The sequence below is a fragment of the Cantharellus anzutake genome (genome assembly GCF_015039405.1).
Source record: "Cantharellus anzutake strain C23 chromosome Unknown EI90scaffold_20, whole genome shotgun sequence".
NCBI classification, from domain to species: Eukaryota; Fungi; Basidiomycota; class Agaricomycetes; order Cantharellales; family Hydnaceae; genus Cantharellus; species Cantharellus anzutake.
This window is the reverse complement of record NW_024066970.1, coordinates 245,773-308,317: the sequence shown is the minus strand read 5'-3', so window position 1 is coordinate 308,317 and position 62,545 is coordinate 245,773. Positions and strand designations below refer to the sequence as shown.

The following is a 62,545-nucleotide window of genomic DNA, read 5'->3' as shown; positions in this document are numbered from 1 at the left end:
GCCCCAACACACAATTCGGTCATCTCTCCGGCCGCTGCAACTACTGCAGCTAAGGTGAGAAATACTGTTGAAATCTTGGTTTTCTTGTGCACTGTGGCCAACTCACAATGTGATGTTGAGCTAGCAGCGCTATATTTCCTTTCTTGGTATTCCTGCTACCAAAGTCAGTGTGCCATTGAGGTGACTGGTTATAAAAGCAGTGGACAATTTTTCACTTTTGTCTCCCTCAGTTCAACAACGATTGACTGAGGTGAGACTGCGCTTTTACCACATGTTTGTCTTGTCACTCATGTATCCTCATGTGCCCTAGCATAAAATGCTAGGTAATTAGTTCAATCTATTAGTTCAACAACAATTGACTGAGCATAAAATGCTAACATCCTAATAAATACAAGCCGACCTTGTTGGTCCATAAAAAGAAATCAGGGAAGCAAAAACCAAATCCCCTGAAAAAATAAATCACTGCAGCCTCTATGACTTCATAACATTAGCTTGAGTCATCCTTGTGAGGCTTACAATTACCTTGCTTGTGGCCTAGCAGTGTTCATATAATCTGCAAGCAAGGTCACGGTTGTGCACAGTGGGAAGTAACCCCAGCAGATGGTGTAGGATTGCCCCGGTACCAGCCCTGCTAGGTAGCCCCATTACCATTTGACAGGGCCAACCATCAGATTTCAAGTGCCAGGACCTCCTATCAGATATGCACAGTCTGACAGGGCCATCCTGATGGGGTACCCCAGAAATACTGACAGGGTGCCCTGGAAGTTATTGATAGGTAACCCTGCCTGTTTTAATAGTAAATCATAATATATTCATTTGGTATATAGTAATACACACATACACTGGCACTTGTCATTGCAAGTGTTGGAGAAAATAATGCCCCAAGGCTATACTGAGGGTGCAGGGAAAACCTCATGCTAAACCTCATGCTTGAACACACCTTTGCAGGGATAACCCCTTGGGGTCTGTGGGGCTGGCGTAGGTCCCAAGAGCAAGTCAGTTTCAAAGATAGGATGACAATAATCAGTGGGGCAAATATGGCAGGTAGATTGCAAAGCAAATGATGAGGTGAATGGTGGGGTGAACGGTGGGGAACACATAGTTTGCTCATCCATGAAACCTGACCCGTGGGGTTCCAGCATTCTTTGTACCTCACCAATGGGAGTTTGCCTTTTAGCTGTGGAGGAAGCTATTGTCTTCCAATTCCAGTCACTGTTGGGAAGTTTGATTGTTTCCTGGAGTAGAAAGTTAGCAAGGAAATGGGAAGGGGAGGAAAGTTAAGAGTGTAGTAGTAGGCACACTTTGTGGTTAGGCACCAGTGCAGGCTCTGCAACAGCGCATTGGGCAATGCCATGATAACACATCTTGTCAGAGACCAGATTGAGACGAAGGAATGTCTCCATGGTGGAGGGCTTCAGCCTCAGCGACTTATGCCAGGAGCGCTGTGCCAAGTAACACATCCATGCCCTAACTTACTAACTGGCAACCAGAACTAAAAGGGGGTAAACTCTAGTCGATTTTATTACTGAGGTGTAACCTATGTACAAGTTGAGTATATATAGTTACAACGAGGGCTGGCCTGTAAATGGTGGGGCTGAGCAGAGTGGAGCTAACGGAGTTACACATTAGCCGATTGAATATTACCGACCAGTTGGGTTGAGGGGTTAGCGGAATGGCAGGCGATAACCCAGAAACAGAAAGGAGGGATAGGCCCGAAGGAGGGCTTGCAGGGCAAGCAAGTGAATTGCCCAGCAGAGGCGGGAGTGCACTAGCGGACATTGGAGCTGTCTGGAAACCTTTGGGGCTCCGTACTTGGGGAGGTGTAGGTAATATATTGAAAAGAGGGGGTGGTGACCATCAAAGAGAAGCAGAGGTGGTTGCGGAATACGGGAGCTCTGAGGTTAGTGTGGAAGGAGCGGAGGTAGTCCAGGGAGTTCGGAGGTAGTGGAAGTCGATGGCTGAGTATGGATATGACACATCTGGTCTGCATCCTTCCATGTCAGTTGGCCCAAAATCTTGGCATCAATGAGTGAAGAACACATCAAAACGCGTGGGAATGCATCCAATTGTACAAGCCTGACTATTGGAATGGAAGCGTGCACAGTGCAACAGAGCATGGGCCCACAGTGTCAGACTCAAGAATTGAAGAGACAAAATAGCAGACACAGATATGGCTCCCACCAAAGGGTGCAATGCAGGCTTGATCGCCAAGATCAGATGAGCTGATTGCACAAGATTGCTCAACCTGGATTGGCAATAGTTGTTGATGAGCGACACTTGACCTTGGAGCTGGACTATAAGCGGGAAGCGCAGTCTCAGCTAATATGCATGAAGAACTAATATATTACCTATAAGCGGGAAGCTAAAGGTAATGTACATATTGTAAGTTACAATAGTAAAGGAAATAGTAATAAAGGAATGTAACTAACCTCAGTCTCAGCTAATATGCGTGAAGAACTGAGGGAAAAGGAAATGAATTCAAATGAATGAATATATCCGTGGCCTGGCACGGGTTAGTCCGAAATAATATAAAAGAGGTGTTGTGACTAAGTAGTCACGCTACCGCAGGAATGTGGTTGTACGAAAACCCATCCGGCCTCCCATAGCACACGGTTCCTCCAACAATAGTAAGCATTGAAGCACATATTAGGATGCAGAAAACAGAGGGCCAGCCAAGAAAAACATGGCTGCGCATATTACGGATATCCAGCATTGATTGGATGAGTGTGGGGGGAACACAGAGATAAGAGAGATGACAGGTGAGACGAAGTTCCAAAAGTAAATGGCAACTCCCGAACCGATAAGGATGAGGAAAGGAACCCAAAACCGACATTAGCACCCCGCGCTTCCACTCTTCTCAATGGTCTCCTTGCTCCCAACAATCACATGCATATGGTAGCCCTGGTACTCCACTTGACTGAGCAGCATTTCGAAGGTATTTTAATGTGATGGTAAAACCCAGTACAATCTGATGGGGAACTTCCCACACCTGGATGGACTTGAAAAGGGAGGACATGGAACTCAGTGATGATGAGAATAGGGAGTTTCACAGTTGGCTAAACTGAGTCTAAACTGGATTCTAAATTGCATCTAAACTGGCCCAAATTTTGGCTCATGTGAGACCTCAGTTTAGAGCAACTTTAGCTCCAGTTCAGAACTTTGCAACAGGGCGTTCACGGTGCTCTGGTCTGAAGTGCATCAAAAGTGCCTTGGTCCCAGCTCCCCTAAGTCCATTACCACACTGTATTATGTAACACTCTAAGTCACACAAGTGCTGTGTCCTTTGCATGTGTGTTACCGCAATTTGATCCAATTGTCCATAGCCCTCTTCCTCCACCTTTGTTTCCATCCATGTCTCACCTTGTACATATGTCACGATGCCTGTCTCCCTGCTTGCAGCAACTCTCAAAATGAATAATGAGTGACATTACAACCTATGATTATGTAGCTACAATACATGAACATAACACAGGCTGGTTGGGATTATGGAGAACTGAGGGAGAGGCATGGATGTGGTATGAACGTGTCTGTGCTCTGTCATGAGGCCAAAGTGTCAGTGACATGGTAATTGCGTGAAAGAGAATAAGGAGAAAGAGACAAGCCACATACTCCATGTCCCTAGCAGCCTATGCTATGATGGTTCCCATTGAAGTCCAAGACCATGTTGGAGTCAGTGACAGTGGAGACAGTGGAGATGAGATGATGGTGATGGTTGATGAAAGTGGACAGGTGATCTGGGATGAAGAACTGTATAGTAGACACACTCTCAGGGTCCGCAGATTTATCAGCAGTAAGCCCGAGTTTAGATGCAGTTTAGAAAGTTGACTTTAGGCCAATTGGGGCTCTTGAGCCCCAAGTCAAAGTGGCCGGTTTAGATGCAGTTTAGGTCCAGTTTTGTCACTCACGTGCCACTTTAGAAATTTCACTTCGGATCTAGTTTAGCCCACTTTAGTCAACCATGAAACTCCCTAATGAGGGACTAGAGTGCTTGTGCTTCGCGCTTCGCTTGACTCTGCACAGCCCTTGTTTCCTTTCGCCCGTCCCAGCATGAATCTACTTCTATTTTTTTTCGGTTTGTTTCGCAAATATACTTAGGCTATAAAAATATGTGTTTAATTGGAATGCAGACATCCGACAAACACAATCCAATTTTTCCAGTCATTTGGAGTCTGGAATTATCTAAAGGCAAAGCAAAAAAGAAGGTGGTATGGCGACAAATCACAGTGGAACCAGCATACACCTTCACGGACCACCGTGCACAAGGACAGACAATGGAATAGTCAGACATGGGAACATCACCAAGCATGTTGACACCTTTTTGCGTGCAAGAGGAAGAAAAGGCATATGATTAAACCGAGACTTTAAGCTAGTGGGAGCGGAAATGGTGGAAGGAAAGTAAAGGGACAGAAGGGACAGGCAAGATGACGTAAAAGAAAGCATGTAAAGAAAAGGAAACAACCCAAAAGGGAAGATAATGACAAATTTTCAGTGTCACCAATTGCGTAATATCGGGAGTGGTTAGTGACTCTGTGTGCAGAGTAATTGGAATCCTCTATGTTACAAAAATGGGGCCGGAAGCACCCATTTTCGTCCGTTCTGGCGCAGGAATAGGGAAGGGGGTTGGACATAATGGTTTACAGGTGGTTTCACAGATGGTTTGACATGTGGTGTAACAGAAGTTAGCACAGCGGGTTTTTGGTTAATTGTTGATTGGTTAAACTTAATTAATGGCACGTGCCATACAAATCACCTGACAGTGGCTGTGTGCAAGGCCCAGAAGAGGCTAGAATGGGAAATTCCCATTTCTATAACACTCTAAGTACGCACATCTGGCGCAATTGAACCCGTTGAATGCTAAATCGCTTTCCATCCGTGGCTGTCCAGCTGGAACTCAAATGGTCATGGGCCACTGGACTTGAGCGCGAAAAAAAAAAGAAAGAAAGGAAAACACAAAAACGAAAACAAACCAACGGCACGTGCGATTCCCATGCTGGGCTTTGACAGCCGACAGCAAGTGGACGCCCCGTTCGTGCCTCGGTCGGATGTCGTGCTCGACGGTGCTGGTGCATCGACTTCAGGCATGGCTCGTCGGTTCGGGCCTCAACATCGATGGAGGCGGTTGCAGTTTGGCGGTTTTTGCGAGTGGTCCAACGCACCATGCTCGACGCCCACAGGCCAGCGTCACACGTCTCAGCGAGCTGCCTTGTGTCCTGCCAGCGTAGACATGGATTTCGACCATACTTCAGGCCAAGACAAAAGCCGTCCCCATTGCGGGCAAGTGCTTCGCCCCCCCCCCCTCTCCCCATACACGGATCCCGAACTGGTGCATTTGACCCTCTTCTTACCTTATCGCCTCTGCCGACGTTCTGATGTTCTGATGTCTACTCATTCAGACTTGACTCATGTGCGGTGAAATTTCTCGATATCGGCAGCGTTCATCGCTCGCCTCTCTGCTCGCTTCGACACAGCCTGCCCAATTCCCCCTTCATTGTCGCTTCCACCGGCCAATATCGTTGTGATGAAATCGCCACATGTCAGCAGTGTTCATCTCGCCTCTTTTCTTGCTCCACACACCAGCCTCCATCCCATCATTTTGGCTCCATGCACCTTCGGTGGCTCTCACCACCTGCCCATCCTGGCACACCTCGCTTCCAACACCCTCATTTTTGCGAGCTCCTCCCAACATCGTCATTTCTGCCAGCGGTCCCAGTCTTTTTTTTCTCATGTACAATATTAATATTCAACACTCCCTAAATACAATCGAAACAAAAGTCAACGTGAGTTTGAGAAGAAAAAGAAATGGAATGAAAAATTTTTTCAGTGAACCTCGTTGTGTATGTGTAAGAGCGATCACGAGGACTGGGTGCGTAAATTCGAGGGAAATATTGTATGAATGGTATTCAATGATCCCAATTCCGTGAGCCTGTTATTTGTAAAAGAAATAATTAATATGTGCGTTGTACATTACGGTGCGAATATTCAATAATATCAATTCAGTGAACCCTAGTTGTCTCAATTGTGGGACGTTGATGGCAGAAAACTTTGGCTTGCTTACCTGGCGAGAGAGAGTGGTTGATTTTTGGCTGGAAGACAGCGGCCTAGGTGGTGTGATCCTATCTCTGTCGAAGTCAGCCCCAAATATGCCACATTCAAGCCTATGGACAGTGTGCAAGAATAAACTCAATACAATAGCTGGACGGGGGCACGACTATTTGAGTGTAAGAAATTCATGTCAATTTTTGGCTGCCTGATAATTTACAGGAGGATGCAAGGTAGGAATATCTATCCTACATAATCAGTCCGCAAGGAATTGCATGGCCCCATTGTCCTCAATAGAAGTGATAAGTACATATAAGTATTGTATAAGTGGATTATAAGCATCAATAGAAGGCCGATAGAAGGAGGATTTAATAATACATTCAAACGAATCAATGGTGGATTATTTGGGGGGAAAAAGAAAAGGTGGAAAGAACTATCGGACATTGCCGGGTTTGTCGCTCAACAACTCTCTGCCATGTGGCTGTCGTGCTATGGTCTCATCGTCTTGCATGCCCCAGCAACCATGCAGCTCTGGGCTTGAGGAATCAGTCGTATCACCCTGAACCATTTTCTCTCCACTTCACGATGTCCGTCACACCTTCCTTGCTTCCCTAGTCTCGTGAGCGAATTTCAGTCAGATCGAGCATCTCCAAACAAAGCCTGGGCCAAGCTTTCTGGGTTGCCAGCACAAGAACTCACGCGCTGTGAAATGTCTTCGGCTATGCACTCCAATGGAGACTGTGGGTTGGCCACGATATTTGGGTCGCCATGACCAACCTCCATCCAATTCCCACTGTCCTGTTATGGGAGTGTCTGGCATTGTATCGAGCGGGCGCTGTCTTAGCCCTCCAACATGAAACATATTTGCAGATATGCTCAAAATGGAAGGGACTTCTCGCGCAGGGCATCCACAGTGCACACGGTCCTAACGGGATACCCGGAGAGGCCGACATGATTGCCGCTTGTTTTGTCGCTGTTGTCCAAGCAGAGGGGGCATCACTCCGTCCCAACCTTATCGACTTCTCCACACATGTAGCTGGCCCTTACCCTGTGAGTCACTGATGAATGTTTTGGGGATATTGATGTTATAGCCAAGTCTGTGCTAACCCCTATCCCCAACTCTTTTCACCTCGTTCATAGTTCATCCCCATGTCTGAGACCCCTCTCATCTTATTCGGCCCGCTTGAACAATATACCCCCACTGCAAGGAGCAGAAAATCGCTCGCCAAGGCCACAAAATAATACCCTCATTAAATGTAAGTGTTTGTGTGTTAAGTTACATTTGACACCCATTGAGAAAGCCCACCAGTTCAACGAATCCAATTCTGAAGATGCTTACGTGTGTTTTCATCGACGAGATGTCAAGTCAGTCCGTAAGACCCATCGGATGGATACAACACCTGCCGAAAAGGTCTCATGGCTACGGCAGGAGCTTATCAAGGCAAAAGATCTCGCTAACTTAACCGTTTTGCGTGAGGTCAAGAAGTTGGAGCTCAATAAGGATGCGCATAGCGTTCTCGAAGCGAGGATCAGGTTTATCGAATTGAAGAGGAAGCATCCACAGTTCTCATTGAGGACAGATGACCAACTACTCATGGACCCTGAACGCGTGTTGGCCAAGCGGCTGAAGATGATGTTGGAGCAGAAGTAAGTCAACAAGGATGGAACTGAGGGTATTTAATTTGCTAACATGAAAAAGTGCCATGTCGCTGAAAATACCGTGACAAAGTAAGGATCCTACAGACTTAAATTCGCCCTATCTGGCCCTTGAAGAGCAAGTGCATCCACATGAGTGGTGCATCTACATGAGTATGCCGAGTCATTCGCTAAGGAGATCGAGCGCCAATGTGAAGAACTCAGGCTGGGAGGATTATTTAGATGTCAGAGTCAAGATTCACATATTAATTGTCTTCTTTCTGATTGTCTGCCTATTTTAGCTCCTGATGAGTTTACCCATCTCAGCTCACTTTTTTCACGCTCTTTCCTTCGCTGTATCACCATCAAAGCCCTCGGTAGAGCACACAGGACGTTCACCATTCTCGATCCGAATACGTACAGGGCGAGGCAGGCCATCATTCATCGATCGTTGCCCGTTCCACGGAAGAAGAAGAGGAGATCCTCAGAATACCCCACCCCAGTTCCGCAATTATTTTCATCAACTCTCTCATCTGAGGGTGGACTTTGGTCCCACTCACCGAAAGAGTTGACCGTTCATATCAAGTCAGATGAGGGCGATGAAGGATGAGTATGTGCGGAAGATCAATGAGCAGTGGAGGTTCGACGATGATGTGGTAGTGATGGAAGAGGAGCAATGGGTATTGATTGATGACTTTGACGCTCAGTACGGTGTTTATTTGCATGCATAGGTCTTCGGGACTCATCTGCCATGATAGGTATATTCCCTTGCGTCTTTCTCTATTTGGGGAATCGGAACTCATTGGGTTATCGGTGAACAAAGGCCACATCCGCAACGCTGAACTGTATGCCAACGCTAAACAGGAGTCTGGTCAACGGGCACTTATGGCAGCGTGGCACCAGACAACATCAGCTTCATCGCAACCCCAAACCTCTGCAGGCCCAGCGCCTCCACAACCTACTCCGTCATACAATCCCTCCCCTCATTTATCCCCAACTTCCATGCGTCCACCCACTCCCTCCGTTTCACCCATAGATCTTAACTCGGGTCTTACGCAAACTCTCCTACATGTCCGCCTTCTCAGATCATGCAGTAGTCCCCCGTGGTCGTGCCTCAAATCACTGGCATGCCATTCCACAGCACATTACCGTTGTAGGAGAAATAACGGCCACACTATGGAAACCCATTATGGAAATATGCCAGATAAATCACAAAAACCTCATACGACAAGTAGATATGAGAACATAGAAGGACCTGAATTTTAACGAATTTTACGAATTTTTACGAATTATTATGACTATACACGATAAATCGAAAGAAAGAAAAATAACAAAAATACTTCAAGCTTACCATCAACGAGACGGAATTCTCGGGGGAATTTATAGCAAATATTAAACCAAGAATTAGGACAATCGACCAAGATTTGACTATAAAAATAATCAGAGAACCTCCACGGAAACTACTTTCCCACGTCCGCACACGTAGCAAGGATGGAAGTACCACGGAACAAAGATTCCTCAGGAACTAATGCAAAAGTCAAAGTCGTGTTTATAATAGGAAATGTAGATGTCACCCAAACGGAACCAATGAGAGTAATTACAGGGGAAACTACCCATAAACGACGGAGATATGACTAAAACTCCTGCAAAACGAGGACAATGTCTAAAAAGCAAGCGCGAAGATTAACTAGTAACGACCGAGACAAGCTTGATAGCCCATTAGAAAGGAAAGGATCTACTCTTGATCCTCCCAAATTTCCATAATAAAAGGATCATGCGTTAATGAGAAATCCAATAACGGGAATAGCGACATCAAAAGTCCGAGCTCAGGGACAAGACGATGATTGCGTAGGATCCATAATTAAAACATACAACGAAATTTACACGGAAATTATGAGAAATAGGAAACTACAGTTATGCAAATTCTCAGCCCAAACGGTCCAGCCGTTGTGAAGTTATACCCATGACGGGAATATAGGAATCCGCATCATGTGTAATGACACGTGAGGGTGGCGATGCGCAGGGAACCGGCCGTCGGAACCGAGATCCGCACTTCGGCAGATCGCGAAGACCAATTTCCGTCCAAATAAGGAAGAGCCCGGTCAAAACAAAGCACGAAAAGTGCAAAACAACCTTAGATCATGAGGGAAAAATCTGAAATAAATCACAGAAGCCCATATGAAAGAAATAAACACCCGCGCATATCATAAATCCCGAACAACTAAACGAAAACGGCTCCCGCATACGAACAACTATGGGAACGACGCACGTGATTACCGAATGTGTGTGCGAAACTTTGCTAACTCAACAAATACAGGGAAATAGGACACAACCTTAGTACCATTGGAAAGGTGGGAATAAATGAAAATTTATGATACCAAGAACGTGAGAAAACATCCAGAAATGAATGAGATACAAGGACATGAAGTTAGAAACCTGAAAACACGTGGGAAGACAGCTTCAAGAGGTCTAGAGCCCTAAATAAAATACATAAAAATATGATATCTTCGAGGACGACCTACTATAACAACGAACAATACATATGGAGGATTAGGATGTGATAATACAAAGGGGAATCAGGGAATATGAACGAAATTCACGAAAACTACTAAACTACGACGGACCATGGTGGGAATTTTAGGGAACGATGTTCTAATGAAGTAGAGAGCTATAACACATTCGTTTGAGTAATTCTTGATTACTAGCAACTTTTTCTTTTAGTTTTAAACCTGAATAATTCACTCATTTATCATTTCAGTCTCATTTTAACTAAATGTCACTAAATAAAATTGGAATAAATCAGCTGAAGGTCTCAGCACAGTCGCACGCATAGTAATGCGAGGTTTGAATTCAGTATGACCGAGTCATAGCGAACTTAATGGGAAATATGGGGAATTTGAAATAGGGAACTGCGGCAAATGCGGCGCAGACAAATTCTAATTAACCATTAAAATAGCTTAGGCGAGGAAGGACAATAAGGATTCCAGGCGCAGTCTGACCGCAGTAGAGCCGCAGTTCAGCGCAGCAAAGCGCAGTGGAACTATAGCGTGAAAATTTCACTTTTTATTCAGTTTGAGAAAAATACACTGTAAATAAATCCTGTAAATAGAAGGTAGAGTGTGAAAAAGGAAGGCGACCCAAGGAGTATAAAAGGGAGACCCTTTCTGCGACTTTTCGCCCCCCTTAGAGAAGTAAGAAAATAGAGTATTATTTTTCTCAAGCATTTCTGGTTGTCACTCCAGTGCGAAAAAGTGATATACAGTTAAGATTGCCACTGTAGTAAAAGGCAGCAAATAAGGAGAGAAATATTAAGTAGATATTTCAACAGGAGAGCTGGTTAACACTCCAGATTTCAAAGTGTATACACAAAACAGTTATTTTGCTACTGTTAAAACAAGCGATAAAATAAAGACAAAAAATAAAACGAACTCAAGGGACACTCCAGACACCATCCAAATTCATTAACTGAATAGAATCTTTGAAACTTCACCAAGTAGAAGATTAAATTCAAGTTTAAATCCAAATTAAACAACGCTACACAGAATTACACCTAGACAAATTAATAAATTTCAATAAAGAAACAGCTCCGCAGGGCTCGGTTTATCTGTAAGTCAATTCCCAGGAACTTTAAAACTAACCCATAAAAATAGAATTAGCCAAAACACTCGGATTGGTACTATATTTACAATAAACAACACTAGTACACTTCCCCATCCTAACTAAAGAACCAGGGAACAGCTTGGTGGTGGTCTCGTTTGAACCTCCCAACTGACCTTCCTTCGTTCTCTCCTTCACCGTTCAACTATACGCCGGGCCCCCAAGGTGTGCCGCAATATCCCATCCCAAATGGAACATCCCAACCATCTCAGCCATCTCAGATATCCGTGGTGCAACAGTATTACCGCAGCACCAAGTATTACGGTGTACCTCGCAACAGCATGATGATGATGCCACCACCTCAAGCTTATCATGGCCTCCATATGGCGAACAATGCTGCGAATGGGGCGCCACCAGTGATGAACATGTCCACCATGGGCATGCTGTTGGAGTTGCCTCCTGCGAGACAATAGCCACGTCATAGCAGTGGTCAGGCAGATATAAATGGCAACACTCCAAACGGTAATCCAGTAGGTTCTCCTGTCATGCAGCATCACGTCAACTTGCCAAATCTTGGCTCACCCATACATATGAACGGGGAGTATGAACCCTCATCCATCCCTGCAACAGTTGCCATAACATCAACCCTCGCTGCTGATGGACGTACACCATGGGACGCCTCAAATTCTTTATCGCGCCACCGCTCCTCCTCGTTCTGCCCTGTCAGTATCTGACATCGCGATGTTTCAATAACATCGCCAGCCACAATCACCTCACTTCGCAATGCCGAGCCCTGCCCACCAGCATCAGTGTTTCATTCTCATCAGCATCTAACCCTGGGGTAGCAGCGACGGCGACATCACACAGACGTCTCTCATCCATCACCTGCTCATTCGAGACAGCATGGCCCTCATCCCGACTTTCGTCATCATGCTGAAAATGCATTCACAAACAACTTTACGTCTTTCTCTCAATTCTCCACACACGTCCCCGAGCTGGATCAACAGGTTCGTTATCGAAGCCTTCCAGGAAACTCAACACCTCTGCTTCAGCACTCTCCCATTCTAACTCACTCACACCACCATCAACTCCTTCAACACCCACTTGTTCATCACCTCAATCTCCCTCATCTCAACAAGCTGCTTCGAAGCCGTTCAAATCGGTGATGGGTATGAGCCCAGGGATGCCTTCGAATACCGTTTCGAGTGCGATGATGACGACGACGTTAGCGAATACATTGAAGAATACCCATATCAAGAGTGGGAATACAATGCCTGTCACTTCAAGGGCCGCCACACCGTTGGGGTCGGCCACTTCATCGCCTCGTTCACACTCTCATCATGGACACCCATTACCTTCCACATCAATTTCTTCTTCTTCCCATTCACCTGTTAGCCCTCAGCTCGCCATGAATACATCTTTCTCTTCACCCACATCCTCCACCTCATCAACTCCCAATTCCACACTACTCTCAAAGTCACCCACTCCTATCTCCACCCACACCCACCCTACAACTAACTCAACTTCGATGACAGCGTCATCACCATCATCATTAACAATGATGTCGCCGTGTCCAGCACCCGTAATGGGTTCCGTACCACCAGCAAAGATGGGACAGTCACCGCAAACAAAACATTACTTGCCGAAGCAGCAGACGCCTCCACAACTGTATGTTCAGGCTCAACCTCAGTATGTTACTAATGTGTACCACCAGGGTGGAGTGCAAGTTGCGTGTCAATGTATGGACAGAGGATCGGTGGACTCGCGATGACGACGACATCAAATTGAGCTCAAGTTGAGTGGATGCAAACGAACCATTAATGAAGCCGAAAAAAGTACCATACTTCCGAAAAAAAATTTGGTGTTGCACATCATACATCTGTGCATCTGTTCCGGGGGCGCGGGGGAGCACCCTGTGCTGGTATGGCATATCATAAAAAACACAAAGGTGCTTGCAATCACTGTCCGTTTGCCCCATTATCTTATCAATGGGGATGAGGGCAATCGAGATTACTCTCCAACTTGCCATCCGCTATTGATTGACCTGCAGCGGTGGGCAGTATCCAAAATTGTATGAGTATTGTATCTGATGTCCTTGCCGACTTTGTAAATATAGTTAGATAATTCAATCTGCAGTGGAAGACTCGGAATGGGGGGAGAGCCATAGGGTGTTGAGGAAGACCGCGCATCCTACTTTCTGCGCACAGACGCTTGATGCTTGTGACCCGGTACCGAGAACAGTTGGGCATTCAGTTTGTTTCTTGCTGCCTTCTCCCCTCGCTATGCCGAAAGCTAAATCTGCATGCCCAGCTACAGCAAAGGCAACAAAACTTCGGAAGAAGCTGATTCCTTATGCTCAGCCGGAGTCAGGCCCAAGTACAGCTAGCGCATACATCCAGGCTCACCTTCGGTCGGCCTCTACCATTCGTAATTACAACTCCGCAATTAATGGAGCTCGAACCTGGCTCAAACTTAAGTGCATTAAGTACACAAGCCTGACTGAGGACCGAGTTGATGAGTCGGAGCTGGGTCTGTTCCGACACAAGGATGCGTGCATAGCCTTTGAGAAACCTGTTGAGGTCACAGCACATCTGCTAGCAAAATATATTATGTTCCGGGTTGCAGAAGAAGACAGGTCGGTCTCCGTTGTGGACACCTTGCGCTCTGCCTTCAAGTGGCACTTCCGTAACCTGTCAGTGTTCGCTTCCGTGAGCAGTTTTTCTGGAATCCCACATCTGTCGCTTGTTATAGAGGATTTGAAGGCCCTTGGTATCCATGACCCGACCCTCAGGAGTGCAGGGGCAACCCATGCGACTCCCAGCTGATTATTGACCTTGTTAAGTCAGTGAAGAACCACCGCGCATCTGAGGGCACAGTCCGGAATCATGCAAGGGCCATATGGATCAACGACATAAAGGCAATGCAGAGCATCACAGCTGCTTACTGCTCTCCGAGCCTTATCGTGGATGCGCTGAATCCAGAAATCCCCGATGATTTCTTTACTCTCAAACAGCGTGATGACATCCGTTCACACCTCATGCTTTGTGCCCTAACCTCATTGGGCTGGACGCTGTGGACAAGGCATCTTCACCCTGTGCTTATGGCTCGCTAGTCGGCACTGACTACTACTTGTATTTCTAAATCTAGAAATGAAGAACTCACGTCCATCCTCATCCGGCACCTTGACTGGGACATGAGGAGACTGCTCACAATCTTCGACACCTCCACGTCACTTTGGTCAACCGAAAGGGTTGGCAGAAACGGAATCAGGATGGCGAGCAAGGTAGCCAAGGTAATCCATCCCAAGTATCGGGTCGCTGCATTGCCGTACTAAGATCAGGTTTCAGGGAGCCAGTACAACATCTATCCACTCTATGGCCATGATACGTTTTCCCATCACCATGATCCTCACACGATCCCGCAGCTGGACACGTACGTTCATGTGATGCACTGGATTCAATTCCTCTCCACTCGGTATTGCGGCCAAACACCTTTAAAGGCTCACTATCCCCTCTTCCCCTCATGCTCGCCCCGTTCTCACGATATCCGCTGGGATACCACTCTTTCCACCACTGCCGTCAACGATCTCTTGGCGTCCTATGGAAAGCAAGCGCATCTGGAGACTGACCGGCTCACATCCCACTGCTTCAGACATGGTGGACTCCAATACTGGTTCATTCTCGCACCAGTCTTCAGACAGTGGCCGCTTAATCACTGCCAGTGGTGGGGGGGTTGGGCTCCAGGAGAAAGTGTAGGCCGCTGTCCCTGGTTTTGGTTTTATGCACTCACATCTCCATTTTTAGGCGTCAACCCTCCTCAAGTACGCTACTGACATGCTGGCAGATGTTGAGCATAACTACAGTGATGCCCTTGCACCAGTCCACATTGACTACTCCGAATCTCAGAACGGGCGGGTCGCGCCTCAATCCCATGACCGCGGAGGAGACCCGTTCTCAATTCAGTCACCTTGGCACGCGCATAGGCTATGTCGAGTCTCAGCTCCGAAGGCTTGATCAGATCGAAGCTGGATTCAATACCATTCAAGCATCTCTAGATGAACTCAAGTACTATGCAATAGGGATGCTCGTCCCTCACTATCACCCACTCACCACCCGGCACCGCTCTCCAGGTGAGCCCATTCCATATGGAATTGGTAGGCGGTTTGGTTTGGTACGCTTACAACTTTGATTCAAACAGTAACAGTAACGCCAGTGCCCCGAACGTTCCCATTCCCACCTCCTCACATCATACCTCCTCATCCAGCCCCGCGTCCACTTAACCCACACCCTCCCAGTCTCAGGCAACCTCAGGAACGTCGTGACGACAGTCGGCCAGCTCCAGGGGCTGGCCACATCACCATCCCACACGTCTCCACACTCGAAGATGCGATAAAGCAGTGGCTATGTGGGGATGGAAATGAGCTTAAAGTCCCTCTGAAGAAGTGGGAGAAGGGATGGTATACTGGCCGATACTCGGGCGTGCACGGGACGAAATACAACAACCGCCGACAGGTTGGCCAGAAATACGACGAGTTTGTGTAGGCTATTCTGGTCACTGGGCACTTGCTGATGTCGCTTTCCTGACCGTGTAGGATGGGCGAAGCGAAGTTCCTCAGGCACTACGGACTCAAGATGACCGACAATTTCGGTATGGCCCTCAAGGCGATCACGGAGGAAGGGAAGAGGGACGGGTTCATTCAGAGTCGTAACGGCAAAAAATCACACCGAGCATGAACTCTTTCTTTCTTTTTTCTCATTTTCATGTGGACTTACAATTACAATACAACTGCTTGTTTGTCGATCATCGGCATTCAGAGTCGTAAGTCGTAACGGCAAAAAATCACGCCAACAAGCGTGAACTCTAGATCGGACATGTGTATAGGGGGGGGGGGATGATTACAATGAATTTATTCATGTGGACTTACAACCGCTTGTCGATTATCAACATGCAGAACGACTTGGTTTGGAAAACCCCATCACCCATCTCCATCTCCTCTCTCTCTCTCCCTCAAATCTTCACGGTTCCGGGTGAGATCAACGGTGTTCGAATGTGCTTGAGGGGAAGGATCCAACGGACATTTTTCCGATTTTCTTAAGCCGTTTCTTGCAGCTGGGACAAAGAAGATCGCGAAAAAATCAAGGGAATAAGGCGAGCAAGTCCAGAAAATCTCACGGCCCATATCTCCGTCGCATCCCAACCATTCGACACGAGACCGACAGCGTTCGAAAGCTCCCGGGTGGGCGAATCCAACGCCACCTGTGTCGTTCCAAATGGTGGAGATCCGGTGGAGACACGATGGGAGTGCATCAGGCTGTTCCAGAACGAAACGCTGATGGCAGCGGCGGTACTGTATACTGCAAGCAATCCAGATGGATGCTGGGGGCCCATGGGGTGGGGTGGGATGGACAGACGAGGACCACAACGTGATGACTGGGTGATGTGAACGAATGAATGAAATGATCAAATATATATATATATATCCAAACCAACCAGGCTCACCAAACCAAAGCGCAAAGCGCACCGAAATCCAAGCGTAAAACCGTGACACTCCAGGCCCAACCACACACACACACACACACATTCACAAACGACGGCACCTATTACTCATCACCTGATCGCAGTAAGAAGGCCATAGAAACCCCCTGTTATATAGGCCTCTTAGATAGGCAAACCGCGTTCCAGTGCATGCACCGGTGCACCAGTGCACCAGTATTACTATATAGCACCTATATCTGGTCACGCAAAGGCCCGAAGGGCCCTGAGAAGCTCTGGGGTATCGTATCCCAAAAATGTCAAGAATGCCCCGTGATGCAAACATCGTTGCATGTGCCTTCAGCATCGCCTCCGATGTCGTCGCCGCCGTCAACGTCATCGTCAACATCTTTTCACCGATTTCCCTTGTTCCTCACTCCTTTATCCTTGTAACTCGATTTTTCTTTCTCACTATTACGATATTATCATGTATTTTCGTTGCTTATTCAGCATTGCCTCCGATGTCATTGCCGCCACCAACGTCGTCATCAACGTCTTTTCACCGATTTCCCTTGTTCCTCACTCCTTTATCTTGTATGTAACTACTATTAAAGATGTTATCATGTATTTGTTTTGCAACAAATGTAAATACGGGAATTGGTAGGACAAGGCACCTGATCAATGTGTCTGCCAGCGTCAATATTAGCGATTGATAAACGACGTCGTAGGGAGTGTTAATGGAGGTTCAAGAAACAATGAAACATGGAGCCATGTTGGTTCTGTGTTCGGTTCAGTGGGTAAGTTGCCTTATTCGGTTGAACATGATGGCGTTTGCCCCATCCGCTCCGACTCAACATCCCACCACAATGAAACCCTCTCTCATGTCCACTGTTCGAGTGCATCTGCCTTACCTCCCTCACCCTAATCTGATGTGGAGGCGGTTCGGGGCATTTTCCGTGGGTTCAGGTCCTGGGGCATCGTTCGCTTTCTTCCCATACAGCACAACCTCGTCAACCAGGCCAAACTGACAACCAGGCTATATTACTTACTGACCATTGTTACGAATCGCACCGGTTTGCGCAGTGGCTTCACCCTCTGGATTGATCGACGCTTGGGTGGCGTCGTTCGATGATGCGGTATTCCCTGTGCAAGTTGGAGCACTGCAACAAGCGTCAGGTCAGGATTAAGTACCCTCAAGCGTTCCGTGCGAGTGACAGACCTGGATGCTGGTGACAAAGCCTCTCTAACCATATCAGGTTGCAGATGGTGAGTAAAAGGTGTGCGTTGATAACAAAATAAGGGAGATGGTTGTCTGGCGGGTTGGGCAATTGCACGGTGAATGATGGACGGCTTACAAGGTGTGTGGTGTATTGCTACTACCAGTTGAAGGAGACTGATTCTTGTCTGGGGTGCTCGTTGACAGCTCAGCTAACTGCTTTCGCCGGTCCTTGTGCTCTTCTTCACCAAGTCTCACCCACTTAATTCGATTTGTTTTCCATCCCTCGACAACCTCTTGCAGGTGCTGAAGATTCGCAGTTTTTGGCTCCGCAATATCCCACCTGGATAGTGCTCCATATCGATTGCGACCCCATGACTAATCATAAGTTTCAGGTAGTTCTTTGGTACCCACTCCATTGACAGGCGGGGCTTTCCAGTAATTCCACCTGCTTTCGTCAGCCGTGATTCTGAGTTTTCATCGGGACGTTGCCACTTACGAAGCCCTGTTCTCGCATACTCTGCTACCTCACAGCGCAATGCTCCCACTCGAGCCTGATACTTTGTGACGACGCCTTCAAGACCCCCCCCATGAACAGCTGGGGTACTTTCCTCATGCGAGACTTACCCTTCAGAGTGTTGATGCAATATCCCTCCATAAGACGTATGTTCTCCATCATATCTATCTTGAGCACACCACACCAAAAGTCCATTGCTTTGGGTGTTCCCCACAAAACAGGCGCGAAAATGTCCTCATTATTTCCCTTTGTCATCATGATCAACACCTCGACACCACACGCTTCATGAATTCTCTCTGCCTACAGTTTGTCAGTTTTGATAGTAATGTTTATGCCTCTCACTTACAACTTGGATTAGCTGACTTCTAGCGTGGAATGTCATGCGGCCCATGGACAACTCAGGTGAGGGGACTTTCTGTTTCACCATTCGGTTTTCCCTTTTGACGGACACACCCTCTAGAAGGATCCTTGCATAATGTTCCTCTGTTGATGTCATTTGGCTCTCGATGTCTTCGTACGTGATTCTGTTCTCATTGATATCATCAAGGATTTCAAGGTACTCTTGTGAATATGGAATATCCGGGAGTTCTATGCTTGTGAGTGGTTCTAGTTAGTTTTTGTTTGTAATTTGTTTCGCTGACAATGCCACATACCTCTCTTATGATCTGCCTGAGCCTTGGCATGTGCCCAGGCATTAAGTAGCATGGGCTTACGTGTTTTTGTAGGTGCGGCAAGGTTATAGATGATCTGGCTGTGAATCTGACTACGTGAATAGCAAGCTCCGTTCCCAGAAAACTCCAAGGCAATATTGTCTACTTGAGCATTGAAGGTATGTTTCAGTTCGAGAACTCGTTTGTTGAACACTTCTCGAACTAGTTCCTTTTCTTTTCTCTTTAGCGGCGGTCCAGAGACCATGCTTTGTGGTTGAGACGCCATTTTCAGCGTTGAAGTTTGAGTAGGACCTGCGGAATGCTGCCCAAACAGAGGTAAATAGTTGTCTATTTTTCCATTTTCAGTGACCCATTTAGAAAATTATTTTTTGTTAAATACATATTCACGGTCTTTTGTATTTAATAGGAGTGGCGGACCTGGCATCCACCCATCCATTAGGTGTTGCGTCGCCCTGCTGCAGCTAAACCAACAAGTAGGTGGCTATCCTCTTCACTGCAGTGGAAGTGCGACTTCAACACGCTGTGAAAAAGGTCCTCATTGAAGTCGCATGCGTCTGCAAACCGAATAATATCCTGAATGTCAGTCGGTGTAAGGTATGTGGACAATCCAGCATATGATGACATTGACATTGCCGTTCCACTTGTTGTCGGTAGGCCTGAAAGCTCGTCCAGGTTTCGCTCGGAGGAGCTCAGTTCCTCCAAGAGACTCAAGTTCATTTGAGTCAGTGCGGCTTGGTGCGAAGATGTGGCTGGAACTGTGGGATCAGCATGATGGCCATTGCTGTCAGTTGGAGACGTGTTTGAACTGGGTGATAAGGCTGAGGAAGTGGTACCAGGTGAGTCGGTGGACATCGTGGTGGTGGCTTTTGCTGGGTGGAACGCACTCATTGGCATTGTGGCCCTTTTTTGCAGACCATCAAGCGCCTTGTTATCTGCCGTGTTCGTATGCACAGAAGTTTGATCCATGATGACCCTCAATGGGTCCAGCATCGTCCATTCCAAATGAGTCCCTCCAATTCCTGCCCCCAGCTGAGGCTCCTTACCACCCGCCTCTCTCATGCAGCTTTTCCCCTTGGTCATCTCGATAGCTGGGCCAGACACTGCTTCTGCAGTGGAGTCTGATCCATCCGAGCCCGCATCCATGATTTCCGTGCAACTGTTGGTGGTGGCCAGTGGGAGGCTGGCAGCCGGAATGGCACTCTCAGGGACACGTTTAGGGTGAGCTTCTCTACATTGTTCAAGTATCGCCTCGCGTAATGACTTCCAGTTCTCGTCTTGTTGAATCCCTTCTGTAGCAGTTACAAGGACGGGTGACATGTGTCCCTCATAGTCGACCATCATGACTGATGGCTGCCCAAGGCGATCCCGGATGTCCGACTGTTTCCAGAAGGTAAGCCTGTCCTGCTTGAATGCAATTCCACGAGCTTTACTCACTAATTCACTGATTTCACGAAGATTTTGCTTCATTTGCAATAGAGGAAAAACGAGGCGCATTTCTATCATCCATCCCATCTCAGTAGTAAAGGCACGCTCTGGTATGTCTCTCAATGCCGTTTCCAAGTCAAGTTGACCCTCGTTCAGCTCCCAACCTAGGTGAAACATGAAAACAATGTGCATTCGTCAGCAGGTTGCTTCACTTGCCTTGGTGGTGATAGAGGATCAGAAATGATCGTGCAAATCGTTTACTAACGTTCCATTGGAAATAGGACATGTGGTGGTTGGAAAGCCTGTATCTTTCGCGGTTAACCTGGATGTATGACTCAAACACAGTTTGAGCCAGTTCGCAAGCTGTATTCCATGACAGGTCTGAGGAAGAAAGGTGAGTGATGGGTTGGCCTGAAATTGCTCATTAACTAACTTGGGTGTTTGCCGTTAGACATGGTGTATTCAGGAGGATTGAAGGATTAGGCAGAACCAGTGAGGGAGATGGTTCGGTTCTTCGAACAAGTGAATACAGTATATACAGTTTGTTCACGCCGCATTGCCACCGCAATGCACCTGATATCAATCCTTGTCGCCAGATCCCACCAATCCCCTGAATCCCCCACCCTCCAAGCCATATTTTTTGGCACGTTGACTTCGCTTCCACCTTCAGTCCTACTCCAGGCTTCAAACCAACATTGCAGTGAGTTACTCACCTCAAATCTGCAATTTCAGTGCCAGCCTCTTTCTTGGCGCCTATTGACTTTTTCATGACACATGGTAGCCTCGGTCTTTTTAATACCTCGCTCACTACCTCTTGGACTATTACTGATCGTATTTCTAAGATGGGGAAAAAATCTAGCAGGTGGAACGTAATCTTTACTAACTTAGGGACCAACTCTTTAAAACTACAAAGGTATGGCATAGTTGCCAGAAGGAGAGTACAAATTGAAATGCAGGCAGCCCAAGAACAAATACTTGAAGGTATGTAATAAATTTGTAAACACTGAGCCGTCTCACATCAAAATTGTTTGTAGATGCTACCGAAGAACTCCGTGATGGCCTCAGGGAGATCCAAGAGAATCCCTTTGTTCCTAGCGAATCGGCTGATTGGGTTGATGACCCGCCATGGCTCAATTCCCGCTCTTTCAGGATGAAGGCCTTAGTTATGAGCAGCTAGTGAGTGTAGTCAATTTGTTGCTGCCCAGAAAGTAAGTACCACTCTCGTTCAAACTATTCTATGCATAATAATGTCCCCAGGCGCACAAAAGGCTCGACTTGGGGCGACCGGATGACAAAACTGTACACTTCATGGACAGAACAGCTCCCTGTTCTTGCGAACTTCTATCTCCATTTCAAGACAGAGAATCCACGCTCAACACCGGCTCATTATCCCGCTCCTGGAGATGACATTGGGTATATTCATATTCACTGCCTTGACATATTTGGTGAGTTGCACTAAGAACCTTCCATATACCCATGCTTGATCATCGCTTGTAGATGGGGATGCAATTGAATATATTCCTATGCGTCCAGGTGAAGTCTTTCCTGCATGCGCGCTTATACGTGCAGGATATCTTTGCCCAACACCAATGGAGCCTCAACTTGCGATATCCTTACAGTCACTTGAGCTTCTCCACTCTCTTTTCCGTGTGGCCCCAGCTTTTACTTTTCAGCACTTTTCCCGCCTTCTGGCCAACATGCACAAGGTGAGCCGTGGTCATCTGTTTCTATTTTCCAGTGACCTTTCCAAACAACACTCTACCCAGGCTGTGTATAAGCCTTATTCAAGGACCCAGGTCTCCCTCATATTTGATATCTTTTATCGCATTCTCTCTCATTTGGACAGCCTTGTAAAACAAACCGTGGGCTATGACGAAGCTGATCACCATCTGAAGACCTCTTGCCCAGCATGTCACAACCAGGGAAGTAATCTCATTCGTAAATATGGTAATTTGATGATAGATTTGTCGGTCACAGGATGGCGATGACCCAGGACGCTCAATCCAGTTTATTGTGACAGGTGATGGGAACACCTCACTCTCACGAATGCGCCACCACTTTGAGGGGGACTTGCGGCACTTCAACAGCGACTACTATCTCCCTCGGGCAGAGGTCAACCGGTTTTCCAATATCCGGAAAGAGACTCGGCGTGACAAAGAGGCAAGAACTAGCTATTTGTAAAACTATTTCCATTTACCAATTTGTGCTCATAGTCAGTGCCCTCATCCATATTTATAGCTGATGGCTGCCTGGGATGGAAGAATGCCCAGCCAATCGCATCGAAGACGAAGGCAGGGGCAATGCAAATCATGGACGAAACTGGTATATTTTCAGTTGTCTGTCGTCACGGGATTGTTCAGTTCCTTGTTGACATGATCGAAAGTGGGGAGCTGTAAGTAATTAACGCGATGTTTGACATGTCTTAATGCTCACCCCAGTGCAATGTATCCAATCGCTGCTGCGGACAAGCTGATACAAACCTTTGGCAAGAATATTTTATTTGCATATGATGTTGGCTGCTCGTTCTCTCAAACACTTTCAAAATCCCCCATCAGCAACATTGCACAAGGCAAATTTCAAATCCTGCACCGGTTCATTCCATGGTGCTGCCCACAACAGGTCTTGCCAGCTTGAGTTTCTTATCGGCTTGCAGAAAGGCGCTGGGATTGAAGATGGTGAAGGTAATGAAGTGTCTATTCGGAAAGCAATGCACTTGCCTCTGCCACCCGACACGCATCACCATACAGTCGCCACCTTCGAATTCACATACACTTTACCAAGTGGGATGAGACGAAGTATGAGCGCCTAGGTACATCCGAACATTCCAAGAGCTGACACTCACCACACTTGTGTGACAGGAGACTTCTTATTGAACAACCACACGTCGGCTTGGAGGATAATTAAGGAGAGTGCTGAAGTACTTGAGACCATGCGACGGCTGTGCCCCACCTTCGATCCTGACAGTGATTGTCCAAGGTGGCTACAGGAGGAGAGACAGTACATAGCATCCCTCCGATCGGAACCCGAAAGTGAGAGGAGAAAGATAGAGTACTTGGAGGCTATTGAATGCCTCGAGCGTGCAGAGTAAGTAGCTTCAAACTTAATAGGAAGGCTCAAAGCCCACCACTTTCCACAGAGGAACAGTTTCCCACTGGATCAGCCGGCTTGCTGCACCGACAACCTCTTCTGCACAGCATACTACCTGGCACCTCCAAGAGGCAAACAAGGCCATCGAGAATGCCCGCGCCACTGTGATGGCCTTGGAGGCAGCACTGGACACTTGGTCCCTTTCTCTTCCTTGGACGACTGACTCTCCCCAGCATCTTGAAGCAATCACCTTGCGTCAACAACGGGACTACCACCAACTACTGGATGAACTCGAACACCATGCCATCTCACGTCAATTTGAAGTTGAGAAAGTGGGGTTGCCTAGGACAGGTATTACATTCTACTCCCCTTACTGCCCTGCTCACTGTGCTGCCATTTCCACAGATTACAAGGCCCGTCAACAGATTTTGTCCTTAGTGTCGAAGCGTGGAAAAACGTTACAATCGACAATCAATAAGTACAATGCTTTGGCAGCATCTATGAGCCCACCAAGGACGAAACTCACCTGGAAGGAAGTTACGGACCTCAACTTCATATCCGATATTGTGACATTATGTGGTCGTGAGGACATACGTGAAAAGCCATGGGCAAAACCGCTATTTCGTAATGCAACACGAGCCTGGTGCAAGTTACAACGTGCCCGTGAGGAGATTGAAACCGTAGTCATTGAAGCAAATCGGTTGGGGAGTTTTGTGAGGGATGAAGAGGCGCACTTGCAGAAGATTATTGAGGACACTCGACCCACCAACCCGCATTGGCAGAATATATATCTCTCATGTTTCAATATCGCCTCAACACCAACTCCCACCTATGCGCAAAACTGCTTCAGCTTGAGGCACGCTCACATTATCACATTCATGTGGTAGGCAGTGAACCACCCTCTGGCGCTTCAGCACATACAACCAACAGTAAGTATCTATCTAGGAGCTCATAATGGTTCTAATTTTATAACTAGCATCGTCTCTCCTGTCCCCTATCACCAATCCGCCACCAACATCACCCACCAACGCCGCAAATAGAGACGGTTCAAATTATGCCAATGAGCTATTGAAGGCCATTGACAGTGAGGCAGCAGACAAGGTTTCCGAGACCGAGAATATAGATGTGGATGAGGAAACTGAAGACTATCACAATCTTATTGATCGGCTTGCAAATACGTTAAACATTTCTGACCTAGATTCGACGTAATTTTGTCTCACTTCACTGATCATTTTATATGCACCAAGACTCGGTGGCAGATACTAGTCATAAGCAACAAAAATACATGATCATAATAGTAGTTACATACAAGATAAAGGAGTGAGGAACAAGGGAAATCGGTGAAAAGACATTGATGACGACGTTGGTGGCGCGACAACATCGGAGGCGATGCTGAATAAGCAACAAAAATACATGATAATATCGTAATAGTGAGAAAGAAAAATCGAGTTACAAGGATAAAGGAGTGAGGAACAAGGGAAATTGGTGAAAAGATGTTGACGATGACGTTGACGCGGCGACGACATCAGAGGCGATGCCAAAGGCACATGCAGCGATGTTCGCATCACAGGGCATTCTTGACATTTTTGGGATATGATACCCCAGAGCTTCTCAGGGCCCTTCGGGCCTTTGCGTGACCAGATATAGGTGCTATATAGTAATACTGGTGCACTGGTGCACCGGTGCATGCACTGGAACGCGGTTTGCCTATCTAAGAGGCCTATATAACAGGGGGGTTTCTATGGCCTTCTTACTGCGATCACGTGATGAGTAATAGGTAAACGACGGAAGGACACGGACGGATGCAAAAAGCGACACCCCCTTCCCGATCGGGACGACTGAATGCGCGCGCCCTCAGGTTTGGATCCGGAGCGCTAAATCCCAGGATATAAGTTAATGTGCGAAATTGTCTTTTGGTATCAATATGTAAGTCAGAATCCAGATGCTAGGTAGCCCCGGTACTACACACGACTGAGCATTTCCAAAAAGCTGATAGGGACTCCCGGCATTTTCGATTAGGTGATGGTACAACCCGTACAATCTGATGGGGGGACTTCCCACAGTGTGTGAAGCAACCTTTCTATTGGGAATGCTAAGGCTGTATTCTACCGTGCGGCTGCCGTTCCTTGTACTGATATGCATATACGCACTTGAGAAGGTGGCTTCATTCCCGAAGTCCTCTCTTACACCTGGCGTGCCTCATTGTCTCCTGTCAGACTGTCACATATTTGAGGTCTAGGATCCAACCAACCCTTGTTTGCTTATCTTGCTGAACACTTGCTGCGGTGCGTTTGCCGCGTGTTTTATGCATTGTGTCCAGCCTCGGCGCCTAAGAAAGGCGCGAGGCCATTACCATTCCGGTGCATGGAGTTAATTGCGCAACCGGCCTTCGTCGCTTCCAATTGAATTAGCATTGCCCTAGGAATAAGCGCCAAAGACCAGTGCAACATGAATATCATCTATTTCTAAAGGCAACGGCGTGATCTCTACGAGGGTTTGTTTGAACCCCCCCCCCCCTCATCCCTTCCGATTGTTAAACCAGCTCCTGTCTCATGATATATCATGGCCACTGAATTCGCTCTCGGAACGGCCGGTGCATCGCTCCTCGAATCCGTCCGCGCCATATGGGCACTTACAGATGTTAGCATCTCGTCGTATCTTCATGAGAATGGATATGGGCGAAGCCCAGGCACCATTCGTTCGAATGGCGGAGCTCTGATCGTTGACTTTGTACTCTAGGATATCAAAGCGAATAAAGAGTCTGCGATCAGATTGGCAATACAGTGCGAAAATTGCCAGACAGAACTTGTCAGGATATTTTACGACGCGGAGAGGAACGGTCTCAAGCCCCATCATCAAACGTACACGACGTGAGTGAGCCCTTGAATCCCCATCCCATGGACCTGCTATCGATCGTCGATAACTGATAATAAATGTTCTCGTCTACAGTGTCGAAGTATATACCCAGAATTTTGAAAGGTGGGCATATTCATATTCATTGAACCCAAGACACGCAGAAGACTAAGGCAGAGTTCCCCGCACATCGTCACCAGCTACCTTAAAAGGGTCGAGAGGCACATGAAGAATTGGGCTCAAATGGACTATTGGGACCGTTTGCTCAAGAGGAACGTAATGGCAAAATCCATCGCTGAGCATCACAGAAATATCGAAGAATTGTGGAAGACGTTCCAGGTATGTAATCTCGAATGTATTGTGGCGGTTCTGGATTGTTGAAACCTCGCCCCCACCCTTTTCGCTTCATTGCAGACGGCACTTCAGATGCAGGGTCTTGCCGCAACCATCGAGGTTCATGGCTATTTAAATCTCTTGAGACAGGAATTTGTAAGGGCCCAAAAAGCCGACAAGGAAGAGTACCGGGAGTCACTCAACAACGCAACATTAACCGTGGCGACCGTGCATCCTCGGCCAGAAGTCCCGTTCGAGCACCTCAACGACACCGACAGAGCGCGTGCCGACTTAGTACAGCAACTCAAATTGGTGCGTCCTAGATTGCCAAACAACACGTCTCCGGAAAATTCACTTCTGCACTCAAGCAGCAAAACTCGTCCAACGCTCAGCTATCTGAATCTGAATCTGATCCTGAATCTGATCCTGATATTAAAGAGGCTCGTGCAAGATTGATTCGCGCACTTGAGGAATACAAAGGCGAACACCCCCCTACGGGAATAGACCCATCGGAACTAACTGTTCCTGTCGATGTGTACAAAGGCACCCATGCAACCATTTGCAAAGCAGTCAGAGCGGGAAATGAACTTGCCATCAAAAAAGTCAACATGATGGGCAGTGACATGGTTGAGCAGTGAGTCCACCTTCAAAACTCTGTAAGACGTATACTCACAATAACCCCCCATTCAGGATCTACAAAGTAATATGAATTCGCCTTATCCCATTTCAGCCCAGATCTAATGGGACCGTTCATAGCGCATCAACAGAGAGAGTAAAATATGGCAAAAACTCAATCACCCTAATGTCGTCACTTTCTTGGGCTGTAGTGGACCTAAAAACGACCTTCCCTTCATGATTAGTGAGTGGATGCCGAACGGAAACGCTAGGTTATACGCTCGTAAACACCGGGAATGGATGGAAAATGGAACAGGACAAGATGCTGATTGTGTAAAAATAGTGCGTGATTTATGCATAGGCCTCATTCATCTACATCTGATGTGTGATCTCACTTCTAAAGTGGTATGTCCTGTTCCCGAGTTCTCGGGCGGAAGTGACTCTATTCCTGATGTCCGCCACAGCCTTGATGTTGCTGAGGGATTGGTTTATCTCCACTCTCAAGGTGTTACCCACGGGGGGCTAAAAGCCGTTAGTCACGAAATTTCAGATAATGATATAAACGACTTACCCCTTTGGTAGAGTAACATCCTCATTGATGCAGACCACAAAGCTCGTATCACAGATTTCGCCTTGGCATCAATCGCAGCCCAACTTCAGACAGGTAGCAGACCGCCTTCTATGAGATGGTCCGCACCCGAGGTGTTGGAAGGCGAACTCGGGGAACCGGGCGCAGATATCTATTCATTCGCATGCACCATCCTGGAGGTATGATTAGTGATATCTGCAAGGCGAAGAATAGGTTTACACACTCTACACCAGATAATAACGGATGCTGACCCGTTTCATCATCATACACATCTGTACCGTCTCCATCGCCTCGTCCGTGAGGGTCTCCGACCTGATTTCCCGGAATCCCCAGCGTCACGGGATAGGGGCTTGCAAAATCACTTGAGCCCACTTTGGATTCTAATGCAAGCGTGCTGGGCGCCAAGAGTGAAGGCAAGACCAGAGGCTGGAGAAGTGCGGAACAGAATGGCGGACATCTGGATATCAAGAGGTGGGCAGCCATACCGGACGAAAATACTTGAATGAAGAGCACGCAAGCCGCCTGCTGGTCTGCAAGAAGTTGTGCGTTAAGTCTTTGTGATTGTGGTGATTGGTTCCCGTACAACACTCTGATGATGAATGGCGTCAAAATTCAAAACACAGTGCTAAGCGACGAGCGTTTAATGAGCAAGAGAACGTCCATGACTTGCCCACAATCGCCACGTACGACGACAGCTTCTCCCCCGGAAGGTGGGAGATCAGAAGGCGCAAAGCACACTGCTCTACAACCCAAATCCATGTATCCTCGCAGGCTTCCCAAAAATACCCAAAATCCTGAACATTATATCTGTCGGTCGACCTATTTGAAGCGGCGGCTTGAGCATTGCATGGCACCACGGGCGTGTTAGAGGAGGGTTCTGAAGAGTGGCTGGAATGTCCCACTGTTGGAGTCGGGTGGGGTAATGGACATCTTCTCAGGTTAAGACTTATCCAATTCAGGTCATCCCCCGCGTGCACGCACCTGAGTCCTCATGGAAAGGGCAGTACACGTTCCCAATGACTGCTTTCTAAAAGCTCGCGGGAATAGCTGCGAGCTGCACATGAGCCGATTACTTGGTGTGGCCCGCGAAGAACTTGTATGCGCGCGCATCAAAGTTGCGTGGAGCTCAGGGTGCACAACTGCATTGTTGAAGTTCTAAGGAGTTTCTGGCAAAGGCCTCACGCAGGAGATGCCGCAGCGCTGAATGATCGATCGTTGTGGAGTTCGCACAAACCTGAAGGATAACATTTAAACGTTTTTCGAGGGGCAAAGGTTGGCACCTAGAAGCGACCCAGCCACAAGTGAGGCGTGAAATGTGAGCAGGCAGCCAAAGGCAGTTTCTGGCAGCGAGTCTCGAGGCTCGAGACTCGCAGCCGCAAGGTAATTCATATTCGGGGCAATTATGTAAGCACATCATTGTTGCCAAGTTCCCACGCAGTTGTTCCTGTGTACAATCCCGCACCTGGCGCATGGAATGCTTGGCCCTCTTTCGCTGATGTCCAGTGCCCACAGATTTCCCGGGGCACAAAGGATCTAATGACCCAGAATTCAGCCCCTCATTCTAGCTTAGTGGCTGATAGCGCGAGGTGGTCGATCACTCAACCCATGCCCCAGCAGCAGCCTTCAGCTGCATGGTACGCAGTTTCAGTCCCGCTGTCAAGATGTAGCTGGTTAGCTTTTTCCACATATAAGAGGGGTTTTTCTCCATCGAGAGCTCCTCAGACATGAGTACTCTCCTCCTTGCCGCCCTCGTGGGGGTGGCGTTCTGTCAGACTCAAGAGGCATTCCAAGTGCCTCTGGTTCATCCCGAACAACACCCGGAGTATGATCCCTGTCGCACTGGTGCTGCTTTATATACGCGCACTGTAACTGGTGTCACCTACATCGATAGTTACCACTCGACTAAAGTACGGTTTTTCAGAGTCTTTACACAACATCAGTACTCACCCGATAGATACATTTAGCCTTTCAATGCCCCAACTGCTTTTCCTGGGGCAACACCAATCACGAGTTCTACTGTCCGTCCAGGAGCGACTTATGGTATGTCCCCTGCTTATTAGGACCCCCCTTCGTGCGCAGGCACTCCAATGACTTTGGTTTATCAATACAGTTCAGTGGAGAACCGTTCGGCCTACTCCCTTCTTTGTTCCTTGCGTGGATCGAAATGGCGGTTACTGGACTGTTCAATACGAAAGGCGCAAGATTTGTGAAGTGACGTCTTTCAATCCTTTCTTGCTGTACGTTCCACCAGGAGGCACCAAGCCGCCACCCGCAGTTCAACCTCCTCATGTTGCTATATGCGTCGATAAGCCGCTCCCACCCCCACAGGGACCACCGGAACCATTGGTACCCTGGGATCCAGTGCCAGTCACTACAACCACGCCAGTCACAACCACGCCAGTCACAACTACAACGCCAATCACAACCACGCCGGCCACAAATACAACCATGCCAGTCACAACCACACCGATCACAGTCACAACTACGCCAGTCACAACCACACCAATCACAGTCACAACTACGCCAGTCACAACCACACCAGTCACAACCACAACCACGCCAGTTACAACTACAGCCAAGCTCCCGCCTTGCGACCCATCGGAATGTCCCCCATGCCCGCCCGTCCAAACCGTTTACATTCGCGTCCAGGATGGTGCAGGTAGCGGTTCCCCCGAGATACTTCATACTTGCAGAGCTACTCAAGTGGTGAGTTCCAATTTGTCCTTCTACTATTCCCCACCTCCATCATTTCTGAACATGACCTTTCTTGTAAATAGATCAAGGATTGGACGCAGGATGATTTCTATTACTCCAACGCTCGTGGCGTTGACCCCAACTCTTTGAGATGGACCAGGCAATATACCCCAGTCCTGCTGACTGTCGTCGATATCGGCCCAGACGCAGATCAATTCGAAATCAAAGCTGCTGGGAAACTCATTGGAATGACAGCGCGGTTTAATCCGTCCAGGGACATCGGCGACTGTAATGGGAAGGAGGACGCTTGCGTCGCCGCGAGTGCACGTTCTGGATTGTTCATTATCCCCGCAGGCGTTTCGATCGCCAAGTTGCAAACCGTATCACCACGTGAGTCCCTGTGTTGTGTCACTCAAGCTGCCATGTCTCATCATTTGCGTCAATACAGCCCCAGCGAGTGGCGCCACTTTTACGGGATACAAGTACAAGGTCGAGAAATGGGAGTGCTGAAGGCCATTTTCGTGTTACGGTTGCCGTTCATCGCATACTTCTGCACTCATGTGATTTCTGCATTTACGCAATTGAAGGGAAGGTGACTTCCTCTTTGTGTTTGACATACCTCATTGTCTCCTGTCACACAGTCTCATATTTAGGATCTGGGATCCAATTAATCATTGTTTGCCGCACAGGCCGTACATTTGCCGCGCATTGATGCGTCGTTTACCCTGGTTAATTACATCATTGTCCTTTGTTGCTTCCAATTAAATCAACATTGCCTGGGGGAACAGGTGCGAGAGGCCAGTGCAACACCATCTGCTAGGTCTATTTTTGAAGGCAACAGCGTGATTCCAGTGCTTCTAATTGGTAAGTTGCTAAATCAGCGCCCATCACTCTGTGATGCCACTGGATTTGTCGTGGGAGTGACAGGCGCATGATCCATGAGGCCGTCCTCGCTATCTGGGTACTGACAGAGGTTCACATCGTCCCTTATTCTACTCCATCGTTGTGTCCTCGTGGGGTGGACGAAGCCTGGGCACCATTCGATTTGATAAAGGGGTAGCCGAGTTCTGACCAAAGGCTTGTGCCCTAGAGTATCAAAGAGAACAAACAATCTGCGACCAGACTAGCACAACAGTCACCGGGGAGTACTTATCAAGATATTCGACGATGCGAAGAGAATGGTCTCTAGCCCCATCATCCGATGTACATAATGTGAGTAACCCCCTCAAATTTCTGACCCGCGGACCTACCGTCGATAGTACATGACTGATCAGAAAATATTTCCAGAATTTTCAGAGGCAGGCCTATTCATTGAACCTCAGACACGCAGAAGACTAAGACAGCGTTCCCCGCATACCATCACCAGGCACCTGGAATGTATCGAATCACACGAGGAGTTGGGTCAAATGGACGTTTGCTCAAGAGAAACGCGATGGCAAAGTCAGTCGCTGAATATCGTGGAGGCAATTCTAGGTAATTATGTTCGACTCGAATGCAATGTGGTATGTTCTAGATTGTTTAAACTCCGGGACCCCCTTCGCTTTGTTGGAGACGGTGCTTCAGGTGCGGGATCTTGCCATAAACACCAAAGCTCGGGGGGATCTGAAACAGGTGTTTGTAAAAGCCCAACAAACGGACAAGGTAGAGTACGGGAGTCGCTCAATAATATAACACCAACCATGGTGACTGTGCATGCTCATCAAGGAGTCCAGTTCGAGTGCTCCAATGACACCGACAGAGCGCAGAGCAAGTGCCGGGTCAGTGCAACAATTCAGTTCCACAACTCATTCTCCGGAGATTCACTTCTCCACAATGGCGCGTTTTCTCAAGCAGCGAAACCTATCCAACACACGGCTATCTGGATCCGAACCTAGAGAAGATCCTGACATTGAGGCTCATTAATTCGGACGCTTGAAGAATGTAAAGGCGAATACCCCCTATGAAGGTGGACCCGACGGAACTGTCGAAGTGCACAAGGGGGCTCATGCAACCATCTGCAAAGCAGTTAGTGTAGGAAACGAAGTTGCCGTCAAAAAATGATAGAGTGAGTCGACCTTCATAACTCCGTCTGGTCCCCCCATCCCACTTAGGATCTACCGAGTAATATGCATACGCTTTCCTCCATTTAAGCTCAGACCTAACGGACCTTTGATAGCGCATCAACAGAGAGAGCAAAACCTTAATCGCCCCAATATCGTCACTTTCTTAAAAACAATGGAAAATGGAACAGGGCAAGATGCTGATTGTGTAAAAACAGTGCGTAATTCATGCGTGACCTCGCTTGTCCGCATCTAATCTGTGGTCTCACCTTCGAGCACAAGTGACTCTGGTCCTGATGTCGCCATAGTCTTGGGATTGGTTTATCTCCACACTCGGGGTGTCAGCCACGGAGAGCTAAAAGCTGTCAGTCAGATATAATTTAGCAATGGCATAAACAGCTTACACTTTTGGTAGAGCAATATCCTCATTGATGCAAACCTCAAGGTTCGTATCACGGAATTCGCTTTGGCATCAATCGCAGACATGCAGCCGGCCACCTTCGACGAGATGGTCTGCGCTCGAAGTGGTGTTGACAGGGAGCTCAAGGAATCAGGCTCAGATATTTATTCATTCGCATGCACCGTCCCGGAGGTGTGATATGTAGCGTCCAGGTTCCACCTGTGTGATGCCTTCCAATCTCAGGGTTGATCCCACAGCGCGCCCGGAGAAACATTTATGCACAAGCTGCAAGCCGAGGAAGTGAACTCCAGAAACGCTATGAGCAAATGTACTGCGGCTCTATCCCACGGATCCCAACATGACGAAGAGTAAATTCATAACTCGGGTAATAACGGATGCTGACCCATTCCAGGATCATGATCATCTGTACCGTCTCCAGCGTCTCATCCGCGAGGGCTTGGGACAGGGGCTTGGAAAGCCCTTCGTGAAAGTCAATCCCCTCATGTACGCTGCGGTGTAACGACGGGGTAGCCGAAGAGAGACTAATCATCGTCATCACCTGTGCGCCAGTAAATTGTTGCGATCGTGACAGCCGGTTCCGGTGTGCCAAAAGTTATGACGACGATCAAAGCCTAAAACGCAGTGCGAAATGATGATCGTTTGGTGAGCGAGTGAACGCCCATGACTCACACACTTCGAAGACCCTGAATAGGTTTCTATCAGTTTCAAGCAGCAGCCCAAACATTACAGGGCACCACGGCATTCCAAAAGGAAATAAGCGGCAGGGCCAGCAAGCAGCCATGCACTCGAGCTGAGGGTTGTCGACCAAGAGCAACAAACCCGGAAGATGAGGGGATCAAGGATTCGACGCAATACCGCCGGGTAGAAATGGGCTAGTTAGGTAGCTTCCCCCAATAGCCTACACGCCTTGGGTGTCCCGATGCTGCGCTCGTACAACATGGGTAGCGCGCAGCCGAACAAGATAGCTGACACGAGGCACCTAATTTGATGAGCGCCGATTGGAGCTTGCGATTCGGAATTACATTCGCACCGGAAAATGCTACGCCAAGGGTATAAAAACAAGAGATCGAGAATCCCAGCAACAGAAGTTGGTGACCTGCCTAAAATCAAACACAGGAATAAACCGAGACGCACGGACAGAGAGAGCTCGGTCCAAAACAGGAAACAAACGACAGCCATCGACCATTGACCGAAAATGCCGAATTCCACTCAATGGATCAAAAGGAGTCAGATGAAAACTGGTAGTTCCGCAACAACGAGGATAATTGTGTAGATAGCTTCCACGCAACGGATAAGGTGTCCCACAACAGACTTGCCAACTCATCGAGGAGTTTCCTCGTCCTGTGCTTTTCCCACTCCCATCATTCAATCCTTAATGTTTACGGATCGGTTTAAAATTGACGCTGGCCAATTGTAAGGGAAAGGAAAATGCTTCAATGCGTGAGGTGCCTACCGGCATGTGCCGGACCACAGTGCTCGAGGGTCGAAAAATTGAAGGATATGAAGGTATGGAAAGTTGGGTGTGTTTCGACCGCCCAAGTCAATGCGCACAGCGTGACCACGTGAGTCTCCGCGTTCCGTGAACGCCGTCATTCATAATACTCCCATGTTCGACCATTTCCTCCCTCAATGCATGCAGCCCAATCGAGGGCGCTACTTTAACTGGATACAAGTGCAACTGGAAGCGGGAGCGCTAGAGCTATATGCCGATTTCGTGTCGTGGCTACCATTCATCGCCCGGGTGTTCCGCCGTGCGCTTTGAAGCTCCATTATCGCGTGTCTGACACTCATTGCCTCCTATCGCACTGTCACATATGATCCAACATCCAATTTATTATTTTTTGTTCATCTTACTACACACTTGGTGCTGCATATTGCCACATTGGCGCCTTGTGCCCCTTATCAACGCTCTGAGGAAGGCGCGCCAGCAATGGGCTTTTGTTCCACCCAATTGAATCAGCATAGCCATGAGGGTAGGCGCGGAGGATCAGCCCAATATCATCTATTTCAAGAGGCAGCCGAACAAACCCTAAGAGCGTTCTCTTAAATCCCCCATCCCTTCCGATTGTTAATCCAGCACCCATCTCCTTGTGATATCACCATGGCCGCTGAATTTACGCTTGGGATGGCGGGTGCATCGCTCTTTGAAGCGGTCAAGACTATCTGGGAACTGACAGAGGTTCGCATCACACCCCAATGCTGCTCCATCGTTGTATCTTCGTGGGAGCAGACACAAATGGAGCCCAGGCGTTATCCGGCCCGACAATGCAGTGGCAGAATTCTGATTACAAAACTCGTGCTTTAGGATATCAAAGCGAACAAGCAATCTGCGATCAAATTAGCGTTGCAATGCCAAAGTTGCCAGACGGAACTCGTTAAGATTTTCAACGATGCGGAAATGAGCGGTCTGAAGCCGCACGATCCAATGTACACAGTGTGAGTAACGCTTGAAACCCATGACAACGGCATGGACCTGTTTGCGAACGTCGATGACTGATCAGTAAACCGTTCCTACGTCTACAGCGTTAAAACTTATACCCTAAATTTCCGGAGGCATGTACACTCCTTTGATCTCTGACACATGGAAGCCTAAGACAGCATTTCCCACCAGCCAGCTGGAAAGTATCAAGAGCCAAATGAGAGACTGGACGCGGATGGACCTTTGGGACCGTTTGCTCAAGAAGGACACAATGCTGAAGTCCATCATTGAACACCACAGACATATTGGAGAAATGTGGAGGGCTTTCCAGGTGATTATGTTTCGGGTTGAAGGTCGTCTAATATATCTGAGCTGCCAAAAACTCGCCACACTTTACTTCACTGCAGACGGCTCTTCAAATGCAGGGCCTTGCGGCAACCGTCAAAGTCTCTGATGCTCAAACCACCGTTGTAGAACGTGTAGATCTCTGGCGACGGGAACTTGCAGAGGCGCAACAAGCCGACAAGTATCAATACCGGGAGTTCCTCAACAACACAACACGGACCATTAATAAGATGGCGACTGTGCATGCTCAGCAAGAAGTCCAGTTCGAGAACTTGGGCGAAACCGTCCGAGAGCTTGCTGACTTGGTGCAGCAATTCAGATTGGTGTGTCCTCAAGTTGTCGATCAACTCATTCTCTAGAAAATTCACCTCCACGTCATATTGAACAGCAAAACTCATCCAGCACTCAGCTGTCTGAGTCAGACCCTGAAGCCGATCCTGACATTAAGGAGGCTCGTGGAAGATTGATTCGGGCGCTTGAAGAATACAAAGGGGAACATCCCCCCACGGGAATCGACCCATCGGAACTGACTGTTCCTGTGGAGGTGCACAGGGGCGACCATGCGACTATCTACAAAGGAGTCAGAGCTGGAGATGCAGTTGCGATTAAAAAAGTCAACATAATGGACAGCGATATGGTTGCGCAGTGAGTGGGCCTCCATAACTCCGTTTGTGGGACTTACACTCACGTAATAGGGTCTACCGGGTAATGAACCTGCCTTGTCCTACTTCGGCCCAAACCTAACAACCCGTTAATAGCGCATCAACAGAGAGAGCAAAATATGGCAAAAACTCAATCATCCTAATATCGTCACTTTCTTAGGCTGCAGTGGGCCTAAAAACGAGTTTCCTTTTATGATTAGCGAATGGATGCCGAAGGGAAACGCCAGGCTCTACGCTCGCAAACATAGAGAACGAAAGAAGAATGGAACAGGACAAGATGCCGATTGTGTAAAAATAGTGAGTGATTCAAGTGTGATTTCGTTTACCCGCTCTGATGTGTGGCGTGATCTCACTACTAAAGTGGTATGTGTCCGAGTTGTCGAGCAGGGTGACTTTGGTCTTGATGTTCGCTGTAGTCTTGATGTTGCCGAGGGATTGGTTTATCTTCATTCTCAGGGGATCATCCACGGAGGGCTCAAAGCCGTCAGTCGCAGAGTTTCGCGCAATGGATAATGGTTTACGTCCTTTTTGTAGAGCAACATCCTCATCGATACAGACCACAAAGCTCGCATCACAGATTTCGCCTTGGCATCAATCGCAGCTGAGGTCCAGACAGGCAGCCGGCCACCTCCTATGAGATGGTCCGCTCCCGAAGTGTTGGAAGGCGAGCTTAAGGAACCAGGCGCAGATATCTACTCATTCGCATGTACCATCCTGGAGGTAAGCAGTGCCCAGTTCGGGGAAGATCAAGCTGACGCACTTTACAACTCAGATAATAACGGATGCTGACCCATTCCAGCGTCATACGCATTTGTATCGCCTCCATCGTCTCATCCGTGAGGGTCTTCGACCTGATTTTCCGGAGTCCCCAGTGGCTTGGGACAGGGGCTTGACAAACGCTTCGTGTCCACTTTGGCTCCTGATGCAAGCATGCTGGGCGCCGAGAGCCAATACAAGGCCAGATGCTGGTGAAGTGCGGGACAGGATGAGAGACATTTGGCAATCGAGAGGTGGCCAACCATACTGGAAATAACTATGGGGACGAAGACTCTAAAGCCACTTGCTGGTCTACAACAAATTCTGTGTTAGTAGGTTGCTGTGTATTGCGACGGTTGATTCCTGCATGCCAAAATCTACGGACGTTCTGACTGTAGTCTCAATGAATGCCATCAAAATCAAAAAAAAAGAAATACGGCGCGAAGCGACGATCATTTGATGAGCATGTGGACAGCCATGACTACACATGCAATAGCAACGTATGGTGACAGTCTCTCCCCTGAAAATGGTGCGATAAGAAGGTGCGAGCATACTTCTACAACCCGAACACACCTATCCTCGCGCACTTCCAAAAAACGCCCAAAAACCTGAACAGTAAAACATGGATTAAGCCCGGGAACTTGGACACGTGTGAGAGATCGCCTTCGTACCCTTCCTTGTTCCTATCCGTCAAGCTTGGCATTACAGCACGCACGTATGTGCAGGTGCAAATCATGAGGAGAATTACGAGTAGGAGAGATTCGAAGTTGAACAGAGCGGACTACAGAAAACCCATCAAGCCCATGCTGCAAGCAAGCGAACAAGCACACACTATACCATTATGTATGGCTCAGCTGGTATAACGCTAGATATTAGGAAGAATCAAGGCGTGAGGCAGTAGGTGTGGCTGTTCAGCATCTCCACGTGCAATGCATACGCAATTCATTTCGATGAACCAAATCTTGACTTCAGTGTCAAAACATAAGCGCCATCGAGACTGGTATCTAAGTAGCCGAACGTATCTCCGCTAAGACTTTAGCAAGAAAAATGGAATCGGATGGCGCAAGGACACAGCAGCCTCTATTTATACGCAGAACGCCGTCCAACCGCCTACTTTGGATCTATGTGTTTGTAGTCACTTCACCATGCCCCCGGGAGGGCTACAGAGATATTGATACAACATAATACAGCCAATTTTTGGGGTCAGTGCGTTGACGGAAACAAGCGTCATACAATTACCACCTAGTAATCTCGGCATTGCATCAAGGAAACCCCTCGGGTGTTTGTTCAGTGAACAACTAACCCCTTCCCGAAGCACGCGCCCATTGTGCGTCCAGTCAAGTTGGTTTGGCGAACCCCAAAATGTTTTGGCATGTATGGCTGAGCAACGTTATGTCGTGACTGCATACATGCTGGTCGGTTCACAATCGTCCAATTTCCCTACACACAGTGGGCCGCTGAGTCAATAATCAAGGGATAAGTTGACAACAGGCCGCATGCTTGAATTAAGGGGAGCCCCCACGACGGCACAGCAACCAGCATCACATGCAAGGCGACTCAAATTCGAGTAGATAGTCCCTTCCAATAATACCCGACTTCAACTGTCAAAACGCCCCCCTTGATTAAGAGTCACTGCCTTTGGTTGAGATAAGCGGCTGATAGACGATCATATTCCCTTTGTTGCCTGCCCACGACCCATGCGGCAGTTGGGCCACTAGTGCGCAGGGAAAGGAGGCAACGCTCTAGGCCCTACTAAAACTTAAGCCAATGACAGCAACACCGCAAGATAGGTCTTCTAAGCGGCATCCACCCCCGCATCCCCGTGGCTGGACCCTGAACGACTCTATTGCCGTGTATGCAAGAACACCGTGAGCAGAGGAAATAGTCACACGTGACCAATTTTGTTTACCCATTTTGCTTTCCTTCTCTCTTTTACGGGCCAACGAGGTCGATTTGTATGTCTTACCTTAGCTACAGGGTAGTGGAGTGGGCCAATTTATTCGTCTATTCGTCTATCGCTAGGCAGGTGACCAGCCTCTCTCTAAGGAAGGGATATTGCGATTGCCAGAAAAGGATTCTGGGCTGCTAGAGATATTGTGGCCCCCCGTGTTATAACTAGGAAGTAAACAGCTTCGTTGAATCCGCAACTTCCCGCTGTAGCTTCATCCATGGACAAAACACGAGTTTGGTTTATTACGGTACGAACGGCCACCCAAGCTGCCGTTCTGAATTCTGATCACCGATCCTGCCGTGTATCACGATGCGCCTCAATCTCTAAATGCAAAATTTCGTCCAATCACCCCCTTGATAGGGCTGCTCATCGGGTTTTGGGAGACGCATTGCCCACAGAGCTCTTGCGCTTGGCGACAAAGTGATAGCCACTGCACGTAGAGTTGAGCATCTCGATGACCTCAAGGCCGCAGGAGCGACAGTTATGAGGCTTGACGTAACCGATCCGATGGATGTCATTAACAAAGTAGCGGAGGATGCGGAGGCCGTTTACAAACGTGTGGACATAGTTGTGAACAATGCGGGATCTGGAGTACTTGGACCTCTGGAGGAGATAGGGTAAGCAGCCCTTCTTGTCATACCTATATATTCGTCATTCGCTCTAAACAACCCAACCCAACCCAACGCGTTAACCCAGCCCAGAAGGCTTGGAACAACAGTATAAAGTTAACGTATTTGGCGTTTTGGCGGTCGCAAAGGCATTCTTGCCATGTATGAGGCAACGGAGAGAGGGTGTGTTGTTCGACTGCGCCCTACAACGATATTCTCACTCTCTAACATGGTCTCAGGCATCATTGTTATCATGGGCAGTCGATCAGGCTGGAGAATCGCACCTGTGAGCGTGTCCCGTAGAATTTCAGGTATTACCGATCAACTCATATTCATTCGCAATAGGGAATTGGCGCGTACTCGACTTCAAAAGCTGCGGTGAACTGTAATTCTTTTGAACTCGATCCTTTGTCCTCATCGTTACTAACCCGACGCAATGTTTAGTATTGGGAGAGACGCTAGCAGCTGAAGTTGCTCCATTTAACATCCGCGTCCTCACTCTCATTCCAGGGGGGTTCCACACCGAAGGAATAGTCGGGAATCCCGTGATAGTGCCATCTCACCCTAATCACATTCGCATCTCAGACTATGATGCATTCCGCCGCGATCTAGAATCGCGGATGAAAAAACTGCCCGGCACGCAGTTAGGTGATCCTGATAAGCTTGCTGAAGTGGTCACGGCGGTCGTCGGAGGCGAAGGGATCATGACGGGAGAGCGTTCCACTTCCAGTAGCGAGGACCACGCAGGGGACGTTACGGAAAGTAATATTCGGCCATGGCCAAAAAGACTCTTTCTTGGGTCTGATGCTGAAAAGGATGTCCGTGACAGGATGGCCGAGATGAATCAAACCATGATCGAGTGGAGCGACGTCCTGAAAAGCACCGATAGGACTTTTTAGACTGAATCAGCACATCCTCGAAGTGCCATGTTGGGATCAGCAGAATCTGGCACGTACGATTTAGATGGAAGGATGTGATGGGTTGCGGGTGTAAAGAACATTCCCCAGCATCTAGAACCTGCTGGCAAACGCATTCATTGGTGGAACACTCTAGACGCATAATTTCAAACAGATGCAATTGTGATGTTGGACAGCATACTCTGACGTGCTTCAATTGGAAAGACAAGACGACAGTTTCGGTTCAAACCATCGAAGGATGCAAGCGGACCTATTAAGTGTACCATTGGAGGTATTCTGGCGGAGGAAGAATGCAGGGCCAAACGTTATTTGTAATCGACGCCTCCCAATCGGTTTCGCATAACTTGAACAGCGCCATAGCAGCGAAAGAATCCTCCGTCTGTGGAACGAGTGCCTCAGTTAATAATTTATAAAAACCCCAAATCACGTACAGCAGTCTCAATACGCTCATGAATGTCTCGGCCGAGAAATTGTCGTACCATTTCCTTGAAATTGTCCTCCCTAATGTAAACATCAGATGCTTGAAACTACACGACGTTCGAATCTCTCTTACCCTGGAATCAGTCCCTCTAGTAAAGGTAGGTACGTCGCAACATCTCGAGTCTTGTTAGCGGGATGCCTTAGCTGGAGGGACTGGAGATGGCTTAATTTCGTAGACAAGAGTACTAGGTAGAAAGACGATACCTCCAGAGACATCCAAAGCTCATAGCCGACTAGATTTTGACCATGAATGGTATCCTGCACCCTTTGACGGACATCCTGGAATTCCAAGACATCGTCTAAAAAAATCGGGTCGTCATGAAGCTGGCGTGGACATGCATGAATGTGTGTTTTTACCGCCAAGGACAAAGTGCGAAGGCAGAAAGCCTGTGCCTTCTGTAAGATAGTCTATGACTTCTTCCGTGGGTTGGACCAGAACATCCAGAATAATTGACCCAGAGTAATCCTGTTGTGATGAAGTTAAGCCATTCTGGTTCAAGTCTTCCACTGTGCCCACATACAGATAAGCAAACGCTGGCTAGCAAGGGTCCATCTTCCCCAACGACGATCTGCGTGGCCAGACTCACACACATTTTTCCGGACGGGTAACGAGTCAGACAGATATTGGAGAGAGGAGACAGGGGCGGAAACGTGATAGAGATCAGTGCAAACAACGGGTGATCTCAGAATCTTGCGCATACAGTACCCCTTCAAGTAGTTCGCAGCTTGTTAGGCAAAAATGGAATCTGGTAGTGAAATAAGCAGAAACGCTGCGAAGTTGCTGCCCCAGAGACAGCATTGAGCTTGTCACTGGGTTTAGTCACGCTCTAGCTCATGACCCATGGTAGATCATGCTCAAGCCAGTTCTGGCAGCTGAACCACAATTCCAGGAAGCCGAAGGCTCCGAACAGTCGACCGAGAGAAGTACGGCATTTGACTTGAAAGATGGCATTGTTTGATTTGAAAACAATCCTGCTGCTGGTTATCGGGTCAATAAAGTGAGAGGTCTAGATCTGGAATGAACGATATGGGTATGAGGATGCGTCTGGAACTTGGGGACAGTCTCGTGTTTGCCCCGGGGAGCATTGCCATCACGCAAGTCCAGATATCTCCGAAATGAGACGAGGACGGGAACTCACGTCGTTGGGCCTGAGGAAGGGCATTCCTTGACGAGAGGGAGTGGAAGGTGTCACGCGCTGTTACTCCGCTGATTTTCGCGAGTCGTGACACTCTTTTCACAATTCACATGGCAGCACGCCGGTTGTAAGACTTCCTATTAAATATCTCGAAGTGATGGACACCCCACAACAGAGGGACGTAGGGCTTTGGTATCCATGCAGGTCAGATATTGTGAAGGCTCAGGTAGCAAATTTGTAATATTTTGATTTGGAGGGCGCAGCAGATAAGACCTCCTCCATTTGGCTAACCGTTATCCGAAGTCCACGCCACTGATCGCAGGCATGACATGTGCCGCCTACTAGAGCCAGATAGGTTATAGGTGGCCTCCGCCCCCTCCAGAGCTTCTGTCCCATTTCATCGTGCTGCGTACGCTCTCCACGCCGCTGTGGTGCCACTTCGGGCGCTTATAACACGCATCATAGTGCAAATGACATGCTCAGGCGGAAACTTCGTTCGGACAGGACGCCCCTAACCTTTGTCTGGCAGCCTCTGCTTCGAATCTTGCCCTCCGCCTGAGCTCTATGATGCTATGCTGTCTGGGGCTCGTATTGATTCAGCTCGGTGTTTATAATTACCCAGGAAAACAACATAACAGGCGGGCGCCATCGGTCTGCCAATCATGGGATAGACTCATCCCGAACACAGACCGATGTTGTGTTTGTGGTGAATCTACGCTCGGGGATGAAGTTGGAACGACTAGCCAGGCTCCCTTTAAGCAGAGTATCCCTAAATACCCTTATTTAGGAGGCTCCGTCAGGGATCAGTGGATGTGTGTCCTCCGTCGTAACTTGACAATCGAAGTCGCAGAAAAAGAAGGGCGACTCTGAGGAGAGTCAAGAGCATAATCTCATCCCAATCTGTGAGCCTGATGCTCCCCACCAAAGGTCTGTCTTGGAAGCATCGACGGAGGTAGCAGAGCGGAATTTCATAGCTGAAATATCGTAGCGCCTGGACATCCAGGCGTTAACGATGTTCAGTTACGGTTAATTTGGTCTGGTCTTAGTCTATTGTGAAACCCGCCCCGGCCGTAACAAAAGACGTTATGGAGAGCTATAAGACATGTGCCTCATTAGATAAGTTGAGTCGTCTCATTGGGTTGAACATTGCCATCACCTCAAAGTGACCAGCTTGCATTATGCTGTGTGTCCTGTGGTTTTTGGCAATCTGCACACTTGGGTAAAACTCTTCCAGCATGAGCTCGATATGATCAGGCGAAGTCAAGGTCAAAGCGCCCGTTTTTTACTGAGCAACAACACGTGCGCCCAATGTATTCGAACTTCTAGCGCAGAAATGGGTATGATCGGCCTCGGGCTTGTTCGCTAAGTTCAAAATTTTGTTCAGCCGTTTCTCCCGATATCTGCCAGGCAGTTGCAACTCGTTCCGCCCATTTCCTTCGCCATTAAAAATTGAAAGACATGGGGGAAAGAAATAATGCCTCGCGCGCCGAGGGTTCAACCAGTGTATTATGTGAAGCTCGTGGCACAATGTGACCCGAAATCACCAACTTGTTGGGGATACCAACGATGGCTGGCACCTCATCATGGTTTTGACACCTCGCAGACTTGTTGACCGAGCGCACTCACACAGCGCTGCCGGTGGAAAACAAATCAAGGCATCTTAGACCATGCGCTTTTGGATTTCGTTGGCCGAGTTCAGCGTTTTCCACGCGTATACGAAGTCGCATGCATAGTCAAATTTGAATCCAAAAGCGAAACACAAGGCAAAGCCGATACAATCATAAACATGAAGCCCCTCAGTCATATAACCGTCGACAGGAATAGCACCTCGGCTTATCACCAGTCGACTTCGCAACCGCCAGTACATCGTTCTGACAGTCTCGACAAAGCATGTGCCCGCAGGATGATCCGGCGACCATCTGACCCTTCCGTTCCTCGAAGCATACGGGGCATTGATCCGGTTCCTCCGTCAGTGCTGATCTGCGAGTGGTGGTGTTCGTAGTGTTCGTAGTATTCGTAACTGTGCTCCGCGTATCCGACTCGGATGGAACTCGACGACGCGGAGGAGACGGCACCGCACGATTTGTATTCCATCTATCAAGATTTGATTCAGTGAGCGGCTGTGTTCGGTTTGAGGTCGTTCGATCCTTCTTGAGCACGCGAGTGGTAACCGACGTGAAGCCATCATTCCCGGAGGAAACTTCCTTAAACTTGGCAAGGGGATGTGAGGTTGGATGGACGGGGACGGGGGATGCTTCGCAATTTTCGCAAAAATTGACGGGGTTCTCGCATGTCATGCACTGGGAGGGAATGAGTTCCAAGCATCATACCGAGAGAATGCCGTACCTTGTATCGGATACCGGTGATGGGGCGTTGGCAATTGTTACAAGAGATCCCGTGGGGAGTATCAGACTTCTTTTGAGGAGGCATTAGATCCTTTGGGTCCTTAACGTGGACGAAGCGGTGTGCGGGGTGAGCGGTGGAAATTCGTCTTAAATCACCAACTATTAAGATTAGAGCCTCGAATATCGTAGAATGAGTCTTACGAGAAGCAACTTTCACAGGAATCAAAGTCTGAAAAGATTTCGTGTTACAAATGTACCCAAGTCGGTCATGACGAACAGAACAGAGTCCGCTTACCAGGACATGCACAGCATTTGTGCCTGATGCCAACAATGCTCTTCAAACACAAGTTGCATCGTGCTGGATGGACTGCTGGTACATTTGGTTCAACAGGGCTACTGATCGAAGCTGGTGTAATGGTAGGTACGCCGCCAACGCTTTCTGTGAACGCCATGCATCTAATTATCCATGGCTTTGAAACACCGAAACCGATGAAAGGATGCGATACGTCATGACGGTCACGGTGAGTATCCATACAATTAGCGCACACGTCAAAGTCGGGACAAACAAGGCACTTATGGCGAGTCACGCCAGTAATGGGCCTCATGCAGATGTCACAGTTCGCATAGTGCAGCGCAAGCAACCTTTGGGTGCCAGCATGCTCGATGTCGTTGACGACATGGATAGCTAATCGAGTAGGGGCGGAAATCTCGACAAAGGCGTGCTTTACCCCCGGGATATGCTCTGTAAAGCCCCTTTTGTAACAAGACTCGCAAAGGACATATCCAGTATCGCAGTCACTACATTGGTAGCGCTTTCCAGTTACCGTCTTCTGACAGTTACCGCACAATGTCTCAGGAAGACCAAAGGCTGCCACATTTATCGGGTCCTCGTTTGTATAAGGGGGTGGGTCCGATCTGGCAGGTGCGCCCTTTGCCTCGGGAGTATCCTCTTCTCTGGCATAGGCTCTGAAGTCATGCTGAGTGTCGTGCGTGGCCCTGTTATGCTCAAAACAAACGCCACACTGGGAAAACTAGTTGTTAAACAAAAGCGGGACACATGCTGAACGACACACCATGTCGAACGAAGGGTCGCAGACTTCACATCGGTAACGGATCCCAAAGATGCCTTTGGCACATATATCACAATACGAATTGTGGTCGACGCCTTGGTGACGTGGAACCATGTTTTGAGGGGTAACCAGCACAAACTTATGACTGGAGTTGTGAATTATCACTGACGATCTTACTTTAGTATCGCATTTGTCACACTGTCAGACACAATTAATTAGTGTATGGGGCGCTTAAATTGGCACGTACTAAATCGAAATTAGAGCAAGATGTGCACTAGATGTAAAACCTATCATGACGCGGAACATGGAAACATCAAATATTAAGCATACCTTGTAGCGCTTAGTGGTCCCCAGGGAGGAATAGCACATGTCACACCAGATGCCTGGGCGTGCACCAGGAGGCAAAGGAGTCCCGGAAATGGTTGGATCGATGTACAGCATTGTCCTACGTTAGTTGTAATTATAGTGCAAGCTGGTTGGAGCAACCCAAGCTGAAGCCGGCTCTACCCGATGCTGTGCGGCTGGTCTTATTCAGTACCGATTCGAGCGTACTTCAGGCTGAACGGTGCCATTGGATACAAGAAGCCCAGCTGAAATAGCAATATTGATGAAGGCAAATAACATTGTTTCTAGGCTTAAATAACAATTACAGCAAGCGAATCATCCTCCCATACACGATTATCTGACGATCGACTCCCAGAACTTCAACGCACAGAGCCGGAAACCATCCCAATTATCAACAGCTGGTCGAACGTCCAGGTAGAAGGAAAGGTTAGGGGGAGATGATGGATCCGATTGTTTCTGATCAAAAGTAGTAGGCGTCGCATTGCGCCCTGTGTAGAAGTCTATAATGTAACGTTGTCGTACGCCACATCTCTCAACTATCCAGTCATGCCGATCAAAAGGTGCTTGATACCTGTGTTTAATCTTTAGTCATATAGCACAGAAATGCTAAGGCCAAGCGCTAGTGCCCGACTCACCCTAACATGATGTTGAACCAGGCACGAATCGTCCTATCCTGTGGTCGGCCTTTGAAACTAACCAACTTGACACCACCACACTTCTCTCCGCCTTGACCCTTCTCCCACCACATTAACTCGCTCCAAGCACGCTCATTGACAGCATTGTGTATGGGCACAAGAACCCGCATGTCGGATGGCTGGGGATTGTGGTTCTTCCGAGCCATTGCTGAGTAAAATTGCACCTGCGATGGGTATGCCCAATTAGATCCATCAGTCCGAGGTATTGATGATATTTCTCGCTCCTGCGAGAGTTTAGCGGGAGAGTGTGGGGTAACAGGAGGATGGCCAGTCGGTGGTGTCATATTTTTCCACGCATCTGACGAATGGTCTATCGGACATTCCTGGGCGGTGAGTCCTTTGGAGGACTCGTCGCTTGACTCCATAGCAGCTGAGACGCCCGACACAGGCAATGGCACTGAATTGTCCCATGCCCAAAAACCGTGGGAGCCACTCGTGACGTGTCCCGGAAGCTTCAACTCCATGTCGAGTACATCGTCCAAACTCACGCCTTCAGGCACGGGATGGCTTGATCCTGCTCTGTAAGTGAGGGTTCTACTTGGAAACCTGCTTATTATAATATCCCAATGTCACAGACTTCCGGCCTATGGCATTGCTCTAGTTGCTCTCATTGCCTTCGCTCGTTATGTGGACAAAACATATATTCGCCCACCATCTAAAACAGGCTTTGGGAAAGGAGCGCCAGGGTTTCTCACCAATACGCGCAAGATAAAGGTGACACCTGAGATTGCAGAACGTCTGCGTCGAGGCGAGAGGGTCAGTCCGGAAGAGATCGAAGAAGCTGTCAGAGCCGTGGAAGAGAAGCATGCGAAAGCCACCTCTAGCGAGGGGACTGATGATTCAGGGGGGAAGCCAAAAGTTAAATCTCCCAATGTCTTACCCAAACGAGAAACAAGATCACAGGCGCGTCGTGCTGCGGCAGCGTCTTCTGAACCGGAGAACGAGTGGATCCCAGGACATGTTAAGAAGGGTACATTAGGACGGCGGCGTAAAAAGTGATGCATGGGTGGGGAGCTGTTCTGCATTGGGTATGTATCGAGGCATGGATATGTATGCCTAGTTTGAGTACGTCAATGTAACCTTGCGACGATTCATGACCCATCGGAAGTTCCGGTTTCATCAAGCCATTTACGCACTGCCTTTTTCCCTCCTATACCAAGCAGTGTCCATCTTCTTTTATCCTCCTCACTTCGTTCCCGATAGAGTCGTAGGACCTGGTCGGCGACAGCGAGCATGTCCTCATGTTCCACATCGAACAGTTCATACCAGCCATCTGGCAAGGGTATTCCCTGAATGCGTGTTGTGATGAGTATGCTGGCACATGCCAGCGTAGGAAAGGGGAATAGTGCATAGACAGGTGTTTGCAAGCTGTACAAATATTAGCATTCACTCTTTAAGCAGAAGGATAGCACTGACGCATCGTTCAAGTGGTTCCAACAAGTCTGTGGCACTTTTTCGTGGCCCGCTAGGCCTAGCACTTGGAGATAATTTATCATAGTCCCATATGGTAGCTGGACTCGCACATTGAAGCCGAGTCGCTTCAATATCTGCATCTCGCCCACCACGAGGGCGTCCTTAAGCTCATAAAACGTCTGTGAGAAATACGACATGGGCGTATACTTGAAGGTGGCGTCTTGTTCATGGGGTGTTGTATTCGTCGATGAATGCTTTGAGGGCGAACCCGAGAGTGGAGGGTATTGATGCCGCGCCCGAGACAATAAGAGATCGTAAACATTGATAAGATCCCTCATACGAATGGGGCATTCCTCCAACTTTGAAGCCAAGTACAGCGCGCCCATACCAATGTCCTGCGCAGGGAAGATTCACAGTGACAGAGGTGGTGTCCAATGTAGACATGGCTTAAAAGAATGGCCCACTGACCCCAATGCTGAAGTGTTTCATCGAAGAAACATACCAGAAACGTTGGAATAGTACTTGGGCTGTGGCTATAGCAACCTGCTTCCTAAGGGTGTCGACCAGGAAAACGCAACGTGTGATGCGAAGAAAATACGTTAGATAAGTTATCTCAATCTTGAAAGTGGCCTACTGAGTAGACAAGCTTTGGCGTAATACAAACTCACTGTTTGAGCAGTAAACCGGCTTGCTGTATGAGTTTACATCCATAGGCACGCAGATCTTCCTCGAGTTCCCTTGGCAAACCATCTGTCATAGATGGTGTCTCTTTGGCCTGCTCTGGGGAGGCGAGTGGCTGCAGCATTACATTGACATGGTCCATGTTGTCAAGACGGATTTCGTGGCTGTGTCAGGTCATTGTGTGATTATTATTGCTGTGCAGGCTGCCTCATGGATTAGGACAATATTTTGCCGGACGAATCAGAAAGAATAAGTGAGGAATCAAAAATGCATTGTAGCTCATGTGTATATTGGGGGGGGGGATGACCCGAGTTACAAACTAAAATTCATCATCGATCTGGATTTCGTCTGCGTTTGTTGCAGGTGCACTTGGCTCGTCGTCGGCCACCGCAGGCGCATTTGCCAAACTCTGCTTGGCGGGTACGAAAGAGGGTCCTTTGGGCTTGTCCAGCGTAGCACGCTCGGCAGCTGCCATGGCATCCAGTGGTGGGCCTGAAGCGGTGTCTTGCTCGTTAGTCCCTTGTTTTGTATTCTCGGTCTTGGCGACCAAATAAGATGCTGCAGTATTGAACTGGGCTTGAACGCTGCGCTTGATGCGAAGCATTTCCCGGAAGGTATCCTCACTGCCGGTCTCGATCTCGAACGAATTCCATCCCGTCCAGAACCTCGGCTCCACGCGAGGATCACAAAATTGGGACGCATGGGCATAGATGGCCCGCGCACGGTCGATTTCACCCAACTTGCGTTCGAGAGCGGCGAAACGCAAACACATCTGCGCTGCCTGACGGTTTGGCAAAACTTCCAAAGCACGTTCGTAGATTGGACGTGTTGCAGGCAGTCCGAAGTTTTCCGTAGCTTTCGCAATGTAGACGGTGAATATCTATAAAGCGCGTCATTAAAGCTATTCTTCTGTGAAGCGAAAACCCGTACCTCAAATTTGTCGGCGTCCGCCACAACCTCAGAGGCCCGCTCATAGATTTTCATCGCTCTCTTGCTCAAGCCATGTTCCTCCTCGAGCTGAGCATACATGAAGAAGATGGGCTTGCAGAATTTCTCAGGACATTTTTCTAGGGCCTGTTCAAACAAATCGCGTGCGCGTTCCAACTTTGTGCCTCCCTGGGCAATTGCTCGTCATCGGGACTAAACGGAGGTTCGTTTGTCAAACTTACATAACGCTTCACAAACTTGGACAGGTAGCTGTTCCAAATCTCAAATGATATAGGGTAGGTGAAAACTTCAACACCACGCTCGTAAGCCTTTTATGGGTTAGGATTTAGGAACGGAACCAGCTCAAGAACGTTATTAGCTCACCTTGAAGCTTTCCTCGAAATATTTGTTTTCCTCCAAGAATGCAGCATAGTTCACGATTATCTGGGGACATACAATGAGGTCGGATCATCCAACAACCAAGCCCCCATACCTGAGCATTGGCGATACGAAGTTCCAGCATTTGATCGTAGACGCGCTTGGTGGTCTCGACAGTACCAATAGATTCCTCTAAATCGACATAGTAAGACCAAAGTTTAAGCGACTTGAACAGTCTGGCTTGGACAGGCAACGACTGCAGGAGATATTAGAGTGTTAGCCCATGGAAACAGTGCAAAAAAAAAAACCACGGACGCACTTGATCATGGTAGCTAATTTTGGTGTTCTTCGGTATCGCGGTTGCGCGCTGCATCACACGAATCCCTTCGTCATAATTTCTTTCAAAAAAGGCATTAAGGTCAGGATAAGTAAACGTCAAAAAAAAAACAATATCCAAAATAAACTGACTCATTACGGATTTCCATTTCAGCCCATTCGCACCACACTTCTGCTAATTCTTCCACAGTCCTGAACGGTGTCTTTGTACCTTTCTCGAAAACTCGTCGGGCACTGTCGAGGTCCGGAACAGCGGTGCCCGTCACTCCTCCTTGCTCATAAAACTTGGCGAAGTTGACGAAAATATTGTGGTAGTTGGGCGTGGCCTTCCGGGGGTTAATGGTCTCCATCGCCTGAGTGTAGGTCTCTGCCACCTTCGCTCCCCCCCGAGCTTTAGCCGATGCAAAACTTGTTAGGGACGCAAAGTGTTCAACGTACTTTATCGTCATCGTCACCCCACAGTGCCACCCGCTTCTCCCATTCTTGCACATCATTGGGATTACGACGAATCAGAACATCGTTGACAAGGAAGGGTCGCCGGTCCATCAGCTCTTCGAGCTTTCGCATGCGCTCATCAAGCTCTTTCTCAGTGTCCGCAAGAGCTCCTTCGTCTTCGTCTTCCTCGGGATCCGCGAGTGAGTCCATCAAAGCTGACACAACCGATTCCGAAAATTCGGCATATGCATCGAATATTTGGGTGAAGTCCCGAATGGTCAACACGGTTGCAATTCCTTCTTCGAATGTGGCCTGCGCCTTTGGGTGGGAAATTAATGTTGAGTTGAGATACATGACTGTCAGATTGTGGATTGAACGTACTCGGTCAAATTCGCCCCGTTTTGTCCAATATGTGGCAAGGCCACTCCAAAGTCTTCCTGCTTGGTCCTTATAGATGGCCAAACCGTCTTCTTTCACAATCCTCCCTACGTCGAGAAGGGAAGGATTCGCGGGATCTTCGTCCTTGTCATACGGTCTCGACGGGGGGGTGGCAGATGTGGGAAGCCCAGCAAAGCGGATCAATGGACCACCAAGTGCCGAGCTGGGGGGGCCGCCATCCTGCTCTTTGCCTGATCGCTCAGCGTCATTTTTAGCGAGCTTGTCCTTGGACGCTTTGGCGGCGGCGCGCTCCGCATCTGCCACCTCAGGCTCCAAACCCACTTCGTCCGCAAAACGCTCACAGACGTCCAGCCATTCACCAAGCAGCTGATAAGGAGACTTGCCTTCCGGCGACGTATACTCTCCTCGAGCTGCTTTCCGTGCTAAAGACAACAAAAGTTTAGCAGCCTCCAGAGGACGAGGCTCGACCTCGTTCTGCGCCCCTCTGGTCCGTAACAGCTGGAACTGCGTCTTGACCCCTGGCTCTTCGTCATCACTCCCAACCTCTTCCAGTTCAGAGCCTGACTTTCCATGAAGGAGGAGGGATACATATCGTTCGGTGAGGGACGGATCAATGGCGAGGAACCGTCGGTATATGACAACGGTGGTCATGCCACCTTTTAGTTCGGCCCACAACAAATACCGAGGCCAAATTCGTGCATGCAAAGATGGTGGAAGAGTCCGAAGAGCACGATCAAATGTTCTTCGAGCATGGGTGTATTGTATTGGGGCTGGACATTGGGGATGGGTAAACAGATTGACATACAGTAACCATATTCTCGGCATCTAGCAGGAATATCAGAATACTTGAGCGGCTAAAAAAAAATCCAATCGCCTCAACCTTACCGTTGGAAGCCACATCAACGCACGCTCGAAGACAGCAATCAGAGCTTTCCATTCGCTCCATCCAACGACGGGATCGAGTCCACTCTGATATTGCTCAAACTCAAACTCCTCCTCCTCCATAAGCACCTTCATATCTGCCCATTTATTTCTCCCACCAGCTCTCTTCGGTTTTGAGCCTCTTCCAAACACATATAAGCACCGCATCTGAAGGTAGGCTTTCCATAGCTTGAAGGAGGAAGGAAAGTGAGTGAGGGCAGACTCGTAAAGGTAGGTAAGTTTCTGGAGCCCAAGGCGTGCCGCGGGCGTGGAAAGGGGTCCAATAAGGGATGTGAGTGGAGTAGGAAGAGAAGATGCAGGTGCAGCCTTTTGTTCAGCGACAACGCTATCCCTTACTGCAGCTATGGTTGTCCACCAAAGACGAAATGAAGAGGCATTTCTGAGCAGATCTTCCTCTCTATGAATATCTTTTGGTGTCAGAAGATCGGGATTCCTCAGTGGTGTAGGAATAGGCCAAGTCAGAGGAAATTGCGCCGAAAGTGAGTCCAGGGTTAAGTCTGGAGAAGCCATCTCACAGATTACAGACCCTCAATGTCCCCAGAGCCTTTGAGAAGAAAGACACCCCAAGAGCCGATTATTCCTGAGAGAAGGGGCAGGGAAATCGGCCAGTCGAGTGCCAGTGTAGTGACCACTTAAGCGCCAGAACACGTGATTTTCCCTTCAAATTTTCCACTTCTGGTCGCCTCTCTTGTAAGAGAGGGACGTTTTGAAGGCGTAAGTGGGAGGAATAGGCTAAAGATAGACACGTAGAACAAGGAAACAAAGAGGTTACTAGGCTTGGAGGCAATACGGGTTGGGTGGTTGGACGGCGCTGGGCGCTTTGAACATGTGAACACTCATATGGCCTCCTCCTCACAGATTGTTTCCCATCCTGATAATTCGCACATTTTAATCATACTCAGTCTAACACTTCGCTTGAATTCTTTTGCGCCGCATTCTGGCAAGGAGTTCAACCCAACCGCCGAATCGGACCGTTCCGGGGTTCGCTTTAGTGCCCACACATGTCCAACAGCTTGCTCTTTCTTCAGCTTGCGCTAGAGCGCGCCAAGGAATGCATACCAACGCCGTCTGCGTTCTGTGTTGGATGCGTAATCACTGTCCCACATTCGACTTCTGATGTTCCCATCGTCCTCGAGACCGGATTCTCTCGTGAACTTCCGGGCAACACTCACGCTGAGGCAAACGCACTCACTAAAACCCGTAGTCTAACTTCTCAAAAGCTTTCAGAGCTTCTTGGAGAGGAGTCACCCCCGGAAATTGAAGAGTTGCTGAAAAACGCTGATGTGTACACTACCATGGAACCATGCTCAGTCCGACTCTCAGGGCTCGCACCTTGCGCTGACGCTCTGATAGAGGCGAACGTTCGTCGTTGCATCATTGGAGTTGGTGAGCCTGCGGACTTTGTGAAGTGTGAGGGCGCGACCAAACTGCAGGCCGCGGGAATCGAAGTCGTCTGGGTGTCAGGACTCGAAGAGGAATGTTTGGAAGTCGCTAGGCGAGGGCATCCTCCAGTGGTAGCTGCCTAGGTGCGATCTGACGCGTGGTATGATCTCGCGAGTCACCTAGAGACAAATTACTGATCCACTTCCAGTTATGGAACGTCCCCAGTGCATCTGGGTAAAGTTGCTAACTTTACAACAACGCTGTAGTAAAGCGACAGCCTTGCTACTGAACAATCACACCTCCCCTAAGGAAATAATATCACCTACCTCACTTCTATGTACACGAAATCCTTTCCGTCACAACCCATGACTAAGTTTCATGTCGTAATAAAGAGCTCTTTGCCCAAAATGGATCTAGCTAGCTTCGCAATCCCTTGACTAATCTGTTCTACTTTTCCTGGGCCATTCCACCATCATAAAGTTTGGGAGCTCGAAACATCCATTGTCCCCCGATCGAAGGGCCGTGATTGATGCCGCAGTCGTAAAGCACAAGTGGACCACCGGGATCCAGCGAGGAGAGGTACGGGCGATTTTTGAGCACCTAGTCTGAACCAGAGATCCGGACTCTGGAAGATTTTCCCACCTAGCGAAAGCTGCTCGCAGTCTAAGAATCACAACTGACCTTGAAAGCAAGGTAATACCGAAAACTGACACCACTTGCATGACTGTTGCAAATTCCACATCACATGTTTTAATTTTACATTAGACCTCGTGATGCTTGCTTAACGTGACTTGTTTCTGTCTCTGACCAACGATAACCTCAGGCGTTTAGTGCATCCCTTGTCTTCTCCAAGCATACACTCCCTCGGCCTCTATGACTTCGTAACATTATATAGACAAATTTTTTTCACCCTGGCATATTATTTGGTAGGAAGTAATGCTGGGAAGGAAGCGACTTTTTCCACACGTATAGAGGAGATAATTGCTCTTAGAGAACCCCCCCCCCCCTTGTCAGTGACTATGCGGAGAGTGGGTCTCCCTCCAAGCGGCGATTCTCCGGACCGTCTTTCTTACCTCTCCCATTAAGCGCCGAAGGGAGAGACAATGTGTATCACTTGTGCCAGCCACTTTTGACCTTCTCATTGTTCTCCAATGTCCTCTCCGTGATTCAACTCAACAAGCTCAATTTTTTTATATTTGTCAACTACTCTGATTTAACTCAGTACTGTCATTCTCCTCTCTCAAAACTACTAGTTCAGCACAAACTCTGAGCTCCTCGTGATTGCGATCAGGAAAATATCATGTGAAGCAAGGCCATGGTTGCGAAGCTGCCTTTCTAGTTGAATATATCTATGCTATAAGGAATCGGATTGAATGAAACCACCACTTTCCCGAAGATAAATCACACTGCCGCAGTCGGACACTGTACCGCATCTGGAAAGACTTGGCAATCCAGGGGCCATTGAGTAGAAAAGTCATCTCGCCCCTGGTCATGACGTTGAACCACTCTTCGTTAAACGCACCTCGAGATCTCCTCATGTCGACTGAAAACTTAAAAGCAGTGCTTTTTCCATGGCTGTGGACCCCAGGAAAGCACCCCCTCCAACCCCAACCCCAACCCAACCACCAAGGGGTAACTCTTCCAAGTTAGGCGCCGCATTTTCAGGGCAGCCCACAGGTTATTTGTTCGACTCGTACACTTGCGAGAAAGGGTGGATTTGGTTCATCCATATCTTCGTTCTGTGCCTTCATGTTCTTCATGGGGACTTTGGTCAGCGACCTCCCAGTCCTCTGACCTGCGCCCCATAATTTCAAAATTGAGACTCTGACGCGCTAACTGGTCACTGCTTCCCTTTGGCTATAAAAAGGGCCCATGTCGCCCCCTTGACTTGTCGAACTCTTCCAGCTATCTTACGACCCACTCACAGCGCAGTTCATCACAGTGCATAATGACTCGCGTCGACCCTGACCCCAACCGCACCAGTCCTTACAATTACTCCCTTCCCGACGGGCGACGCAATGCTGGTCCCACTGAGTGGATTTGTATCTTGATGATCGTGCTCTTCGGTGTCTCCACTGGTATGCAAATATATGTTCCACATGCATGGTAATGACAGGGCTGAGGCATTCTTCCAGTGATTCACTGTGTACAAAGTGTCTTGGGGCGTCACTGGTATCTGATTGCAACTGTGGTCTTGTGTGGCGTTGGGGAGCTAATCGGATGGAGCGGTCGCCTATGGAGCTCGATCAACCCTCCTTCTTACCCACCGTTCCAGATCCAAATATCAACCACCATCATATCGTACGTGATGATGCCCAAGTTCAGATCCTGTCTTGATTACCACATCCCTCGAATAGGCCTACGTTCCTGAGCGCTGCGAATTTCCTCATTTTTGGTGTTATTGTGAAGGTGTACGGGACTCAGTACAGCCGCCTCTCACCCAAGCTCTGTACGTGTACCGTCATTATCCCCTTCAACCAAGCTGATAAGGCCTTACAGATGCAACCCTCTTCATTGTGATAGATACCATTTCGCTGGTAATACAAGCCATTGGTGGGGGTATGGCATCGGCGGCCTCGACGGATGCTGCCGCTTCACATGGTGCCCACATTATGGAAGGCGGTATCATCCTTCAACTTGGTATACATATAGCCCATATCAGTCATCCCCTTCTTCTGATATGATATGTTTCTCCAGTTGCCATTATATTTTATACCGCCCTAGCGGCTGAATTCCTCTGGCGTTATACGACTCATAGCCCCCTGGTGTCGGTAAGCGCGCCAAGCCTGGAACCAGGCATCGTCGAAGATGGCCAAGAGCCGAAGCGTCCCCATGAATTCCATCAAAAGGTGAAACTACAGCTATGTGGACTCATCCTTAGCACGCTATTCTTGTTTATTCGATCCATCTACCGAACGATCGAGGTGCGCTGCCTGCGATATCTTTATGTGGCAGTCCAAAGTGGCTGATTAGCTTTTGACAGCTCAACGGCGGTTGGACAGGAAGAGTCATCTCCACTGAACTGTATTTCAACGTGCTCGATGGCTCCATGATCGTCCTTGCGATGTACACTATGAATTTCTTGCATCCTACGTGGTTGCTTGATCGACAGCGCCACGAATGAACGTCAAGGCTGAAATCTTTGGTTAACATAGCAATAAACGGTATCCTAATTTGTGTTTTTCGGTTCTTTCTAATTCATTATGGTTTTCTGTGATTTTGGTGTCATGGCCTCATGATAGCACGACCTTGACAGGAGTTCTAAAGTGCTAACCATCCTAAACAACAAGAGGAACACAACCCCGAGCCAATGAAACTTCCTGTACAATGGCGCCCACAAAGACAGCATGTACTGGCCAGCTGGAAGATCAAAATCCCGAGCTGCGAAGAACAAAAGCAAGCGCTCAAGATGTGGGTCCATAGAGTCAATTGGACCACCTTGCTTCCCACTTCTGTCACGGACCTATCGGAGGCTAAGCCGTGAGAACGGGATTTAGGCGGAGACAAGAAACTCGGAAGCTGAACTCAAGAGGCCACGGGGGAAATCACGAGGAGATCACGAGAAGAGAACTGAAGTTAATATATAGATTAGGTTACATAAATACGAAGGCCAAATACACATGTAGGCTAGTTAAGAATGTGGCCGGATGAGATGGGTAAGACCGTAAGTCCGTCGGTGTTACGGCTCAGGTCAACAATTCGTGGGAATTCTGACACTTTTGATCACATGCCCCAATATTAGTATTAAACACACACAAATAAATAAATTCGGCCAACTCCGCTACACTGCACACATACAAGCCGACCTCGTTTGATCCGTAAAAAAGAAACAAAATCCACCCTGCTTGCGAGCCTAGCAGTGGTCCGCAAGCAAGGTCGTGGTTGCGAAGAAACCTTTCTCGCTTCGATTTCAAGTTGTCGGGTTCCTGCCGCAAATTACCGCAGTTCCACATGTGTTCCACAAGGTCTACAAGGGACTCCTTTATCAGCGCTTCATTACACACTTACAAGAGTACAATGTGAGGATTTTTAACCTAGACGCACAAAAGGTGCCAACGCGCTGGTGATGTTAGTTTCGTTTTGGTCCGATCGGCTTCGCAATTGGACTGGCCCCTGTATCTCGTATCATTGGGGTGTTATTACTGTAATGTTAATCCTGTAATGCACTGCTTCAGCGGATCCGTGTGATGCTTATGACGATTTTGTGAACCTAGTTACTCACACAAATTGAACGATTGCAACATGTCATCGTGAGAGAACAGAATACCTGACGCTATGATCCAAGTGTCAACGTCATATTACTGTCATACTATGACATGAATCATCGGGCCATATGACTTGCGTGCACCTATGTAAAAAATCATTCGGGATATTACGGGTTAATGCAACTTTATATCAAATCCTCTGACGGGCATGGTTAATCCCATGCACGCGTAAACCCTTCTTCCACGCCCATCCAACGTTTTTTGTCATCGCTATTTTATCGATCGATCCTTGCATATAAACAGTGAACTTCGTGACCCTGCCACGATGACCAGGTTGTGATCGTCCCGAATATAGGTAGGGACACAACGTGGTGAACCTCAATGCATCACCCCTGGAAGTAATAATAAAAAAAAACAGTTGTAATCGGGATGACAAAACAACAGTCGATAAGCACATTAAACTGCAGATGCTTTCACCAGATCCAGTCGGAACGAGTAGGGCACTCAACAAAGGGGGGATTTCTCTGATCCAACACAGGTAATCTCGGTTGTCGCAAGCTGGTGGGGCAAGAACTTAATTCAGATAAGGTAGTGGGGAATTCGCGTCGCAAGACATATAAAAAAAATGCGTTTCTCTCTCGAGGCTTCTACCAAGTAAATCCACCACCCCCCCCCCCCCTTCCGGCACCCTCATGCAACGTTCCCCCACTGTCAACGGCGGCACCCAAGATACGACACACACACACATGATCCTCCAGGAAACCTCAAAACGTCAAACGTTCACCAACCACCAAGAGGTGGCCGAATCGACGACAGTGACCTTCAAGTTTGGTGCCGAAGCGAAGCATTCTGTGCCATACGACTATCCCCCTGACACCCACATTCGTGCGAAGGAGGAGTCGAAGATCATTTATCATGTGCACCGACGGTGCTTATTAGATCGATCGAAAAATGCCTTCAACTCTCTTCTCACGACCGGTGGTGGTGGTGTTCAACAGGAAAACAAGTCTAGTCATATGGGAGACGCCCGAGTACAGACGACCATCACCCTTGACGAAAGACCGGAAGTGATCGTTGCTTTGTTGCATCTTAAATATGTGAGTGAGGAGTCCAACTTATGATCACCCGAACACGAGCGATTCATGTTTTTTTGTTTTGTTTTTGTTTTTTGGGTTTCCGTTTTCGATTCGATCTGACCAGGAACTATCTGTCCGATACCTCGATTTATCGATCGACACGATATCGAACGTGTTCACAGCCTTGACGAAGTACGGATATACGTTGGACGAAGTTGTGACGCCTTCCTCCGAACTTTTCACAGACTTGGTCCTTCAAGCCAAACAAGAACCCCTCCAACTCTACAGTTTCGCCGCTTTCCATTCGTTCGAAGGGCTTGCCGTTCCAGTTTCGGAGAAAGCCGTAGAGATATTCATCCCTCAGTTGGACGAGGAATCCGCTGTGAGGATCGGAGCGACGTATCTGCACCGTCTATTGCTGCTTCAGGAAACGCGACGGGCAGCGTTGAAGCGGTTGATGTTCGTTCCTCTCATCATCCCGAATCATGCTGACACGGCTAGTTGCGCGCCCCACGATCGTCATGATCTACAGCAGAGGTTCGTTATAACGATTGGGAATCGGGTTTGGGAGGCGGCGGCGACCATTGCGGGGCCGGATTGGATCACGGGTGTTTTTGAGGGGCTCGCTAGAGATGTGAGGTGTGGAGCTTGTAGGTGGAATTTAAGGGAGAGGAAGGAAGCAGTATTGAGGGAATGGAACGATGTGAAATCGACGATTTAGAATAGACCGCACTTAACCGGGTATATGAGGAGAATATTGGTCGCAAAGACCGTACCAGCGCTGGAGGAACCATCTTGCCCCCCCCCCCCCGCTCATAGCATTTGCAACTGAGAAGCTCCAGAGATGTATGATAACGGAAGTAGCTTTCCATTCTATGGACTATCTCGTCGTTGAGCTTTCGAAGCTGCAAGATGGTGCAAAAGAAAATTAAACGTACTGCCAGTGCATAGAGAGATATATGTATCTGACGTTCCCGTCTCGAGTTGTAACCGAACAACATCTCGCTGAGATATTACGCCAGTAGAGACAAACCTGTTCGAGCCAACGTCACCTTGCCGACTTGAAGCGTGAACTTCAATGGCGCAAATTAGAACTTGTGGTTGTGGTTTAAAAACGGTTATAGTATGAGTGAGAACGATCATCTCATAGCGCGCTGGGTACACAGGACGGGGGCCTTGCTCGTTTTTTTTTTTGCTAACAGAACGTCATATATATGCTGCAACCCCCAGAGAGAGGAGGGATCGAGATTCGAGTAGATTCTCCGATCCATTTCCCGTTAGTGAGGTCGAGTCGGAGACTAAGTAGTACTAGTTTGGAGTGAGAACATCCAAGTTGAACGTTGATTCAATCTAGGCGCCAGCTCCAATTACCACCAGCGCAATAACTTTTACTGTAGATGGAATGGGCCAAGAATCTGTTATGTATTATGTACAGAGTCGTGTGAATCTTTTTATAACCCGTTCCCACACTTCGGTTATTTCTCTCACGTTATGTATTACTTACTCTCGCGTTATTTGCACCAACCACCTTTTTTTCGTCACCATTCTTACGTGTTCCTTATTCACTGCCTGTTCCTATTCTTTCGCTCCTCTTATCTCCAATTCCCATCGCACCATCTTTTGTTCCCCACTCAACTTTCGTCATTCATCCAAATCGGGTCCTGTAAACGTATGTCTCCCCGGCCCCTTTGCACGAACAGGGAGGGTCACGTACGCGTTGGGATGGCGTGCATGTCGCTTGCGCAGACACCCTTGTTCCAATATCCTCCACTGTCCGGAAAAATTCGTCCATGCAGTACCTTCTCCATCTGTTGTCGCTGGGCTATGAAAGAAACGCTCCAAATAAGCTTTTCGTTCCACTTCCTCTCTGGCCTCTCCATTCCTCAATGCTTCGGACTCCCACTCCCCAGATGCTCCACCGATATCTCTTTTCATGGTCTCCTCACCCATACGATTGTCCTTATCTGCGCACCCTTGCACTCATATCTATGATGAAGATTGGATGCTGCGTACGTGGCCCTCCGGATGTTCCTCGAAACAATAGAGTGCTTCCACTCCATCGTTCCTCTGCTCCTTTCTAATCCTCTAAGGTTTCTATAAGGCAAGGGGACACTCTACTTTAGTAGAGGCTACGTATGGTGTCCTTGGCTTTGTGTTGTTGTTTCTCTTTCGACACCTTTTGTGCGACATGTGACGAACTTATGATCTGCCAAAAGCAAAGCACTGCGCAAACATGCTTTCTATCAGAGCGCTCTAGATAGTAATGATCAGTGATCAGAATTCTCGCCTGGCGGTTCTCTTCCAATGGATGCTGATCCACTATCCCGGGTCGATCATCAGCTATTCAGCAGCCCCTTCTGGTATCCCCCCCCCCAATACATGAAACCAGCCCTCATGACAGGTTTCGCATTCACCTGTTCCTTCTTGGCTTTACCACAAGGGCTCCTCTTCGAACTGCCAACGCAGCCCAACCCTGAGCGTGTATGCAACATTCAGATCCATCAATTCACTCACAACACACCCGTGCAACCCCTGGATGTGGACAACTCGAATTTTTTTTATTAATGACGTCTCGAAATAACGTTTAGTATTCAGCACTATGTTCTTACGAAAAAGGGCTGGTTATATTCCCTTTTTGAGCCGGGGTGGCCAGGCAGGCACTTGCTCGTGAGAGTCACAACAAATACCTGCGAAGGTCCTAACGAGTTTGGGCCAAAATAGTGTTGGGATTGGGGATCAACCGAATGTATTTATATTGTCGCTCTTATCCAAATCACCACTAACTCGCGGGCCTGTCGTGACATAGCGTGGACTTACATCGCACGTAACGAGCAGGAGTTGGTTGTCGTACTTCAAGGCTTTGCTCACTGACGAGGGTGCTTCAACTATCAAAAGCGCATTGGTATTACTTAAGTTGAAACATCGCGGTGCTAACTTGAAACTCATTATGAACCCCTCCTCATCGGGTATTTCGAGGCCCTGGAAAACGGTACATATATATCTGGAATCCGTCAGCGTGATGCTGCTGACCTATCTGATCAGAATCTTCCGTTTTGGTCCTATCACTTGCCTCGCGTGATCCGCTCAGACCAAGACTGGCCATGTTATTTGATTTCTACATCCTCCAATGTATTTATATCGACACCATAGAGAACAGTATCAATAGCATGCCAATAATTTGTTGCAAAACCATCGAGACTAGTAAACGTGATTGTTCATCCGCGCACATGTACAGCATAACCAGATCCAAACCGAACAATCCACATATCATATATCTAGCCTTTATACTTGTACTATCACATCAGGACAGATAGCTCTCGCGACCTAGCTGGCACGCTGCCACAACAATTATAATTCTCCCTTGACGAGGCATTTTTCTTTGTTCATATTCGAAGACGCAAAAAAAGTTAAAGGAGTATTCTCAGATCCCCGGGGTCT

At 48.3% G+C, this 62,545-nt stretch overlaps 26 protein-coding genes across 26 annotated transcripts; 15 read left to right on the top strand and 11 right to left on the bottom strand.

Moving 5' to 3' along the window:
* Nucleotides 1–6,807: 6,807 nt before the first annotated feature.
* On the top strand, nucleotides 6,808–8,284 carry EI90DRAFT_3015899 (uncharacterized protein; the record flags this gene model as incomplete). The annotated part of the gene is made up of 5 exons (XM_039056936.1): nucleotides 6,808–7,089; nucleotides 7,248–7,295; nucleotides 7,316–7,686; nucleotides 7,769–7,848; nucleotides 7,977–8,284. 5 exons carry the CDS (start codon nucleotides 6,808–6,810, stop codon nucleotides 8,282–8,284), a joined length of 1,089 nt encoding a protein of 362 aa, XP_038916731.1.
* Nucleotides 8,285–11,941: 3,657 nt separating this feature from the next.
* On the top strand, nucleotides 11,942–13,070 carry EI90DRAFT_3015898 (uncharacterized protein; the record flags this gene model as incomplete). Its single annotated transcript, XM_039056935.1, has 5 exons — nucleotides 11,942–11,993; nucleotides 12,170–12,278; nucleotides 12,411–12,661; nucleotides 12,849–12,939; nucleotides 12,986–13,070. The coding sequence occupies 5 exons, from the start codon at nucleotides 11,942–11,944 to the stop codon at nucleotides 13,068–13,070; spliced, it is 588 nt and encodes a 195-aa protein (XP_038916730.1).
* Nucleotides 13,071–13,553: 483 nt separating this feature from the next.
* Nucleotides 13,554–16,004, top strand: EI90DRAFT_3122717 (uncharacterized protein; the record flags this gene model as incomplete). Its single annotated transcript, XM_039063539.1, has 8 exons — nucleotides 13,554–14,064; nucleotides 14,118–14,343; nucleotides 14,419–14,563; nucleotides 14,627–14,703; nucleotides 14,771–15,022; nucleotides 15,075–15,400; nucleotides 15,469–15,802; nucleotides 15,863–16,004. 8 exons carry the CDS (start codon nucleotides 13,554–13,556, stop codon nucleotides 16,002–16,004), a joined length of 2,013 nt encoding a protein of 670 aa, XP_038916729.1.
* Nucleotides 16,005–17,659: 1,655 nt separating this feature from the next.
* On the bottom strand, nucleotides 17,660–19,412 carry EI90DRAFT_3015896 (uncharacterized protein; the record flags this gene model as incomplete). The annotated part of the gene is made up of 7 exons (XM_039056934.1): nucleotides 17,660–17,767; nucleotides 17,797–17,962; nucleotides 18,099–18,337; nucleotides 18,370–18,557; nucleotides 18,587–18,776; nucleotides 18,823–19,082; nucleotides 19,130–19,412. The coding sequence occupies 7 exons, from the start codon at nucleotides 19,410–19,412 to the stop codon at nucleotides 17,660–17,662; spliced, it is 1,434 nt and encodes a 477-aa protein (XP_038916728.1).
* A 170-nt stretch (nucleotides 19,413–19,582) lies between these two features.
* On the bottom strand, nucleotides 19,583–21,027 carry EI90DRAFT_3122715 (uncharacterized protein; the record flags this gene model as incomplete). Its single annotated transcript, XM_039063538.1, has 3 exons — nucleotides 19,583–20,736; nucleotides 20,834–20,953; nucleotides 21,006–21,027. 3 exons carry the CDS (start codon nucleotides 21,025–21,027, stop codon nucleotides 19,583–19,585), a joined length of 1,296 nt encoding a protein of 431 aa, XP_038916727.1.
* A 495-nt stretch (nucleotides 21,028–21,522) lies between these two features.
* EI90DRAFT_3122714 (uncharacterized protein) lies at nucleotides 21,523–24,868 on the top strand (the record flags this gene model as incomplete). The annotated part of the gene is made up of 13 exons (XM_039063537.1): nucleotides 21,523–21,553; nucleotides 21,607–21,683; nucleotides 21,722–21,780; nucleotides 21,830–22,017; nucleotides 22,070–22,278; nucleotides 22,339–22,519; nucleotides 22,593–22,684; nucleotides 22,786–22,964; nucleotides 23,063–23,367; nucleotides 23,431–23,656; nucleotides 23,709–24,457; nucleotides 24,547–24,588; nucleotides 24,636–24,868. 13 exons carry the CDS (start codon nucleotides 21,523–21,525, stop codon nucleotides 24,866–24,868), a joined length of 2,571 nt encoding a protein of 856 aa, XP_038916726.1.
* A 1,679-nt stretch (nucleotides 24,869–26,547) lies between these two features.
* EI90DRAFT_843631 (kinase-like domain-containing protein) lies at nucleotides 26,548–28,865 on the top strand. The gene is made up of 6 exons (XM_039068143.1): nucleotides 26,548–27,157; nucleotides 27,217–27,479; nucleotides 27,536–27,545; nucleotides 27,602–27,991; nucleotides 28,043–28,228; nucleotides 28,283–28,865. The coding sequence occupies exons 1-6, from the start codon at nucleotides 26,939–26,941 to the stop codon at nucleotides 28,553–28,555; spliced, it is 1,341 nt and encodes a 446-aa protein (XP_038916725.1). The 5' UTR covers nucleotides 26,548–26,938; the 3' UTR covers nucleotides 28,556–28,865.
* Nucleotides 28,866–29,773: 908 nt separating this feature from the next.
* EI90DRAFT_3015892 (uncharacterized protein) lies at nucleotides 29,774–31,253 on the top strand (the record flags this gene model as incomplete). Its single annotated transcript, XM_039056933.1, has 5 exons — nucleotides 29,774–29,956; nucleotides 30,014–30,089; nucleotides 30,160–30,755; nucleotides 30,827–31,133; nucleotides 31,192–31,253. 5 exons carry the CDS (start codon nucleotides 29,774–29,776, stop codon nucleotides 31,251–31,253), a joined length of 1,224 nt encoding a protein of 407 aa, XP_038916724.1.
* Nucleotides 31,254–31,795: 542 nt separating this feature from the next.
* Nucleotides 31,796–32,936, top strand: EI90DRAFT_844003 (uncharacterized protein). Its single transcript, XM_039068144.1, has 8 exons — nucleotides 31,796–31,955; nucleotides 32,003–32,041; nucleotides 32,110–32,183; nucleotides 32,257–32,306; nucleotides 32,368–32,384; nucleotides 32,448–32,500; nucleotides 32,577–32,787; nucleotides 32,899–32,936. Exons 1-7 carry the CDS (start codon nucleotides 31,911–31,913, stop codon nucleotides 32,656–32,658), a joined length of 360 nt encoding a protein of 119 aa, XP_038916723.1. The 5' UTR covers nucleotides 31,796–31,910; the 3' UTR covers nucleotides 32,659–32,787; nucleotides 32,899–32,936.
* A 21-nt stretch (nucleotides 32,937–32,957) lies between these two features.
* Nucleotides 32,958–34,079, top strand: EI90DRAFT_3015891 (uncharacterized protein; the record flags this gene model as incomplete). The annotated part of the gene is made up of 4 exons (XM_039056932.1): nucleotides 32,958–32,999; nucleotides 33,198–33,374; nucleotides 33,595–33,672; nucleotides 33,906–34,079. 4 exons carry the CDS (start codon nucleotides 32,958–32,960, stop codon nucleotides 34,077–34,079), a joined length of 471 nt encoding a protein of 156 aa, XP_038916722.1.
* On the bottom strand, nucleotides 33,583–34,521 carry EI90DRAFT_3054852 (uncharacterized protein). Its single transcript, XM_039060117.1, has 3 exons — nucleotides 33,906–34,521; nucleotides 33,753–33,845; nucleotides 33,583–33,686 (listed from the first exon to the last, which is right to left on the bottom strand). The coding sequence occupies exon 1, from the start codon at nucleotides 34,380–34,382 to the stop codon at nucleotides 34,080–34,082; it is 303 nt and encodes a 100-aa protein (XP_038916721.1). The 5' UTR covers nucleotides 34,383–34,521; the 3' UTR covers nucleotides 33,583–33,686; nucleotides 33,753–33,845; nucleotides 33,906–34,079.
* A 949-nt stretch (nucleotides 34,522–35,470) lies between these two features.
* Nucleotides 35,471–36,572, top strand: EI90DRAFT_844280 (uncharacterized protein). Its single transcript, XM_039068145.1, has 4 exons — nucleotides 35,471–35,639; nucleotides 35,727–35,756; nucleotides 35,815–35,953; nucleotides 36,030–36,572. Exons 1-4 carry the CDS (start codon nucleotides 35,602–35,604, stop codon nucleotides 36,324–36,326), a joined length of 504 nt encoding a protein of 167 aa, XP_038916720.1. The 5' UTR covers nucleotides 35,471–35,601; the 3' UTR covers nucleotides 36,327–36,572.
* Nucleotides 36,573–36,719: 147 nt separating this feature from the next.
* EI90DRAFT_843548 (kinase-like domain-containing protein) lies at nucleotides 36,720–37,680 on the top strand. The gene is made up of 3 exons (XM_039068142.1): nucleotides 36,720–37,112; nucleotides 37,164–37,349; nucleotides 37,402–37,680. The coding sequence occupies exons 1-3, from the start codon at nucleotides 36,822–36,824 to the stop codon at nucleotides 37,660–37,662; spliced, it is 738 nt and encodes a 245-aa protein (XP_038916719.1). The 5' UTR covers nucleotides 36,720–36,821; the 3' UTR covers nucleotides 37,663–37,680.
* A 157-nt stretch (nucleotides 37,681–37,837) lies between these two features.
* On the bottom strand, nucleotides 37,838–38,166 carry EI90DRAFT_2918846 (uncharacterized protein; the record flags this gene model as incomplete). Its single annotated transcript, XM_039054667.1, has 3 exons — nucleotides 37,838–37,905; nucleotides 37,959–37,993; nucleotides 38,057–38,166. Coding segments are annotated over 3 exons (213 nt in total), but the record flags the coding sequence as incomplete, so codon positions are not given.
* Nucleotides 38,167–39,303: 1,137 nt separating this feature from the next.
* EI90DRAFT_2995224 (NAD(P)-binding protein) lies at nucleotides 39,304–41,237 on the top strand. Its single transcript, XM_039056188.1, has 7 exons — nucleotides 39,304–39,340; nucleotides 39,408–39,583; nucleotides 39,697–39,953; nucleotides 40,033–40,127; nucleotides 40,184–40,230; nucleotides 40,290–40,329; nucleotides 40,389–41,237. The coding sequence occupies exons 2-7, from the start codon at nucleotides 39,554–39,556 to the stop codon at nucleotides 40,841–40,843; spliced, it is 924 nt and encodes a 307-aa protein (XP_038916717.1). The 5' UTR covers nucleotides 39,304–39,340; nucleotides 39,408–39,553; the 3' UTR covers nucleotides 40,844–41,237.
* Nucleotides 41,115–41,807, bottom strand: EI90DRAFT_2918400 (uncharacterized protein; the record flags this gene model as incomplete). Its single annotated transcript, XM_039054652.1, has 5 exons — nucleotides 41,115–41,240; nucleotides 41,293–41,362; nucleotides 41,415–41,504; nucleotides 41,556–41,665; nucleotides 41,709–41,807. Coding segments are annotated over 5 exons (495 nt in total), but the record flags the coding sequence as incomplete, so codon positions are not given.
* Nucleotides 41,808–44,183: 2,376 nt separating this feature from the next.
* Nucleotides 44,184–45,301, bottom strand: EI90DRAFT_3054830 (uncharacterized protein). The gene is made up of 4 exons (XM_039060116.1): nucleotides 45,118–45,301; nucleotides 45,024–45,051; nucleotides 44,824–44,968; nucleotides 44,184–44,777 (listed from the first exon to the last, which is right to left on the bottom strand). Exons 1-4 carry the CDS (start codon nucleotides 45,272–45,274, stop codon nucleotides 44,274–44,276), a joined length of 834 nt encoding a protein of 277 aa, XP_038916715.1. The 5' UTR covers nucleotides 45,275–45,301; the 3' UTR covers nucleotides 44,184–44,273.
* Nucleotides 45,302–45,563: 262 nt separating this feature from the next.
* Nucleotides 45,564–46,402, bottom strand: EI90DRAFT_841866 (uncharacterized protein). Its single transcript, XM_039068141.1, has 4 exons — nucleotides 46,223–46,402; nucleotides 46,140–46,166; nucleotides 46,070–46,090; nucleotides 45,564–45,987 (listed from the first exon to the last, which is right to left on the bottom strand). The coding sequence occupies exons 1-4, from the start codon at nucleotides 46,331–46,333 to the stop codon at nucleotides 45,700–45,702; spliced, it is 447 nt and encodes a 148-aa protein (XP_038916714.1). The 5' UTR covers nucleotides 46,334–46,402; the 3' UTR covers nucleotides 45,564–45,699.
* Nucleotides 46,403–46,557: 155 nt separating this feature from the next.
* On the bottom strand, nucleotides 46,558–47,404 carry EI90DRAFT_3054828 (cytochrome c/c1 heme-lyase). Its single transcript, XM_039060115.1, has 4 exons — nucleotides 47,321–47,404; nucleotides 47,171–47,262; nucleotides 46,874–47,105; nucleotides 46,558–46,809 (listed from the first exon to the last, which is right to left on the bottom strand). The coding sequence occupies exons 3-4, from the start codon at nucleotides 47,076–47,078 to the stop codon at nucleotides 46,571–46,573; spliced, it is 444 nt and encodes a 147-aa protein (XP_038916713.1). The 5' UTR covers nucleotides 47,079–47,105; nucleotides 47,171–47,262; nucleotides 47,321–47,404; the 3' UTR covers nucleotides 46,558–46,570.
* On the top strand, nucleotides 47,395–48,276 carry EI90DRAFT_3154183 (uncharacterized protein; the record flags this gene model as incomplete). Its single annotated transcript, XM_039065918.1, has 2 exons — nucleotides 47,395–47,453; nucleotides 47,508–48,276. The coding sequence occupies 2 exons, from the start codon at nucleotides 47,395–47,397 to the stop codon at nucleotides 47,929–47,931; spliced, it is 483 nt and encodes a 160-aa protein (XP_038916712.1). The 3' UTR covers nucleotides 47,932–48,276.
* On the bottom strand, nucleotides 48,024–49,150 carry EI90DRAFT_3145431 (cyclin-like protein; the record flags this gene model as incomplete). The annotated part of the gene is made up of 4 exons (XM_039065292.1): nucleotides 48,024–48,300; nucleotides 48,349–48,740; nucleotides 48,814–48,895; nucleotides 49,014–49,150. 4 exons carry the CDS (start codon nucleotides 49,148–49,150, stop codon nucleotides 48,024–48,026), a joined length of 888 nt encoding a protein of 295 aa, XP_038916711.1.
* A 131-nt stretch (nucleotides 49,151–49,281) lies between these two features.
* On the bottom strand, nucleotides 49,282–53,233 carry EI90DRAFT_3054824 (protein prenylyltransferase). The gene is made up of 10 exons (XM_039060114.1): nucleotides 52,387–53,233; nucleotides 51,484–52,326; nucleotides 51,106–51,420; nucleotides 50,800–51,041; nucleotides 50,651–50,729; nucleotides 50,447–50,587; nucleotides 50,338–50,397; nucleotides 50,196–50,282; nucleotides 49,957–50,142; nucleotides 49,282–49,906 (listed from the first exon to the last, which is right to left on the bottom strand). Exons 1-10 carry the CDS (start codon nucleotides 52,951–52,953, stop codon nucleotides 49,346–49,348), a joined length of 3,081 nt encoding a protein of 1,026 aa, XP_038916710.1. The 5' UTR covers nucleotides 52,954–53,233; the 3' UTR covers nucleotides 49,282–49,345.
* Nucleotides 53,234–53,444: 211 nt separating this feature from the next.
* On the top strand, nucleotides 53,445–54,259 carry EI90DRAFT_3289024 (diaminohydroxyphosphoribosylamino-pyrimidine deaminase; the record flags this gene model as incomplete). The annotated part of the gene is made up of 2 exons (XM_039067138.1): nucleotides 53,445–53,969; nucleotides 54,035–54,259. The coding sequence occupies one exon, from the start codon at nucleotides 53,445–53,447 to the stop codon at nucleotides 53,967–53,969; it is 525 nt and encodes a 174-aa protein (XP_038916709.1). The 3' UTR covers nucleotides 54,035–54,259.
* On the bottom strand, nucleotides 53,907–54,566 carry EI90DRAFT_3054820 (uncharacterized protein). The gene has a single exon (XM_039060113.1). The coding sequence runs from the start codon at nucleotides 54,546–54,548 to the stop codon at nucleotides 54,264–54,266; it is 285 nt and encodes a 94-aa protein (XP_038916708.1). The 5' UTR covers nucleotides 54,549–54,566; the 3' UTR covers nucleotides 53,907–54,263.
* Nucleotides 54,567–55,774: 1,208 nt separating this feature from the next.
* Nucleotides 55,775–56,950, top strand: EI90DRAFT_2918442 (RTA1-domain-containing protein; the record flags this gene model as incomplete). Its single annotated transcript, XM_039054653.1, has 6 exons — nucleotides 55,775–55,904; nucleotides 55,962–56,127; nucleotides 56,199–56,275; nucleotides 56,326–56,466; nucleotides 56,524–56,750; nucleotides 56,810–56,950. The coding sequence occupies 6 exons, from the start codon at nucleotides 55,775–55,777 to the stop codon at nucleotides 56,948–56,950; spliced, it is 882 nt and encodes a 293-aa protein (XP_038916707.1).
* Nucleotides 56,951–58,723: 1,773 nt separating this feature from the next.
* EI90DRAFT_3122704 (uncharacterized protein) lies at nucleotides 58,724–59,828 on the top strand (the record flags this gene model as incomplete). Its single annotated transcript, XM_039063536.1, has 2 exons — nucleotides 58,724–59,128; nucleotides 59,232–59,828. 2 exons carry the CDS (start codon nucleotides 58,724–58,726, stop codon nucleotides 59,826–59,828), a joined length of 1,002 nt encoding a protein of 333 aa, XP_038916706.1.
* Nucleotides 59,829–62,545: the final 2,717 nt, after the last annotated feature.

Excerpts from the sequence above, each read along its gene's own strand:
- EI90DRAFT_843548 (XM_039068142.1), top strand. The coding sequence starts at position 36,822 with ATGATTAGCGAATGGATGCCGAAGGGAAACGCCAGGCTCTACGCTCGC. Across the intron at positions 37,113-37,163 it reads TCCACGGAGGGCTCAAAGCC|AGCAACATCCTCATCGATAC; the intron begins GTCAGTCGCAGA and ends TCCTTTTTGTAG. Across the intron at positions 37,350-37,401 it reads TCGCATGTACCATCCTGGAG|ATAATAACGGATGCTGACCC; the intron begins GTAAGCAGTGCC and ends TTTACAACTCAG.
- EI90DRAFT_3054852 (XM_039060117.1), bottom strand. The coding sequence starts at position 34,382 with ATGGCTGTCGTTTGTTTCCTGTTTTGGACCGAGCTCTCTCTGTCCGTG.
- EI90DRAFT_2995224 (XM_039056188.1), top strand. The coding sequence starts at position 39,554 with ATGGACAAAACACGAGTTTGGTTTATTACG. Across the intron at positions 40,231-40,289 it reads CAGGCTGGAGAATCGCACCT|GGAATTGGCGCGTACTCGAC; the intron begins GTGAGCGTGTCC and ends CATTCGCAATAG. Across the intron at positions 40,330-40,388 it reads TTCAAAAGCTGCGGTGAACT|TATTGGGAGAGACGCTAGCA; the intron begins GTAATTCTTTTG and ends CGCAATGTTTAG.
- EI90DRAFT_844003 (XM_039068144.1), top strand. The coding sequence starts at position 31,911 with ATGCGAAGAGAATGGTCTCTAGCCCCATCATCCGATGTACATAAT. Across the intron at positions 32,042-32,109 it reads TATTTCCAGAATTTTCAGAG|GCACCTGGAATGTATCGAAT; the intron begins GCAGGCCTATTC and ends TACCATCACCAG. Across the intron at positions 32,184-32,256 it reads AAGAGAAACGCGATGGCAAA|ATTGTTTAAACTCCGGGACC; the intron begins GTCAGTCGCTGA and ends GGTATGTTCTAG.
- EI90DRAFT_843631 (XM_039068143.1), top strand. The coding sequence starts at position 26,939 with ATGCAGGGTCTTGCCGCAACCATCGAGGTTCATGGCTATTTAAATCTC. Across the intron at positions 27,992-28,042 it reads CCCACGGGGGGCTAAAAGCC|AGTAACATCCTCATTGATGC; the intron begins GTTAGTCACGAA and ends CCCCTTTGGTAG. Across the intron at positions 28,229-28,282 it reads TCGCATGCACCATCCTGGAG|ATAATAACGGATGCTGACCC; the intron begins GTATGATTAGTG and ends ACTCTACACCAG.
- EI90DRAFT_3054824 (XM_039060114.1), bottom strand. The coding sequence starts at position 52,953 with ATGGCTTCTCCAGACTTAACCCTGGACTCACTTTCGGCGCAATTTCCT. Across the intron at positions 51,421-51,483 it reads AACGGGGCGAATTTGACCGA|GCGCAGGCCACATTCGAAGA; the intron begins GTACGTTCAATC and ends TCCCACCCAAAG. Across the intron at positions 49,907-49,956 it reads CGGACGCCGACAAATTTGAG|ATATTCACCGTCTACATTGC; the intron begins GTACGGGTTTTC and ends CGCGCTTTATAG.
- EI90DRAFT_841866 (XM_039068141.1), bottom strand. The coding sequence starts at position 46,333 with ATGCTGTACATCGATCCAACCATTTCCGGGACTCCTTTGCCTCCTGGT. Across the intron at positions 46,167-46,222 it reads GGACCACTAAGCGCTACAAG|TGCACATCTTGCTCTAATTT; the intron begins GTATGCTTAATA and ends TTTTACATCTAG. Across the intron at positions 45,988-46,069 it reads GTGACAAATGCGATACTAAA|GCGTCGACCACAATTCGTAT; the intron begins GTAAGATCGTCA and ends CACGTCACCAAG.
- EI90DRAFT_844280 (XM_039068145.1), top strand. The coding sequence starts at position 35,602 with ATGAGCGGTCTGAAGCCGCACGATCCAATGTACACAGT. Across the intron at positions 35,757-35,814 it reads TATACCCTAAATTTCCGGAG|CCAGCTGGAAAGTATCAAGA; the intron begins GCATGTACACTC and ends ATTTCCCACCAG. Across the intron at positions 35,954-36,029 it reads AAATGTGGAGGGCTTTCCAG|ACGGCTCTTCAAATGCAGGG; the intron begins GTGATTATGTTT and ends ACTTCACTGCAG.
- EI90DRAFT_3054828 (XM_039060115.1), bottom strand. The coding sequence starts at position 47,078 with ATGGCTCGGAAGAACCACAATCCCCAGCCATCCGACATGCGGGTTCTT. Across the intron at positions 46,810-46,873 it reads CTGGTTCAACATCATGTTAG|GGTATCAAGCACCTTTTGAT; the intron begins GGTGAGTCGGGC and ends AGATTAAACACA.
- EI90DRAFT_3054820 (XM_039060113.1), bottom strand. The coding sequence starts at position 54,548 with ATGCAAGTGGTGTCAGTTTTCGGTATTACCTTGCTTTCAAGGTCAGTT.
- EI90DRAFT_3054830 (XM_039060116.1), bottom strand. The coding sequence starts at position 45,274 with ATGGCGTTCACAGAAAGCGTTGGCGGCGTACCTACCATTACACCAGCT. Across the intron at positions 45,052-45,117 it reads CAAATGCTGTGCATGTCCTG|ACTTTGATTCCTGTGAAAGT; the intron begins GTAAGCGGACTC and ends AAATCTTTTCAG. Across the intron at positions 44,778-44,823 it reads TCACCGGTATCCGATACAAG|TGCATGACATGCGAGAACCC; the intron begins GTACGGCATTCT and ends ATTCCCTCCCAG.